This window comes from Musca vetustissima, unplaced genomic scaffold, assembly GCF_032173495.1.
Source record: "Musca vetustissima isolate MV318-11 ecotype Yass unplaced genomic scaffold, APGP_CSIRO_Mvet_v1 utg3185, whole genome shotgun sequence".
Taxonomy (NCBI): domain Eukaryota; kingdom Metazoa; phylum Arthropoda; class Insecta; order Diptera; family Muscidae; genus Musca; species Musca vetustissima.
The window spans coordinates 61,518-133,606 of record NW_026880239.1 but is presented as its reverse complement, the minus strand read 5'-3'; the positions used below and the strand labels follow the sequence as shown (position 1 = coordinate 133,606).

Below are 72,089 nucleotides of genomic sequence, written 5' to 3'. Positions count from 1 at the left end.
ACCAATTTCATCGAAACTTGTCACATGTTAGGTTACACTTATTTCAATATGTTTTTTGCATTCGGTCACATCTTGAGTTCTTCATTTACTTACTCGAAGGATATATAGGAACCGATTTTCACGAAATTTAACACACATCATTCTGCACTTAATTCAGTAACCTAAGCCAAATTTCGTGCAAATCGGAAGATATATAGGGTCTTTGGTGCACCATTTACATAAAATCGGGCAAAACTATATATGGGAGTTGTATCTAAATCTGAACCGATTTTCTTGAAACTTAGCACACATCATTCTGGACCTAATTCAGTAATCTATGTCAAATTTCGAGCAAATCGAATGACATATAGGGACTTTGGTGCGCCATTTACCTTAAATCGGAAGAAACTATATATTGGAGCTATATCCAAATCTGAACCGATTTTCACGAAAGTTAACACACATCATTCTAGGCTTAATTCATTACGCTGTGCCAAATTTCGTGCAAATCGAGAGATATATAGGAATTTTGGTGCACCATTTACCTTAAATCGGACGAAAATATATATATGAGCTATATATAAATCTAAACCGATTTCCACGAAACTTGGCAGACATAACACCAGGTTCAATTCAGTATGCCATGCCAAATTTCGTACAAATCGAAAGATATATAGGGACTTTGGTGCACCATTTACATGAAATCGGACGAAACTATATATAGGAGCTATATATAAATCTGGGCCGATTTTCACGAAATTTGGCAGACATTATGCCAAATTTTATGCAAATCGAAAGATATATAGGGACTTTGGTGCGCAATTTACATAACATCGGACGAAACTATATATGGGACGAAACTATAAACCAGTACCGATTTTTAAAAATATTGACAAACATCTCTTTAGGCTCAATTCACCCTCACAAGATAGCTGTTTAGGGTGTAATGACATAGTTACATTTGAACTTATATTGGACATTTTCCGACCTTTATTCCCGTATAACCTTAAATGATAAATTTCAGAAACCTCAATACGAAAATGCGAATAAAACATTAAAATAGCTGTAATGGGGCGGGACTATTACTGTCGACGATTCCGACTGTATTTGAGATTTATATGAAACATATACCTATATAAACAATTTTCATCTAGGAGGTATTTTACCCTTCGAAAAACCGAATTGTCAAATTACAGCCATCATTTATAGAAAATTCCTCCAAGATCTTCAAATTGCAGAAAATGCACACAACCCTAGGACGACCTAGGACTAGGACTTCTCTTAACCACGGATATTCCAAAATGTGGACCTATATATACTTATGTTGTCACGTATATGAGGATCTCCAAATTTCCTCCTCTCTGGACGTCCAATCTCGTCAGGTCTTCAAACGACAATATTGCCTAACGAGCGTGTTAAGTTCAGCTGTACGATTTCTTATAAAATAGGAGAATATAATATTCTAATTAATACATGATGAAAATAGCAACACTAAATAAGCGAGAACGCCATCCACGGTACAAAATTCCAGAAGGCATTCTTTCTATGTGAATGCCTTCTGGACTAACACTAACACTTGGACTAATTGAATAATATGACATGAAGGAAAGACAATAATCAGAGGTTTTGGAAATTTATACTAAAAGTGTACGACTAATACTAAATTGTTATTGTTGCTTTGAAAAATTATCTAATATACTTACGAAAAGTACAAAATGGTGAGAGATTTAGATTTAGAAATTTGACTTGGAGATGTGAAATGTTCGAAAAGTTCTAAATGGTATCAAATTTAGTTCAGCTTATGTTGAGTGAACGAATAGATTATAATGTAGGGTTGAAATAGGGAAGAGGAATATTTGCAGGGTAACTGTGGTAAAATATAGAGTCTTAAAATTTGATATGAGCTTCGCTAGAGGTGTATAGTTAAGATAACATTTTATTTTTGATATTCGTTCAATAGGAGTATGAAGTAAATAGTACAAAGTCACGTCCAATTGGTGAAAATGATTCAAAGAATAAACCCAGAATTTTGAAACATCATAAATATAACTTTTGCTATTCTTCGGTTCTAGAAATCCATCCTATCGGAAAAGGTATAAGAAAAGTGTGGTACTTAATTTCGTACAATTCATGTTTATAGAATGAATAGAGCTGAAATCTTGAAAATTTGGATTATAGTGTGTAAGTATATTATTCAAATTACAAAATAATATTAATTAAATCATAATATTAGTTATTACATTGCCGTTAGTGCTTAAATTTTATATTAAAACGTATATTTACGAGTGCAATTTTTTATTATTAATTTATTCGTACTTATATATTATCTGTCACCTAATCAATATTTCAGGTTGTATCTATAAACATGTTGTTACTAATTATTAATAATGAATACACAATAAACCAGTAAAATTATTACTGCTAACGAGCTGGCCAAATTATTGTACCCTACATTCATTTCACAATGTTTTAAAAATGTACAATGCAGTAGAGATCTCACGACTCCAACACAAGATGTTCTTTCTGGAATATCTCATATCTCAAAAGTTGATTGGACTTATATCGAAAGATAACAATGGATTTAGCCTCCCATAACAAAATAATCCAAATTAAGGGGACAAAATTTCCAAATAAAGCAGAAAACAAAACGAAAAAATGCAATTTGGATGATCACAAACAAATTTAGACAATATAATATTATTATTGAAACGAAACCATCGTCTGAGAAAAACTGGTCTAAGTTACCCACACACAAGTTCTTAAATGAAAGCAAATAGATTAAGAACTAATATGCGTACTGATGCAAACAAAACAAAAAACCAGAATTTTTGCCTCATTTCAAAGTGCAGATGAAGTAATCAGTGCGGTGAAAGGGATCAGGAAGCTTCAAAAATAATCTATAATTCTCTATAGAAGCTGGACTATTAATTTTTTGTTATGACAATTTTTTTTTTTTTTTTGTTAGAATTAAAAAAAATAAACAGCTATTATCACCTCTCTTCTCAAATGATTTCATATAAATAGATACATTGGTCTATTGAAAGCTGTTACTATATTTTGCCCAATAAAACAAGTCGGTAGGCTAGAAGTGATAGCTTCTTCAAAATGGTAAGCAATGGACAACAAATGTGTTTAACTGTAATGCAACTAAATAAGTGACGTTTTACTTTGGTGTATTGTTTAGAAATTTCTTATTATATTGGTGGTTGCGATTGCCGCAGTAACTGCAGACAGTGCAGGTTACAGTTATCCCAAGCCAGCTGCATCATCCCCTGTTCCGGCCAAACAAAAGGGTTATAGCTATCCAAAGCCCGAAAAACAATTCCCGGCTCCAGCTAAACAGCCAAGCTATAATAACCCCAAGCCAGCTGCTTCATCGCCAGTTCCAGTAAAACAAAGTTACTCTAATCCCAAACCAGCCGCCTCATCACCTGTACCAGTAAAACAAAAGGGTTACAGTTATCCAAAACCCGAAAAACAATTCCCGGCTCCAGCTAAACAGCCAAGCTATAATAACCCCAAACCATCCGCTTCCTCACCAGTTCCAGTAAAACAAAGTTACAATAATCCCAAACCAGCCGCCTCATCACCTGTAGCAGTTAAGGAAAAAGGCTATAGTTATCCCAAACCCGAAAAACAATTCCCCGCTCCAACTAAGAAAGAAACTTATAACAATTACAAACCAGCCGCAGCAGTTAAAAAGGAAAGTTACAACAATCCAAAACCTTCCGCCTCATCTCCAGTTCCAGCAAAACAAAAAGGCTATAATTATCCCCAACCATCAAAACCATTCCCTTCTCCCGCCAAAAAGGAAACTTATAACAATCCAAGACCAGCTGCCTCTGCTCCAGTTCCAACCAAAGAAAAGGGCTACAATTATCCCAAACCAGAAAAACCCTTCCAATCACCAAAACCTGCGGCATCCTCACCAGTGCCCGTCAAAAGTGGTTACAGCTATCCAAAGCCTTCAAAAGTTTTTAGATACTAAATATACTGTAAAAAAACGATAATTAGGATTTTAAAAATCGTCAAACGAAATTAAGATAATTTATTTATAGAATGATTTGAAAAAAAAAATTGTTTATAAAATGTTAATGTTAAGTTTATATAATCGATATTAAAAACGTCTTAGAAAATATACCAAAAATGTGTTTTAATTATTTTCATGAACAAAGATCATTGGTATTCGATTATTCAATTGAATGCAAAACAAGACAGCATCATATTTTAGTTCTAATTGTTGAATTTAATTAAAATCCAGATTGAATTTATTGACATGAATAAACATCGAAAGATCTGTTATATCTACCTGACTACGGATACATCTTTATGGTGCAGCTACAGCTACAAATCGAATGGGAAGAACAATGTATGTATAATTTACAGAAGTAGCGTAAACGAAAAAAAAATTCAGGCTGGACGTTTAAAATACAAAAAAAAAAGCCTGACTATTTTGCAAAAAAACCTTCAAAATACTTTTTTCAAAATCCACGCCTATTGCTGTTATAGTCCCTGTGAAAACTTCCTTTTAAAATCCACACCTATTGCCTATATAGCCCTCCAAAAATATTCTTTTTAAAATCCACACCTATTGCTGTTATAGTCCCTGAGAAAAATTCCTTTAAAAATCCACTCTGATTGCTGTTATAGTCCCTGAAAAAAAATTCCTTTTAAAATCCACTCTAATTGCTGTTATAGTCCTTGAGAAAACTTCCTTTTAAAATCCACTCTAATTGCTGCTATAGTCCCTGAGAAAACTTCCTTTAGAAATCCACTCTGATTGCTGTTATAGTCCCTGAAAAAAAAATTCCTTTTAAAATCCACTCTAATTGCTGTTATAGTCCTTGAGAAAACTTCCTTTTAAAATCCACTCTAATTGCTGCTATATTCCCTGAGAAAACTTCCTTTTAAAATCCACGCCTATTGCTGTTATAGTCCCTGAGAAAAATTCCTTTTAAAATCCACTCTAATTGCTGTTATAGTCCCTGAGAAAAAATCCTTTTAAAATCCACTCTAATTGCTGCTATAGTCCCTGAGAAAACTTCCTTTTAAAATCCACGCCTATTGCTGTTATATTCCCTGAGAAAAAATCCTTTTAAAATCCAAGCCTGTTGCTGTTATAGTCCCTGAGAAAAAATCCTTTTAAAATCCACGCCTATTGCTGTTAGGCTCTGAGAAAAAATCCTTTTAAAATCCAAGCCTGTTGCTGTTATAGTCCCTGAGAAAAAATCCTTTTAAAATCCACGCCTATTGCTGTTAGTCTCTGAGAAAAAATCCTTTTAAAATCCACGCCTATTGCTGTTATAGTCCCTGAGAAACAAATCCTTTTAAAATCCAAGCCTGTTGCTGTTATAGTCCCTGAGAAAAAATCCTTTTAAAATCCAAGCCTGTTGCTGTTATAGTCCCTGAGAAAAAATCCTTTTAAAATCCACGCCTATTGCTGTTAGGCTCTGAGAAAAAATCCTTTTAAAATCCAAGCCTGTTGCTGTTATAGTCCCTGAGAAAAAATCCTTTTAAAATCCAAGCCTGTTGCTGTTATAGTCCCTGAGAAAAAATCCTTTTAAAATCCACGCCTATTGCTGTTAGGCTCTGAGAAAAAATCCTTTTAAAATCCAAGCCTGTTGCTGTTATAGTCCCTGAGAAAAAATCCTTTTAAAATCCAAGCCTGTTGCTGTTATAGTCCCTGAGAAAAAATCCTTTTAAAATCCACGCCTATTGCTGTTATAGTCCCTGAGAAACAAATCCTTTTAAAATCCAAGCCTGTTGCTGTTATAGTCCCTGAGAAAAAATCCTTTTAAAATCCAAGCCTGTTGCTGTTATAGTCCCTGAGAAAAAATCCTTTTAAAATCCACGCCTAATGCTGTTAGTCTCTGAGAAAAAATCCTTTTAAAATCCACTCTAATTGCTGCTATAGTCCCTGAGAAAAAATCCTTTTAAAATCCAAGCCTGTTGTTGTTATAGTCCCTGAGAAAAAATCCTTTTAAAATCCACGCCTATTGCTGTTAGTCTCTGAGAAAAAATCCTTTTAAAATCCATGCCTATTGCTGTTATAGTCCTTGAGAAAAAATCCTTTTAAAATCCACGCCTATTGCTGTTATAGTTCCTGAGAAAAAATCATTTTAAAGTCCACTCCTACTGCTGTTAGTCTCTGAGAAAAAATCGTTTTAAAATTCACGCCTATTGCTGTTAAAGTCCCTAAGAAAAATTCGCTTTAAAATCCACGCCTATTGTTGTTAAAGTCCCTGACAAAACTTCCCTTTAAAATCCACGCCTATTGCTGTTATAGTCCCTGAGAAAAATTCCTTTTAAATTCCACGCCTATTGCTGTCCACGCATACTATATTCCCTGAGAAAAAAATGTTTTTAAAATTCACGCCTATTGCTGTCCACGCCTACTATAGTCCCTGAGAAAAAATCCTTTTAAAATCCACGCCTATTGCTGTTATAGTCCCTGAGAAAAAAATCCTTTTAAAATCCACGCCTATTGCTGTTATAGTCCCTGAGAAAAATTCCTTTTAAATTCCGCGTCTATTGCTGTCCACGCATACTATAGTCCCTGAGAAAAAAATGCTTTTAAAATTCACGCCTATTGCTGTCCACGCCTACTATAGTCCCTGAGAAAAAAATGCTTTTAAAATGCACGTCTACTGCTGTCCACGCCTACTATAGTCCCTGAGAACAAATCCCTTTTAAAATTCACACCTATTGCTGTCCACGCCTACTATAGTCCCTGAGAAAAATTCCTTTTAAATTCCGCGCCTATTGCTGTCCACGCCTACTATAGTCCCTGAGAAAAAATCCATTTAAAATTCACCCCTATTGCTGTCCACACCAACTATAGTCCCTGACAAAAAATCCATTTAAAATTCACGCCTATTGCTGTCCACGCCTACTATAGTCCCTGAGAAAAAATCCTTTTAAAATGCACGCCTATTGCTGTCCACGCCTACTATAGTCCCTGAGAAAAAATCCTTTTAAAATTCACGCCTATTGCTGTCCACGCCTACTATAGTCCCTGAGAAAAAATCCATTTAAAATTCACGCCTATTGCTGTCCACGCCTACTATAGTCCCTGAGAAAAAAAACCATTTAAAATTCACGCCTATTGCTGTCCACGCCTACTATAGTCTCTGAGAAAAAATCCTTTTAAAATTCACGCCTATTGCTGTCCACGCCTACTATAGTCCCTGAGAAAAAATCCTTTTAAAATTTACGCCTATTGCCGTCCACGCCTACTATAGTCCCTGAGAAAAAATCCTTTTAAAATTCACGTCATTGCTGTTCACTCCTGCTATAGTCCCTGAGAAAAAAAATCCTTTTAAAATCCACGCCTACTATAGTCCCTGAGAAAAAATCCTTTTTAATAACCGCGACTATTGCTGTTATAGTCCCTGAAAAAAATCCTTTTAAAATTCACGCCTATTGCTGTCCACGCCTACTATAGTCCCTGAGAAAAAATCCTTTTAAAATTCACGCCTATTGCTGTCCACGCCTACTATAGTCCCTGAGAAAAAATCCTTTTGAAATTCACGCCTTTTACTGTCCACGCGTACTATAGTCCCTGAGAAAAAATCCTTTTAAAATTCACGCCTATTGCTGTCCGCGTCTACTATAGTCCCTGAGAAAAAATCCGTTTTAAAAACCACGCCTATTGCTATTATAGTCCCTGAAAAAAATTCCTTTTAAAATTCACGCCTATTGCTATCCACGCCTACTATTGCGATTAAGGACCTTGAAAAAAATCCTTTACAAATTCCTGTATATTCCTTGCCTAACTAACATTTAACTATCAACTACATATGCTTTAATAATGTCCAGATGAATAGTCTGAAGAATCTGGGACAAGTGTTCCAACGATTTTATTATATCATTTATAATAAAATTTTTATTTTCTTCTCTAAAAAGAAGTAGCAGACCTGTTTAGAAATTTCCGAAAGAATGAGCAAATTTCCGAAATTGTAGAAAATATACGAAGATTTTTCCAAACCTTCGAAGTTGTATTTAAACTTTAAATTTAAAATGTGCGCGTTTGAAGCACACTCTCCACTGGTAATGTTGTTTATAACTGATTTTTTTTAAATTCGTAATGCGCAGGTGCGACATTGTACAGTACTATTTCCTTTTCACTGAACATACCCCACTGGTCTTCAACTTTTAATTATTTCAAGCATACTTTTAGGATGTGAAACAATTTACGTATAATTTAACAATTCCACAATATTTTGCATATTCGAAATAAAATTCAACATTATTATTAACCATGTGCAGAATAATAACAAAATCGTTACTTACCTGAATACTAATCTGAAAGAAGATGAAATAAAAAAATGGCTATTAGTGCTGAGTTAACAGGGTGCTTCATATAACAGTTTGTTATAAACAAATATATTTTGTTGGATATTTATATTGCCACCACTACATACCAATGGATATAAAATTATTTCGAGTTTGCACCTAAAAATATGTAACTAAAGATAATTGTTTTAATATTGAAGATTTTTTTTTTTTTTTTTTGGAACCGGTTATTGCATTGGAATAGTTATATGCGACATAACTTTACCGTCTGGAAATAATGGATGACATAATCTTGAGCAAAGGCGGGATTTTTGGAAATTCGAACTAGAAGGGCAGGAAGAGTACTTAAATGTTTTAAATATGGTGACCTTTGTATTAGGCAAACGGGAAGAGCTAGAATTCTGAAATTTGGAATTTGGCACACTGATGGAAAGAAAGTCGACCTATAAGTGTACAAAAAGTACTAAATTTATTTCTAATTATATATTTATTGAATATATATCTAGATCTAGAACTTTGAAATTGTGTAAGGAATACAGGTTGGGAAGTGGTGTTGATGTATGAAAATGGTTTTTGAATACGTATTCGGATCGAGCTATAAAGACAGTTTGGAAATTCGAAATTTATGTGTACGAAAAGTACTAAACGGCTCTAGATTTGGTACAATTTGGATTTGGGTGGACGGAGAGAACTGGAGAGCTTAAAATTTGGAATAATGGTTGCTTTTGGAGTGTTGACTTCAGATATGGAAGTATAGTACTTATGTGTACTATATTGTACAACATGATTATATTATATATAAGACCAGTAAGGAAAGGCCGAAAGTTGGACGGGCCAAAGTGGTGAAGGGTATCACCACTTTGGGTACCAATCTGAAATTTATGAAAAATTTACTGTCAATCATTGAGCAAAATATGTAAAAGATCTATTTATAAATGGACACAGTGCGCCATCCGAACTTTATCTCGACACAAAATCCAATACAAAAATTGGCATGCATCAATCTAGACCTAATTCAGTACTATGTGCAAAATTTTGTCTCAATCGGATAAATATCTGTAGTATGGTGTACCATTTACAGATTTCAACATAACTTCGCATACATAAATTTGGACCTTCTTCAGTACGATGCGCAAAATTTTGTGCCAATCGGCCTAAATTTGACTCGTTGGTGCTCCATTAACATAATATCGGACGAAACTATGTATGGGGGCTATATCTAAATCTGAACCGATTCCAACAAAACTTGACATACATCAATCTAGACATAATTTAGTACTCTGTGCAAAATGTTGTCTCAATCGGACAAATATTGGGAGTTTGGTGCCCCATTTACCTAAAATCGGACGAAACTATATATGGGAGCTATATCTAAATCTGAACCGATTAAAAAAAAGTCGAATACATCAAACTGGGTTTATTCAATATTCTGTGCAAAATTTTGTCTCAATCGGACAAATTTAGTTGTAGTATGGTGATCTATTTACCTAAAATCGGACGAAACTATATATGGGAGCTATATCTAAATATGAACCGATTTCAACAAAACTTCGCTTCGTTCGTTTGTTATAATGGGACACAAATATGTAAATCGACTTCAAACAAATATCAATATGACATTCATTGGGCTATGTCTGTACTTCTAGAAAACGATGTGATGTAAATGGTGCACCAAAGACCCTAAATATCTTTCGATTTACACGACATTTGGCACAGGGTACTGAATTAAACCTAGAATGATGTGTGCTAAGTTTCCTGAAAATCGGTTCAGATTTCTATATAGCTCCACATTATCTATATATCTTCCGATTTTCACGAAATTTGGCATAGCGTACTGAATTAAGCGTAGAATGACGTGTTCTAAGTTTCCTGAAAATCGGTTCAGATTTCGATATAGCTCCCATATATATTTTCGTCCGATTTAAGGTAAATGGTGCACCAAAGGCCCTATATATCTTTCGATTTGCACGAAATGTGGTACAACGTAATGAATTAGGTCTAGAATGGTGTGTGTTAAGTTTCCTGAAAATCGGTTCAGATTTCGATATAGCTCCCATATATATTTTCGTCCGATTTAATGTAAATGGTGCACCAAAGTCTCTATATATCTTTCGATTTGCACGAAATTTGGCATAGTGTACTGAATTAACTCTAGAATTAAATCCGTTCAGATTTAGGTATAGCTCCCATATATATTTTCGTCTGATTTTACATAAATGGTACACCAAACTCCTAATGTTTGTCCGATTAATGCGAAATTTTGCACAACGTATAAAATTGAAACTTGAATGCCGTTATTGGGTTTTGTTGAAATTGGTGCAGATCCAGCCATAGCATCCATATGTATTTCGAACGGGTGTCTGATTGAGATTAAATGTTTAACAGTGCGGCGTACCGAATAACAATTTTATAAATCATTTTCAATAAATTTGTCCTATGGTACGCAGACGACTCAAAATCTTCCCGAATTAAATTAAATTTATCATAGGTAGCAGAAAGACATGAGTATGTTCTTTCGAAGGAACATTGACATACAATTGTAAGGATACATATGTACAATATGCCCAAGTGGCCTAGTCCGACTTTACTACTTTCCATACTGTTTTTTTGTGTGCAAAATTCGTAATATAAGTGTGTGCGAAAAGTTCTAAAGTCACTAAAAAGACACAAGAGTGCTTTACAAACCCTTTTTCTCGAAACAGTATGGCAGTCATGATAACTCAAAAACTAATAATACAATCGGTTCCCAATTTTAAAACGTTATTCTGTACGTAATTACTAAATTGTTGACTCAGCAGTCTTGACGAAAACACAAAACATAGCTAAGAATTTTATTTGGGATTTAGAAAATGTTCCAAAACAATTACATCATTGAATCGTCTATAATATACAGGTTTTAAACCAAACTTTACTAAAGCAATGATAGTATTTAAAACCATATTTAGTATTTGTCATTCATTTTAGCACTTTTAGTTCGAATTTCCATAAACTCGTTTTGTACGCAATTTCGGTTACTATAGGCATACACAAATGTAAAACCCTCGAAATTTATGCTCAACCAAATATGTTGTAGGGGAGAGGGAGCACCTTTGAACACTTTTTTTATTCAAGCCTCATAAAATTTTTTTATTTTGTAATTTTATATTTTGCTCTTACAACAACAAAAATTAAAAGTTTACAATGGCACTGCGAAAACATGGTCACTCATATAAATTTTTTCGACAACTGAAAAAGCTAGCCAAAATTATTTACGCAGATAAAGAAAAAGATTGACAAATAAAAACCAGCAAGGAAAGAAGTAAAGTCGGATTGGACCGACTAGACTTAATTCAGTGCGATATGCAAAATTTTGTGCAAATGGAAAGATATTTAGGGACTTTGATGTACCATTTACCTGAAATCGGACAAAAATATATATGGGAGCTTTATTTAAATCTAAACCGATTTTCACGAAACTTCACATACGTCATTCTAGGCCTAATTCAGAACGCTTTGTCGTATTTCGTTCAAATCGAAAGATATTTAGGGACTTTGCTGCACCATTTACCTTAAATCGGACGTAAATATATATGGGAGCTATATATAAATCTGAACCGATTTCCACGAAACATAGCACACATCTTCCTAGATTTAATTTAGTACGCTATGCCAAATTTCGTGCAATCGAAAGATATTTAGGGACTTTGACGCACCATTTACCTTAAATCGGACGAAATTATATATGGGAGCTATATCTAAATCTGGACCGATTTCCACGAAACTTAACACACATCTAGACTTAATTTGGTACGCTTGGCCAAATTTCGTGTAAATCAAAAGATATTTAGAGACGTTGACGCACCATTTACCTTAAATCGGATGAAATTATATATGGGACCTATATCTAAATCTAGACAGATTTTTCCCAATTTCAATTGGGTTCGTCCTTGGGCCAAATAAATGAGCTGCGACCTGTCGACTCAGAAAATGATTCTATGCATATTTTCAAAAGGAACCATGGGTATATCACGTTTCCCTTTGCCTGTTACAAAAATATGCACAAATACATAAAACCTTGTACCACAGTGTGGCGAAGGGTACACAAATTGGCTGCGGGTCGGAAAAAATTTAAACCGAAAATTAAGGAGCGTTGTTCAAAGGTGCCCCCTTCCCCCCTCCTCTATCTTATCATGGTCTACAAATACCTTTTATTACTTCTGGTACCCTTTGAAAAATGTTGATGTTTTTGTTACATCGTTTTTTAGAAAGTGAAACTTATTTTTCACTTTACTAACACATTGAAACAAATGTCATGCGTTCGACAACAAATACATTAATTTATTTGTTATAATAATTCAGCTATATGTTACATTAATTTTCTAATTTGATGATAACTATTTGCATAGAAATAGTTTCATTATTTAGAAACGACGGTGACGACGGATGACACGACGACGATTGGTCTTGTAACGGTAACCATCAGCTGAGGAGAAGCTGTGAGCTGGTTCAGATGCACCAGTTTCATAGGATTCGGTGTAGGTGGCAGCGGGAGCAGAGTAGGAAGCAGCTGGGGCGGAGTAGGAAGCAGCTGGGGCAGAGTAGGAAGCAGCTGGGGCAGAGTATGAAGCAGCTGGGGCAGAATAAGAAACAGCAGGAGCGGCGGCAGCGGGAGCCAAATATTGAGTAGATGGAGCAGAAGCAGCACCTTGAACGGGTGGCAAGTATTCAGTGCCTACATCACGACGATGACGACGACGGTAGACAACACGACGGTTGGTCTTGTATTTGTAACCTTCTTCAGATGAGAAAGTGTGAGCGGGAGCAGAAGCACTAACGTCATATGATTCCGAAACAGTAGCAGCTGGAGCAGAGTATGAAGCTTGAACGGTTTGGGTAGCAGCTGGAGCAGAGTAGGAAGCTTGGACGGCTTGGGTAGCAGCTGGAGCAGAGTAGGAAGCTTGAACGGTTTGAGTAGCAGCAGGAGCGGAATAAGAATATTTGCCGGCTTGGGTAGCAGCTGGAGCAGAGTAGGAAGCTTGAACGGTGTGGATAGCAGCTGGAGCTGAGTAAGAAGCTTGGGCTGAGTGGGTAGCAACAGGAGCCGAGTAGGAAGCCTGAGCGGATTGAGTAACGGCTGGTGCAGAGTACGAAGCCTGAACGGAGTGTGTGGCAGCTGGGGCAGCATGTGAAACAGCTGGAGCCGAGTAAGAAGCCTGGACAGAGTGGCTTACAGCTGGTGCAGAATGAGTAACAACTGGGGCGGTATATGATGCTTCAGCAGAGTAAGTGGCAGCTGGAGCGGCATGAGTAACAGCTGGAGCCGAATAGGTAGCCTTAGCTGAGTATGAAGCAGCAGGTGCTGAAGCATGTCCTTCATTGGGTGGCAAATATGTATTGCTCAGATGGCTGACATCAGCAGTTGCCACAGCAACCAAGGCAAAGAGGGCAACAAAGATTTTCTACAAGAAAATTTCAAAATTTAAAATTAGTATTCGTCTTAGTTTCTGAATATGTTCGTCTCCGTGTCAACTTTGTACTAACCATTTTGTGAAAAGTTTATCTCTTAGCTGTTGTATTAACCACGATAAAATGATACTCTATGCAGAGAAATGAATTGCATTTATATACCAAAAAACTGATATCTATCGATGATTGCAGATAATACAGTTATTGTTTTTATTTTAATTCTATTTTTATTGAATCATAATTAGTAATAATTTCGCGTGTGCGTGTGTTTTATTAAAAAAAACCACACAAATTTAATACGGTGTACAGGTTTATTGTTTCCTTTCGAAAACAACCTGAAGGAAATATAATAAATGTTTGCACAAGAGCTTGTTTCAAACGTGCCATTGATAGAACTTGTATACCATGCTTTGAACTAGACAAATAGCCGTTAATTTTTCCAAATCAGTGTTTTTTTTTCAAAACAGGAGGTTTGAATATATTGCTTTTTATTTATTTATGATTTGTTTCCCCTTCTATTTTAAGAAAATTTTATTAGTTTTATAAACATGATTTGATTATTGTTAGTCTTGTGGTTTTCTTTTCATTCATAAACAATAGCGTGATGCATCATAAAAGGGGATTTTTTCGAATATGTATATGTATGATAGTAAAATGAAAAAAAAAACAATAGACATATTGTTCAAAAAATATCACTGGACCAGAATGCTTTTTTGGGAAGGTGCTAGACTTCTTGTCCTTTCGATTCTAAATAAGAAATTATTATTTATACAACAAGTAAAAACTTCGTTATGATCGGACGGGCCCAAATTGTTATACCCTCTACCATGTAGTAACGGCTAAAGTCTTCAATATACAGAGCTCTACCCAAACATGGATGGATATTTACAATACCATGCATACTAGGAGAAGTTGCAATGTCTGTGTAAAACTTCAAATCGTTTTTCGTGGAGTAAAACTAAAAATGTAACAAAGTGTTACAAGAACTAATTACATGTGATTGTTTGTAGAAAATCCGAGTTTTATGTCATGCTAAAGGTGTCTGCTAATAAACGAATTATTAATATTTTTGCAAAACAAAACTCAGAATCAAAAATTACATAAAAATTAATATTCCATACGAAATTGACAGTAAATTAAGGAAATTAAGATGTATTAGAGCTTGGAAGTTATCTAAACTAAAATCGGATAGACTTTTTAGAAATTAGAAAGTGTTTAGAAGTACCTATATATGTGGTATTGTATACAGTGGATGTTGGAGAATCCTAGATCCTAGTTTTGAGCTACTGGTCTGATGTTTTAACCGGTCACAGTTTAGTTTAACAAACATTTTTGGGAAATATTTCAGATAGTAACTATGTTGTCAGGGTATTATAGCTTTGTGCAGCCTAAAGAGTTTGTAACGCCGCGAAATATTGGTCCTAGACCCACCTTTAAGTATACCGATCGTCATATCTCGACTAGCTGAGTCGATCTAGACATGTGTGTCTTTCCGTCTGTCCATTATAATTTGTAAACACGATACAGGTCACAGTTATGGACCAATCTTTACGAAATTTTGCATGTAGGATAGGTTCTGTCCAATGAAGACCCCTATTGTTTTTGGTTAAGATCGGTTAATATTTACGGGATGAAATGGACCAAATACTAAATTTTTGACGGTTTTTCTGGTCGCTCCAGAGGCCGCAAATAGGGCTCATACATCGCGATTTTTTACATGGGGAAGGGGATCGGGCCAAAGAATGAGCATGCCAGCTTTGATAAAGATTTGACAATATTTAGCGCGTAAAAATGGGCCCTGACTTTTGTGTGAAAATGACAAAATTTGTATTCTATGGCATATATATTTACTCCTAAAGGACACAGACCCGAGAAGTTGATAATATATCCAAGAGGAGTCGATACCAATTATTTTGTCGTATGTACTTGGATGTGATTATGTATTCATATTTACACGTGATTATGTATTCATTAGTAACCCATTACCATAGTAGAGGACGGGAAGATAGCGTTGATCGCATTGAAATTTTCCATGGGGTCACAATTATGGTCTGGGACAGCGCCGATAATTTTCGGTGATGATCAGATAATAATTTTGGGATGAATTGGACCGTAAACATAATATTTTTGTATTTTTCGAATCGTACCATAGTAGAGGACGGGAAGATAGCGTTGATCGCATTGAAATTTTCCATGGGGTTCCAGTTATGGTCTAGGACAGCGCCGATAATTTTCGGTGATGTTCAGATAATAATTTTGGGATGACTTGGACCGTAAACATAATATTTTTGTATTTTTCGAATCGATCTATAGGCCACCAGTATAAGCCGAACATCACCATACAACCCACGGCGAAGGCAATTTGGACAAGTAACTAGAAGGGCTGTACTGAATATTAGTAATATTCAGTATGGAAGAGGCGCTGTTGACCTCTAATCGGGCAAGAAGGTGCAAATGTTACGAAATATTGCTCCGGGTCGGAATAAACATCCGCATAAAGTTAGATTTCCGTGGTAGCTGTGTAGGGTATCGTATGGTCGGCCACGTCCGACTATACTGCTCCGCTCACTGGTTTCGATCTATTTTTGTGACACCAGTAACTGCAATAAATGCAAATCCAACATATAAATTACAGCCAACTTGGTGGAAAACGTGTCCGAAATTACGGAGGTACAATTATATGGGAACTACATTAAAAAGTTGACCAATATGGATAGTTTTTAATAGGAAGATTTGCAACCCAATTAGAACATAATGTACATAAAGACATAATAAAGAGCTAATTGGTTTAAAAAAGTGCGCAAAATCCCAAAAATTCCGAATAATGAAGTACATACAGCATACCGGTATATGGGGCCACCCGAAAACCTCATCCAATATTGATCATTTTTGGTAGAGAAATTTTCTTTACAATGAGAACTACAAATACCAAATTACAAGTAATTCGGTTGAAAAACGAACCCAACATCGACAAAATACCCAACAAGCTGGAGGCGTGACTCGCCCTATTTTTTTTATAAACCACTGTTTCTAACATTAGAATTCTACACTCAAAATTTGGTGAAGCTAGCTTGTCGGGATATACTTTATGCCGCTAAATTCACGATTTCAGCCATAGTGCGCCGCAACCGTCCTGATGACAGCCACATCCCATTGCATCCGATTTCAAGAAGGGACCCAAGTGGTTGAACCTTTCGCTCCGTCGCAACCGTCTTGGTGTCAGCCACTTGACCGGCAAAGAATACTTGCCTCCTTTTCAACAACAAACCCAAGTTGTTGAAGAAGTAGCTCCCGTTGTCGTTGAACAAGTTGTTGTTGCCCAGGAATTCGCCGATGATGGTTGCCGTTATAAGACCACCGTCGCGTTGTCTAACCATCATCATTAAGGAACGCCGAACAAGCTGCTGCCTCGATTCGGAAAATTACAGGAAGCCCATTCATTTAATTGTTGGGAGAAAATTCTAAATCATTGCATTATTTTACAAGACTGCCCATTCTCAAACTTGGCCCAAATATTGCGAACGGACCATGTGATATGCATTCAAAATGCTAGTAAATTGTTTATGCACTAAAAAAATTACATACCCTCAGATTGGAAGAATGGACTAGGAACTGCAACATGAAGAAAAAAATTAAAGGGTCCTGTGTTTAGCACCCAACTCAGAATGCCACATCCGAACATGAACACGGAATACCAAATTACAACAACTTTGGTGGAAAATGATGAGGGAAATTTATATGGAGGCATTATAAACCCATGAATCTATATCGAACATTTTCTACTGTGATGTTTTTCTCCCGCAATATCAAATTACCACCACTACGGTGGATATGTTGAAGGTGGGAATTTTCGAATCAATCTTGGTGCTACAACTAAAAAATATCAATATTGGTCCACTTTTTAGATAAACCCCCCCTACAACAAAACCTCCTAAATTTCTACATTTCTGGTTTTTGAAGTTTTATATTTTGAATTTTTTTAATAGAAAATCTCCCAACCAAAAATTTTCAATATTGGTAGAACCCCATTATTCAGTATTTTTATTAGATCCCCATTACTAGTATTTACATTTTTCAACCCAATTGGCTCTAAATTAAATATCTGTATTGGTATTGCAGCCCAAACTAAGTGTCTATATTTTACATTTTCTTCAGACAGCAATTTACCATATTAAAAGTCCCAACCGATTTAAGATAAATTGAAGGTGAACCTGAATTTTCACTTGTTTTTAACGTTTTTATCATACCTTTCGGATTGATGTGGAGATGGTAAAAAATTATTTATTGGATAACTCAAAAGAAGAAACAAAATATTTTTTGTTCAATAATCTATGTTCTTTATTAGATTTCAAGGCTTTTCAGCTAACGTGGCAAAATCTTATTTACAGTTTAGAAACGACGGTGACGACGAATGACACGACGACGTTGGGTCTTATAACGATAGCCATCGGTGGAGGAGAAGGTATGAGCGGGGGCCGAAGCACCAGTATCATAGGATTCGGAATAAGAAACGGCTGGGGCAGAGTACGAGGCAGCTGGAGCAGAGTATGAGGCAGCTGGAGCCGAATAGCTAGCAGCAGAATAAGATGGAGCCGAATACGATGGTGCTGGGGCCGAAGCTGCTGGTGGCAAATATTCACTGGATGGAGCAGAAGCAGCACCTTGTACAGGTGGCAAGTATTCAGTGCTTACATCACGACGATGGCGGCGACGATAGACACGACGACGGTTGGTCTTGTACTTGTAACCTTCAGCAGAGGAGAAAGTGTGGGCAGGAGCAGAAGCGCCAGCATCATAAGATTCGGTGTAGGTAGCGGCTGGGGCAGAGTATGAGGCAGCTGGAGCTGAGTATGAGGCAGCTGGAGCAGAGTAGGATGCAGCTGGGGCAGAGTAGGAGGCAGCTGGAGCGGAGTAGGAAACAGCGGGTGCCGAGTATGATGCAGCTGGTGCCGAGTAAGAAGCAGCTGGTGCCGAGTAAGAAGCAGCTGGTGCCGAGTAAGAAGCAGCTGGTGCCGAGTAGGAAGCCGAATAAGTGGCAGCTGGAGCACTGTACGAAGCCACTGGTGCTGAGGCATGTCCTTCATGAGGCGGCAAGTATTCGGTGCTGACATGGCTGGCATCACCATTTGCCAAAGCTAGCACGGCACACAAAACAATAAAGAATTTCTAAAGAAATTCCAAAAACAAAAATCAAATTGTTTTAATTCACAAATTAAAAACCCACTTCTCGAAATACTAACCATTTTGTTTGGAAGTGTCGATCTCCTATCGTCGGAAGAATCCAAGAGGAAATGATACCTTATGCAGCCAAATTACCTGGCTTTTATAGTCACGACAAATTATTCGGGAATTGGAAGATTTGCATAAATTCTGCATCAACGGCAATCATAATTATTTATGGTCTTCTATAATTGGAAACAAATGTGGACGGGTTTTTCGTTTGAGAAACAAATCCAGTCTTGTGGGAGCCTTCCGCTCCTCGGCCTGTCAGGCGGGTTTGCTGTTTCTAGCAAACAACCATTAACACATTACGTTTACCATTAGAGCGGGTCTCAGACAAATGGCCAGGGTAATTAATTTTTATTTTGTTTTGATCGAAGAAGCGTAAAAAGTACCACGAAAGAAAAAGAGTTTTTTTTGTTTTTTTTTATATTTTATTATAATTTTTTTTCTCATACTTTCATGTCAATGGTTTTTGGCTAAAGAACAATTCTGAGAATGGAAAGTCTTATAAAGTAATGCTATAATTTAGATTTCCCCCAGCAAAATCTGGGGATATAATCCAAAATCTAAACGAATGGGGTTCCTGTTATGTTCCGAGTCGTGGACAGCAGCTTGTTCGACGTTCTTTAATGACGACGGTAGACAACGCGACGGTGAGTCTTGTAACGGTAACCATCATCGGCCAATTCATGGGCAGGTTGAGGTTCAACAACAACTTGTTGAACGGGAGCTACTTCTTCAACAACTTGGGTTTGTTCTTGAACAGGAGGCAAGTATTCGTTGGATGGCAAGTGGCTGACATCACGACGGTTGCGACGGTAGACAACACGACGGTGGGTCTTGTAACGGTAACCATCATCGGCCAATTCATGAGCAGGTTGAGGCTCAACAACAACTTGTTGTTGGGTTGGGGGCAAATATTCGTTGGTTGGGACAGCGACGGGAGCTACGGATTCAACAACTTGGCTTTGTTGTTGAACAGGGGGCAAGTATTCGTTGGATGGCAAGTGGCTGACATCACGACGGTTGCGACGGTAGACAACGCGACGGTGGGTCTTGTAACGGTAACCATCATCGGCCAATTCATGGGCAGGTTGAGGTTCAACAACAACTTGTTGAACGGGAGCTACTTCCTCAACAACTTGGGTTTGTTCTTGAACAGGAGGCAAGTATTCGTTGGATGGCAAGTGGCTGACATCACGACGGTTGCGGCGGTAGACAACACGGCGGTGAGTCTTGTAACGATAACCATCATCGGCCAATTCATGGGCAGGTTGAGGCTCAACAACAACTTGTTGAACGGGAGCTACTTCCTCAACAACTTGGGTTTGTTCTTGAACAGGAGGCAAGTATTCGTTGCTGGGCAAGTGGCTGACATCACGACGGTTGCGACGGTAGACAACACGACGGTGGGTCTTGTAACGGTAACCATCATCGGCCAATTCATGAGCAGGTTGAGGTTCAACAACAACTTGTTGTTGGGTTGGGGGCAAATATTCGTTGGTTGGGACAGCGACGGGAGCTACGGATTCAATAACTTGGCTTTGTTGTTGAACAGGAGGCAAGTATTCGTTGGATGGCAAGTGGCTAACATCACGACGGTTGCGACGGTAGACAACGCGACGGTGGGTCTTGTAACGGTAACCATCATCGGCCAATTCATGGGCAGGTTGGGGTTCAACAACAACTTGTTGAACGGGAGCTACTTCTTCAACAACTTGGGTTTGTTCTTGAACAGGAGGCAAGTATTCGTTGCTGGGCAAGTGGCTGACATCACGACGGTTGCGACGGTAGACAACGCGACGGTTGGTCTTGTAACGGTAACCATCATCGGCCAATTCATGGGCAGGTTGAGGTTCAACAACAAGTTGTTGTTGGGCTGGGGGCAAATATTCGTTGGTGGGAGCAGGAACAGAGGTATCTAGCTGTACTGGGGGTAAGTATTCGTTGGATGGCAAATGACTGACGTCAGCAGCGACAGCAGCAATAACTGCAAATACAACGAGGAAGAATTTCTGCAAGAAGAAAGGACAAATATTATGTGGAGGGACACTTCGGTAAACACTCCGGAAGACAAGCGGGACCTACCATTTTCCTGCTTTTGCTTGCGATTCTCAACTAGTAATTGGAACTCACTAATCCACTGACTTTACAAACTGTAGGCAGAACTGTGTATGCTTACAGTAGTAACTCTAAGAGTAGAATGTTGTAGTCACAGAACTATTTCTTACTATTTATACACAAATCTGTCTCCGGCTGAGAGATGGAACATCGCCAATCGACCCACGTTGATAATTTGTAATTCTTATTTCCAAACACAAAAGATGGCAAAAAAGAATACCCAACTTACACACACACGCGTACACATTGATAGTTATTTGGCTCTCAGCTTCTCTGCAAAACTATTGAGCAGAGTCGATAGTCGAAGACACATAAAAAGTACCACAAAAGAAAGAGAGATTTTTTGTTTTGTTTTTTTTATTTTATTATTTATTTTTTCTCATATTTTCATGTCAATGGATTTTGGCTAAAGAACAAGTCTGAGAGCGGAAAGTCTTATAAAGTAATGCTAAGATTTAGATTTCCCCCAGCAAAATCTGGGAATATAATCCAAGATCCAAACGAATGGGATTCCTGTTATGTTCCAACTCGTGGACAGCAATTTGTTCGACCTTCTTTAATGACGACGGTAGACAACGCGTCGGTGGGTCTTGTAACGGTAACCATCATCTGTCAATTCATGGGCGAGGGCAGGTTAATTAACGGCAACAGTGACTTGTTCTACAGGGGCGGCGGTTTCAACAAGTTGGGTTTGTTGTTGAACGGAGGGCAAGTATTCGTTGGATGGCAAGTGGCTGACATCACGACGGTTGTGACGGTAGACAACACGACGGTGGGTCTTGTAACGGTAACCATCATCGGCCAATTCATAGCTCCCGTTCAACAAGTTGTTGAAGCTACTTCTTCAACAACTTGGGTTTGTTCTTGAACAGGAGTAGGGTTTGGTAATTCCTGACTTGTTCTCATTCCCGGGAAATCGGGAATTCAAAAATTTCATTCCCGGGTCTTTTTACAACTTTTATAAATAAAAATATAAGAGGGTAGGGTTGATATATTTATTAATTAAATAATTTTATTTGTAAACAAGTGAAAAAAGCGTTAAGTTCGGCCGCGCCGAACTTTGGATACCCTCCACCATAGGTATACTAACAGACCTATACCGATATTTCTACAAACCCATTTATGTACATCAAATACAAATTCCGGCAATTTTTAATGTATATTTTTCCTGCAAACCCCAAAAATTGGACCGATATTGACGACGCATTGTAGGATGGTCCATCCTACAAAATACTGTAATTTAGAGGTATCAGTTGTATATGACCATTACCAACGTATACAGATTTTATTTGGGAAAAGGAAGCTGTTGGTGAAAATTTTCATTGCAGAAAAAATGCATATGAGTACGTCCCTGAAGCCGATACATAAGGCGGGACCAATATTGATTACATCGTGTAGGAAATACATTACCATTATATGAGGTGAGATGCCTAATAATAACTTCCTTTACGCTAAATATTAAAAATACCAAAAATCAGTAGGGGACTATACCTAACTGCGGGCCGATATAGTTCATTCTCGAACCTCACGTTCCTCATGTAGAAATATTTTCAACAAAGTCTTAGAACCAAACCCAAAACGAGGAACAAATCAGATAACTATTTTAATATAAACAAGTGAAAAAGAGCGTTAAGTTCGGCCGGGCCGAACTATGGATACCATAGGTATACTAACAGATACTTGCAACGAAAATATAGAGAACATACCTAAAATTGGACCTATGCCGATAATTCTACAAACCTCAAAATACCGAAAATTGGGGGGGGGGGGTACCTTTATAGGGGGGGCTATCCGAAAAAATTAACCTATATTTATAAGTTCTAATGGGGAGATTTTCTACCTAAAAAGACTATAACTATAACTTATAGGGGTTGACATTTCAACCGTTTCAATTTAATTTCAAAACATTTAACATTGTCAACCTTGGCACATCCGTATTCCTCAAAGTATCTGCGTTTCTTAAAACTTTAGTAGAGATATAATTTTTAGTCACGTCGGTCACTGATTCAAGCTTTAATAGATTTTTGTAATATCTGTAAAATTAAATGATCAATGGAATTTTGTTGAAATTACAATGTTTCAAGGCAGCATCTGCAATAAAGCTTCTACTGGTTCTTTAAATGTATGGTATGATTCCAGCAGAAGAACCGTCCTTTAGGACTTTCCGAATAAATTTCTAATAAACTTCGCCCCATCTGAAACAGTTGCTACAATGTGGTTTGAAAATCATAATTCAAGCTGGTTTCTTTCATAATTTTTCGAATTTCGAACCACATTAAAATATCTTAGTGATATACCGGCCAATATTCCAGCATGAGATAAACCGGCCATTTTTTTAACTTGAAAACTTTGAAAATTTCTGTAATAAATCTAGGTATATTTAGAAATGTTATTTCTCGTTTTCCTGGGAAATAATATCGGGAAATCCGGGGAATACCCGGGATGCGAATTCCCGACCCCAAACCCTAAAGAGGAGGCAAGTATTCGTTGCTTGGTAAGTGGCTGGCATCACGACGGTTGTGAAGGTAGACAACGCGACGGTGGATCTTGTAACGGTAACCATCATCGGCCAATTCATGGGACGGTTGAGGTTCAACAACAAGTTGTTGTTGGGCTGGGGGCAAATATACTTTGGTTGGGACAGCGACGGGAGCTACCGATTCAACAACTTGGGTTTGTTTTCGAACAGGAGGCAAGTATTCGTTGCTGGGCAATTGTCTGACATCACGACGGTTGCGGCGGTAGACAACATTATCGGTGGGTCTTGTAACAGTAACCATCATCGGCCAATTCATGGGCAGGTTGAGGTTCAACAACAAGTTGTTGTTGGGCTGTGGCCAAATATTCGTTGGTGGAACAGGAACAGAGGTATCTAGCTGTACTGGCGGTAAGTATTCCTTGGAGGGAAAATGGCAGACGTCAGCAGCAATAACTGCAAATACAACCAGGAAGAATTTCTGCTACCATTCTACCTGCCATTTTCCTGCTTCTGCTTGCGATTCTCAACTAGTAATTGAAACTCACTAATCCACTGTGTATGCTTACAGTAGTAACTCTAACGTCGCCAATCGACCCCATGTTGATTATTTGTATTTCTTATTTCCAAACACAAAATATGGCAAAAAAGAATAAAGTAGATATCGGATATAAGACACTCAAAAAAAATCCGGTGATTTCTTTCTTATATGCGTTATTTTTCTTATATGAAATTATCGGATATAAGAAAGTATAAGCTCCGCGTTTTTGATCATCTTTCTTATATGCGATTTTTTCTTATATGAGATGTGCTTATATCCGATATCTACTGTACCCATCTTACACATACACGCGTACACATTGATAGTTATTTGGCTCTCAGCATCTCTCTATTGAGCAGAGTCGAAGAAGCGTAAAAAATACCACGAAAGAATAAGAGATTTTTGTTTTGTTTTTTTTATATATTATTTTTTATTTTTTCTCATACTTTCACGTCAATGGATTTTGGCTAACGAACAAGTCTGAGAATGGAAAGTCTTATAAAGTAATGCTATGATTTAGATTTCCCCCAGGAAAATCTGGGGATATAATCCAACATCTAAACGAATGGGGTTCCTGTTATGTTCCGACTCGTGGACAGCAACTTGTTCGACGTTATTTAATGACGACGGTAGACAACGCGACGGTGGGTCTTGTAACGGTAACCATCATTGGCCAATTCATGGGCAGGTTGAGGTTCAACAACAACTTGTTGAACGGGAGCTACTTCTTCAACAACTTGGGTTTGTTCTTGGACAGGAGGCAAGTATTCGTTGCTGGGAGGGCTAGCACGACGGTTGCGACGGTAGACAACACGACGGTGGGTCTTGTAACGGTAACCATCATCGGCCAATTCATGAGCAGGTTGAGGTTCAACAACAACTTGTTGAACAGGAGCTACTTCTTCAACAAATTGGGTTTGTTCTTGAACAGGGGGCAAGTATTCGTTGCTGGGAGGGCTAGCACGACGGTTGCGACGGTAGACAACACGACGGTGGGTCTTGTAACGGTAACCATCATCGGCCAATTCATGAGCAGGTTGAGGTTCAACAACAACTTGTTGTTGGGTTGGGGGCAAATATTCGTTGGTTGGGACAGCGACGGGAGCTACGGATTCAATAACTTGGCTTTGTTGTTGAACAGGGGGCAAGTATTCGTTGGATGGCAAGTGGCTGACATCACGACGGTTGCGACGGTAGACAACGCGACGGTGGGTCTTGTAACGGTAACCATCATCGGCCAATTCATGGGCAGGTTGAGGTTCAACAACAACTTGTTGAACGGGAGCTACTTCCTCAACAACTTGGGTTTGTTCTTGAACAGGAGGCAAGTATTCGTTGCTGGGAGGGCTAGCACGACGGTTGCGACGGTAGACAACACGACGGTGGGTCTTGTAACGGTAACCATCATCGGCGAATTCATGGGCAGGTTGAGGTTCAACAACAACTTGTTGAACGGGAGCTACTTCTTCAACAACTTGGGTTTGTTCTTGAACAGGAGGCAAGTATTCGTTGCTGGGAGGGCTATCACGACGGTTGCGACGGTAGACAACGCGACGGTTTGTCTTGTAACGGTAACCATCATCAGCCAATTCATGGGCAGGTTGAGGTTCAACAACAAGTTGTTGTTGGGCTGGGGGCAAATATTCGTTGGTGGGAGCAGGAACAGAGGTATCTAGCTGTACTGGGGGTAAGTATTCGTTGGAGGGCAAATGGCTGACGTCAGCAGCGACAGCAGCAATAACTGCAAATACAACGAGGAAGAATTTCTGCAAGAAGAAAGGACAAATATTGTTTAGAGAGGCGCTTCGGCAAATAATCCGGACGACAAGCGGAACCTACCATTTTCCTGCTTTTGCTTGCGATTCTCAACTAGTAATTGGAACTCACTAAACCACTGACTTTACAAACTGTAGGCAGAACTGTGTATGCTTACAGTAGTAACTCTAAGAGTAGAATGTTGTAGTCACAGAACTATTTCTTACTATTTATACACAAATCTGTCTCCGGCTGAGAGATGGAACATCGCCAATCTACCCCAATTTGATAATTTGTAATTCTTATTTCCAAACACAAAAGATGACAAACTTACACACACACGCGTACACATTGATAGTTATTTGGCTCTCAGCTTCTCAGCAAAGCTAGTGAGCAGATTCGATGGTTGTTGGTTGATCGGTCATAGACACAATTGCCAAAAAACAGAAAACAGAAAAACAATAAAGCCAAAAGAAAACAAAAACAAACATTTTTGGTAACATCAACACAAAGCGTTGGATCGCAATACGCACTCGCACACACGCATACATTTATGTATAGCATAGAAAAATATGCTCACTGGGGCTCAGACAACGACCGACGTCCGCGTCAGCTGTAAAATTTCGCATAAAAACAAAGCTAACAAAGAAGGGTGTAAAGAAAGAAAATAGAAATCGAAAGAATAGCAAAAAAGCACGTCTAGAACCATAAATATAACGATGATGATGATGGTTATGATGATGATGCTGTTGGGGAAGAAAATGAAACCTTACCTGTGTTGGGGTAAAGGAGTGGGTTTCAGAAAAAAAAAAAACAAAAAAAAAAACTTTTAAAATAATTGTTGTTGTTTTTTCGAACAACAAATATAATTTGCCTAATCTTAAAAATTGTTGTAGTTATATTTAGAGTGATCAATATGATTTCGATTGTTTCGTCTGTTATTTTTTTTCCTTATGCGTTTCTTTTTTTTTGTTGAGTTTTAATTTATTCATTTTTAATTGCCTATCCTTAAGTTTTGTTACCACGTTTTGTTAATCGGGAGATTGTACGGGCCGGCATTGTGAAATGTAGTTCAATGATGGATATTCATTCGTAACAAATCGTTCAATGTTGTATGGTGTTCTGGTGTCTTCCTCATGTTGCGAAAATAAATTAGAAAAAATATTAAGAATAGAGAATAAATGATCCGAAATAGTTTTTTTTTTTTGTTTGTGATGTACTGTGGGTTTTCCAATAAGGATTATGTTAATGATTTGCGAATAAAATTCGAACTTTGCAAAATCTCCAAAGAAAAAATATCGAATAATAAAATATAATAGACACAATAAAGAAACGGTTAAGAATATTTGACAATAAATTAAATAAAGTTAGAATATACGACGCTACGCATATAAATATGGATTAAATAAATTATTTAAATATAAAATTTATAAATATCAAAGAACAAAAAGAAATAAAAAAAAAACCAAAACATGCGACCTGGTTAGAAACTCTGAGCATAAAAATGTATAGGGACATGTGAAGCACATAATGATGTGCGTTAAATTAAGTGGAAATCTCAAGTCCTTTAAAAAAAGTTACAAAGGGGAACAATACAAAACAGTGAATTAAAATTGTAAACAATTTTTGTCAGTTTCATAATATTTTGATAATTTAATTAAAACTGGGGGAGTGAATTTTTCAAGGTTTTTTTCCGACCATTATCATACCTGTATTTATTGGAAGTATTGTTTTGGATTTTTTGGTATTTTGTTTTGGTTATTTCAACAATTAATTTTTAGGTTCTTGAATTTTGTAAAAATATTTTTAAAGACACTATAAAGCGTAGACACTTATATATATATATATAGGGGAGAGGGGGGCACCTTCTGAACGGTGGCACCTTTGAACAGCGCTCACAAAATATTGGTTTAAATTTTTTCCGACCCGCTAACACTGTGACTGAATTTCAGACATCGCTCTAAACTCAATTTAACACCCCCTGCCAAATTTCTATAAAATAAAAAAAAACATAGGCTCTTCGTTGCACAATTTACATAAAATCGGAGACCTATATCTAAATATGAACCGATTTCACAAAACTTAACACACATCCTTCTTGACTCAGTTGCATTCCCTGCACAATATTGTGTCCCAACAGGACAAATATTGGAAGTTTGGTGCTTCATTCACATAAAATCGGACGAAACTTCGCATACATAAGTATATGAACCTAATACACTGCGTTGTGCAAAGTTTTGTCTCAATCGGACAAATATTGAGAGTTGATGCATCATTCACATAAAATTGGACGAAACTATATATGGGAGCTATCTAAATCTGAACCGATTTCAGCAAAACTTGACGCATATCAATATAGACCTAATTCAGTTCTCTGTGCAAAATGTTGTTTCAATCGGACCAATATTGGCAGTATGGTGCTCTATTTACATAAAATCGGACAAAACTATATATGGGAGCTATATCTAAATCTGAATCGATTTCAGCAAAACTTCGCAATCGGAAAAATATTTAGAGTTTTGTGAATCATTCATATAAAATCGAACAAAACTATACATGGGAGCTATATCAAAATCTGAATGGATATTTTCCAATTTCAATAGGGTTCGTCCTTGGGCCAAATAAGTGACCTGTGCAAATTGTATTCAATTCGGATCTTAAATGCGATCTGTACTTTGTTTACAATTTAACATGGACAGATGGACGTATATGTATCAAAAAGTGGTTCTATGTATACTCTCAAAAGGAACCTGTTACAAACATATGCATAATGACATAATACCTTGTACCACAGTGTTTTGAAGGGTATAAAAACGATACCATCAGAGCTTACGCGTAGATTTTCATAAGAATATTGTGAATTTTCATTAAAATATTTTCTATCACTAGAAGCTTAGATTTTTTATGAAAAAATAATTATAAGGAAAAAATAATCCTCTGTTATAACCTCTAACGTATATTAAATTTGTCATTCCGTTTGCACCATCTCGGATATAAACATACAAATTCTGGGCACGTTAAGACAATATATCGAAACTTGGGAAATTGTTATTTAATTCGCAGATGCGATTTCACAATAACATCGATATACTCGTATACATAAATTCTGTAAAGTCACATAGCTCAATATGCGTGATGAGCCGCTAATACATGCTGAAATCGCGATTTTAGCGGCATCAAATATTTCCTGACAAGCTAGCTTCACCAAATTTGGAGTGTAGAATTTCAATGTGATAAAAATGGATTTGCGAAAAAATGGGAGGGCCACGACCCATTCATGTTTCATATTTTGGGGATGTTGGGTTAATTTTTCAACCGAATTGGCTGTACTGTGTTATTTATGTTTTTCAATATTTCACTAGTTTTCGGGTAGCCGCCACAGAATGGTATACCACATTATTCGAAATTTCTGACATACCGAAATTTCGGTATTAAGAAAAGTTTGGACACGTTTTGGGTATAATTTTATAAATTGGATTCCCATTTATTGGAATGACTGGTGTAACAACAAGGGTCGGATCAAAACTTCTTGTGTATTTTTCAAAAATGTTTGTTTAACTAAACTGTGGCCGGTAGCTCAAAACTAGGATCGATTCTTCAACATTCATTGTACACAATACTTCATATAGAGGTATGTCTACATATTTTCTCAGTTCTGAAAACTCTAATTCCCTTAATAATACTAGGGCTATCTACAAGCAATCACATATAAATAGTTTCTGTAACACTTTGTTAAAAATACTCGAGTATTAGAATTCATATTTGCCAAGATTTTTTTCAAAGAATTCTTTGAAAAAAATCTATATTAATATATATTTAAGAAAAGGTTTATTAATTTTACGAAAATATTGCTGCGTACAAAAAATAATGGGAAAATAAAATAATGTTTCGATTTTTATACCCTACACCACACTGTGGTACAGGGTATTATGTCTTTGTGCATATGTTTGTAACAGGCAAAAATAATCGAGATAGACCCATGGTTCCTTTTGAGAATATACATAGAATCACTTTCTAAGTCGATTTATGCATGTCCGTCCGTCTGTCTGTCCATGTTAAATTGTAAACAAAGTACAGGTCGCATTTATGATGCGAATTGGATGAAATTTGGTATAGGTCACATATTCGGCCCAAGGACGAACCCTATTGAAATTGGGAAAAATCGGTTCAGATTTAGATATAGCTCCAATATATATATTTAACCGATTTAATGTAAACGGTCCCTATATATCTTTCTTTTGCACGAAATTTGGTACAGCCTAATCATTTAGGTCTAGAATTGTCTGCCAAGTTTCGTAAAAATCGGTCCAGATTTAGATATAGCTCCCATATATAGTTTCGTCCGATTTCATGTAAATGGTGCCCCAAAGTCCCTATATATCTTTTGATTTGCACGAAATTTGGCATAACGTACTGAAATAAGCCTAGAGTGATGTCTGCCAAGTTTCGACAAAATCGGTCCAGATTTAGATATAGCTCCCATATATAGTTTCGTCCGATTTCATGTAAATGGTGCCCCATAGTCCCCATATATCTTTCGATTTGCACGAAATTTGGCATAACGTACTTAATTGAGCCTAGAATGATGTCTGCCAAGTTTCATGAAAATCGGTCCTTATTTAGATATATCTCCCATATATAGTTTCGTCCGATTTCATGTAAATGGTGCCCGAAAGTCCCTATATATCTTTTGATTTGCACGAAATTTGGCATGACGTACTGAATTGAGCCTAGAATGATGTCTGCCTACTTTCGAGAAAATCGGTCCAGATTTCAATATAGCTCCCATATATAGTTTCGTCCGATTTCATGTAAATGGTGCACCAAAGTCCCTATATATCCTTCGATTTGCACGAAATTTGGCATAACGTACTTAATTGAGTCTAGAATGATGTCTGCCAAGTTTCATGAAAATCGGTCCTGATTTAGATATATCTCCCATATATAGTTTCGTCCGATTTCATGTAAATGGTGCCTCAAAGTCCCTATATATCCTTCGATTTGCACGAAATTTGGCATAACGTAGTGAATTGAGCCTAGAATGATGTCTGCGAACTTTCGAGAAAATCGGTCCAGATTTGGATATAGCTCCCATATATAGCTTCGTCCGATTACACGTAAATGGTGCACCAATGTCCCTATATATCCTTCGATTTGCACGGAATTTGGCATAACGTACTTAATTGAGCCTAGAATGATGTCTGCCAAGTTTCATGAAAATCGGTACTGATATAGATATATCTCTCATAAATGGTTTCGTCCGATTTCATGTAAATGGTGCCCCAAAGTCCCTATATATCTTTCGATTTGCACGTAATTTGGTACAGCCTAATCATTTAGGTCTAGAATGATGTCTGCCAAGTTTCGTGAAAATCGGTCCAGATTTAGATAGATATAGCCCCTTTTATTATAGATTGATTTTAAGTAATTGACACACCATATATATTTTCGCCCGATTTCAAGTAAATTGGGCATCAAACTCCTCATGTTAGTCAGATTGACATCAAAGTTTGCACATCGTACAAAATTGAGCATAAAATTATATAGTTGCGTTTTCTAGAAGTACTGACATAGCCCTACGGATGACCTATTTATATTTGTTTGAAGTCGATTTACATACTTTATGGATATATCTAGGTAGATTCACATTTAGATAAATATCACATATTTTATTTCATCCAATTTCATGTTAATAATCCTGTTTAATATACCCATAGTGGTGAAGGGTATCATATAGTCGGCCCCGTCCGACTTTACTACTTTCCTTAATGTTTTTTTTTTTTTGCCTTAACTAAATCATTTCTTAAATACACATTTACGATCCACCCTTACGTTGTTTTGTCTCGATATGAACTTTCAAATGTACTAATAACAATTTACACTAGATGCCTTACAATCAATAATTAATCATTTATTTCATAGATAACAATGATGTCTACATTTTAATAAAATTTTATTTTGTTTCATTTTTTTAATATCCTTGAACTTGACAAAACCGAAATTTAAAAAAAAATCAATTAACTTTTGATGATATTTTTAGTTATATTTACTTCTTTATATAATTATATGTTTAATTTATTATCGATGACATGTTCTAAGCCTCAAATAGCAACAAATATTGCAATTGACAATTGTCAAGCAAAAAAATAATCAAAAATCGCAATTATAAGAATGATAATATTTAATTACTGGTTTGCAAGAAATTAACATTTCGTGTCCGTCCAGTTGTATAAAATTTGCATTTAGATAATGGACTAGAAATACTTTAATGTATGTCTAATTTCTTTTAAATAAAATATATTTTATTAAGAATTTAAAAGAAATATTAAATTGAAGAGCGTTTAAAAGTGGTTTAATGAGCCACTCTTGAATATTTTTGAGTGATATTAGGATTTTTCTGTAATTACAAATTTTGTCTCGTTAGGCAAAATAATATTCAAATGAAATCATCTGAGATCCAAATTGTAATTTTGCAATTCTGACAAGGAACTTCTTATAGAGCAAGTGTTGTGACTATTTCTCAGGGCCTTTGTTAATTGTTTTTGATAGATTTTTGTTGCATCTATTCATAGATTAAAAACCTTGAACGATTTAAAACTTTAAAGTGGAACTAATTTATATATCACAATGGTCAAGTATTGTAAAGGTTGGCACGTTCAAAATTTTATTTAGAGCATCATCAAGTTATAAATGATTTAACAAATCAACTAGTTTTGAGAATTACACATACATACTCATGTTTACCATATTACACACTATACGATTAAGTTTTTTATTCTGCATTGTTTCTTGATTTCCATGGTATTTAGTAAATAAAAAAATACTTAGCATAAAATCAAATATATTTATTTATAATTATTTTTTTATTTCTGTGTGTATGAGTGTGTATGCAAAACTTCACGAATCAATTGTTAATTATGTTTCATATAAATAGACGATATTTTTTGCGTTTTGTTTTTCAAGAAGTCTGAACAAATCGAAAACAAACTCGTTAAAGAGCATCAAAAAGAATAACTAGAATAGTTTTTTGTTCATTACTTGATACATAAATCATGCATATAAATCATGATCGTAATGTATCAAATACTTCCAAATAACAAATGATTGATTCGCCGAAAAACAACAAAAAAAAAATTATAATATTTTCCGTATTTATGATTTAATAAAGATTTCTAAGAACAATATTTTTCTGTTGGATGTACTTTAACAATTTTAGAAGTTCTGAATTCATAACAAATCAAATGATAAGTTTCAGTACAATTTTAACTACAATGTGAATAGAGTACAGGCAAGTTTATTATCCAATTTGAAGAAGAAAATATCTATTAAAATATAGGCTTTGGTACCACATTGTATCTTTACGTCTACGACTGAAACGTTTGGTAATGAAGGAAAGTAGTAAAGTCGGACGGGGCCGACTATATGATACCCTTTACCACTTTGGATATATTCAAGAGATGAATCCTAACAGACCTCTAATTTTTTAAGGAGCATTGGCATTAAATATATGATTTGTATCTATATGTATACCGGCCCGGTTATTGATTGTAGGGTTAATACAATCAATAACCTTTTTATACCCTCCACCGTTGCGGTACTATTTACTTAAAATTGGGTGAAAATATATATGGGAGCTATATCTAAATTTAAACCGATTTCAAAATAACTTAGCACACGTCAGGCTATCAATACGATGTGCCTATAGGCCTAAATTTTATTATTTGGTGAACTATTTACTAAGAATCGGACGAAAATATATATGGGAGCTATATCTAAATTTGAACCGATTTTAACGAACCTTAACACACTTAATTCAGTACGGTGTGTCAAATTTCGTGCAAATCGAAAGATATATAGGGACTTTGGTGCACCATTTACATTAAATCAGACGAAATTATATATGGGAGCTATATCTAAATCTGAACCGATTATCACCAAACTCAGCACACATCATTCTGCACTTTATACAGAACGCTCTGCCAAATTTCGTGCAAATCGAAAGATATATAGGGACTTTGGTGAACCATTTACCTAAAATCGGACAAAGCTATATATGGGAGCTATATCTAAATCTGAACCGTTTTTCATGAAACTCTGCACACATCATTCTAGGCCTAATTCATTACGCTGTGCCAAATTTCGTGCAAATCAAAAGATATATAGGGACTTTGGTGGCTTATTTATATTAAATCGGACGAAAATATATGTGGGAGCTATATCTAAATCTGAACCGATTTCAACGAAACTTAACGCACATCATTGTAGACTTATTTCAGTACGCTATCCAAAATTTCGTGGAAATCGAAAGATATATAGGGACTGTGGTGCATCATTTACATTAAATCGGACAAAAATATATATGGCCGATATATATAAATCTGAACCGATTTTCACGAAACTTAACGCACATCATTCTGGACTCAATTCAAATCGAAAGAAATATAGACACTTTGGATCCTTATTTACAGTAAATCAGACGAAAATATATGATTGCTATATCTTAATCTGAACCGATTTTTTTTTTAATTTTAATAGGGTTCGTGCTTGGGCCAAATAATTTCAAAATTTCATCCAAATCGTATCATAAATGCGACATGTACTTTGTTTATAAGAATACACGAACAGACGGACGGACATGCATAAATCGACTCAGAACGTGATTCTATCCATATCCTCAAAGGAACCATGCGTCTATCTCATTTCCTTTTGCCTGTAACAAACATATGCACAAAGATATAATATCCTGTATCACAGTGTGCAAGTCTAGATCGTCTTCTAATAAACTCCATATATTTTTGTATATAACTGTCGGCGAAACCGAATGACACATTCGTAATAGTTTGCATTAAACAATTCTACAGACAATGACCATAATTTTAGCTTGTGTCAAAACAGAGGCTGTCTGTTTCTACATTGCCACAGAGTCTATTGTTCGATATAAAAATTAAAAAAAATATATATATATTTATATTAACAATAAGCATTTAAAAATTATCATCAGCCATTGTTTAAAGTTTTTCTTCGACGCAAAATATAAAATGCAACAGAAATTTAAAAATAAAAAGAATTAATTAAATAAATAACGTTTCAGTGTATTTTTAGCGCAATATTCACAAGAAGCCACTAGATCGATAAATTTCGAAATTTATATCTTCACTAAATACAATTGAAATAAATTATTATATTAAGCCTTATTGATGCCGAAAATTCGTTTAATATTTTATTGGCAACAATTATTGGCTATTATGTGCTGACAAGTTATCCACCTACTTATTTACCAACACCACCACCACCACGAAGAACCTGCCGACCAACCAACCAGCTAGTTGAGAAAAGTTATAATTAGATAGTAGATCGGTTCATTAGCATGTGAACATATGCGCGTATGTTTTTTTTTTTATATTTTATGGTTTTTTGATAGCTCGCGTGTTAGGTTTGATTTCTTTAATCGCGTGAAAGATATTTTTTTAGATTCACAACTCAACACAAAACATGTATTTCAAATTATCCTGTATTTTTTTTAATATAACGTTTATGGACGAAGAAAGTTTGCCGATATGATTTATAAGAACATTAACCCTTTCAGTGTAAAAAAAAAATATTTTGTCGGAATAAAAATCTAAAATTTTGTATTTAAAATCATATAAGGGCACAGAGTTTAGAAAAAAAACAATTTTTATTTTAACCCTCGGACAGTTTTGTCTGTCTTTCAGCAAAAACAAAAACATCAATTGTAACGGTACATAGGATAACCGAAAAATCGTAAAGAAATACAGTAATTTTAAATGTCGAATATATTCGACAAAAACACTGAAAGGGTTAAATAAAATTAAAGAAATTAGAAAATAATTAAAGTTACAATTTTAGTACAAATAACACATATTGGGAGATTAAACTTGATATATAACAATTAAAAAAGTGTCAGTCGGTGTTGCCGGCAGATATATACCCTCAGCCTATGGTTTGCGGTGCTCTTCGGAGTTATACCCATGTTTTATTATTCGTTTTATATAAGGTGTCGGATTTAGTGTTAACCAAATTGGTTATTTAATTTGATTCAAATAAAATTTACATGTTTATATAATATTGACCCTTTTTGGGGGAGGAACCAGAGGAGAGGACAGACGGGACCCAATTTCGGACTTGATCTAGGTTTCGTAAAGGTAATAAGTTGTGCAAAGTTTGGTTCAAATCTTTCGCATGATATTGGAATTACAAATATTGAAAATGTTAACCCTTTGTGGGGAGGTACCAGAAGGAGTGGACCGATGGGTCTCATCTTCAATCTTGATCTAGGGTTGGTAAAGATAATAGGTTGAACAATGTTTGGTTCAAATCAAACTTTGTCTGATATTAGATTTATAAACATTGAAAATTTTGACCCTTAGTGGGGGATGCACCAGAAGGAGTGGATCAATGGGTCCCATCTTCCTATTTGATCTAGTTTGGTTATGAAAATAGGTTGTACAATGTTTTGTTAAAGTTAACTATGGGTATATTAAATAGGACTATTAACATGAAATTGGATGAACTAAAATATGTGATACTAGCATATACCCGCAACTTCGTTCGCGAATGTGGGATATATTTAACTTAACTCAAACCTACACCCCCATAGTGATCGTAAATCCATGTTTCAGGATTCTAACTCTATCGGTTCACTCCCAATTCAAATTGTACCAAATTTAGTATATAGTAGTACCAATTTCCAAATCTTCCTACATACCGCAATCCTACACCTCCACGGTGTTCCTAAATCAAAATTTCAGGATTCCAACTCTTTCGGTTCACCAACAAATCAAATCGTACTAATTTTAGTACATAGTAGTACCAATTTCCAAATCTTCCTACGTACCCCAATCCTACACCTTTACAGTGATCCTAAAACAAAATTTCGTATTTTCATATTGTACCAAATTTAGTACACATTAGTACTAATTTCTAAAACTTCCTGCATATCTCAATCTTACACCTCAACAGTGATCATGACTCCAAATTTCATGATTCTAGCTCTATTGGTTCTCCTAAAATATAAATTGTACCAAATTTAGTACCGTTTAGTACACATAAGTATTTTTTCTTAAACTGAATCCTGGTCCAAACCTACATCCCTATAGTGATGGTTGGGATGGATTTCGTGCAAATCGGAAGATATATAGGGACTTGGGTGAACCATTAATATTAAATCGGACGAAAATATATATGAGCGCTATATCTAAATCTGAACCGATTTTTACGAAAATTAACACACAAGATTCTAGACCTTATTCAATACGCTGTACCATATTTCGTGCAAATCGAAAGATATATAGGGACGTTGGCACACCATTTACATAAAATCGGACGAAAATATATATGAGAGCTATATCTAAATCTGAACCGATTTTCAGAAAACTTAACACGCATCATTCTAGACCTAAATCATTAGACTGTGCCAAATTTCGTGCAAATCGAAAAATATATAGGGACCGTTTACACCAAATCGGACGAAAATATATATGGGAGCTTTATCTAAATCTGAACCGATTTTGTCAATTTCAATAGGGTTCGTCCTTGGGCCAAATAAGTGATCTGTGCCAATTTTCATCCAATTGGGATCATAATTGCGACCTGTACTTTGTTTACTTAGTAAATCGACTCAGAAAGTGATTCTATGCATATTCTCAAAAGGAACCATGTGTCTATCTCGTTTCCTTTTGACTGTTACAAACATATGCACAAAGACATAATACCCTGTATCTAGGGAGGATTGTGAAAACCTAATATATTCATCATCTGAATATAATTCTATGTCTGCTGCAATCACGATAGAGATCGCAATATTTAAGATAAGGCTCTGAAATGTTGCCCAGACATACTGAAATTTGGGAGGCATCGCTTTATATGAAGATTATTATAAAAAAGGGATTAATGTTGATGATTTTTTGTAAGATGATGTTTAACCCAATTAGAACACGAAGTACAAAATTAAAGGCAATTCGATTGAAAAACGTTCGTATTACTCTCAAAATACCGAAGATTTGGAGGTACAGTTATATGGGGGCTATACAAAACGTGGCCCGTAATTGCCATTTTCAATACCAAGCATCCTAGGAGTAATACAAATTAAAATATAGCTTTGAATGCTATCATATTTAATACTCTCCATTTCCTGAAGTGAAGGAAGTGAAAAGTGCTCCAGTCATACATAACAACGTTTTCATTTGTGTTTGGAGTAATTTTTTTCCTCGTGAATTTTCGAAGTTGCAAGCGTGGATTTTATTGAGGAATTTTAAGTTAATTTTTAAATTTTATTTTGCCTCCGAAAATCGTGTAAGTGACAGCGGAAGTTACCACATGTAAACAATAATGTGTAGTCAATAGGGAATTTGTCAGTTTTTCTTCAAATATTTTGATGCTTAAGTTAGCATGACAATTGACATGGGTCCAAAGTTCTGGCTGTGATGTCAGAAATATTAATAATAACATCTGTGGCGCCTTCATTAGCGAATTATTTGTTATTAACTCAGTTTATGATACTCTAACGAGATCCAATTAACTGCACCATGATAATTAGTAATAAGTGTTAACAGCGAACGATGCTTGTCAAACATAATTTATCACATCATGCTAACCAATAAAACCAACAACAACAACAACAATATAACAAACAATAAAATATAAATGTCGATAAATATGAAATATCGGTATGATAAAAAAAAAACAACTTGGGTATATTTTGAATCACTGACGCTGATCTTCGTTGGCGTCGACCCGTCAATCTGGTCTAACTATGAATGGGATTTTGATTAAATGCGGAATGGATGTCTCACGTCATGTTTGGAGTTCATTGTTTTTAGTTGAGATTCATTCATTTGTTTGTCGATTTGTCGGTCGGACTGTATGACTGTCTGTCTGTCTGCCAAACTCTTTGACTGCCCGTCTTTTATGTCATTTCTATTGATATGTTTTCTGTTTGTCTTTGATATCAATGTCAAGTGCGAGTTAAGATTATCGTTTGATTATTTTGTTTTATTTTATTGTTTATTTTGCTTAGCTTATAAATTTAATCGATTATTGTGTGTTAACACTTCGATTGAAACAAACAATAAAAAAAGTGAAGTTTGCATTCGAACTTTTTAGTTCCTTGTTAAGTGTTAAAAGAATTGATTTGCGTTCAAACAATTTAGAATGTCATAGAGCACGCTGTAGATCATTTCTAATGATTTAGGAGGATTGTTCGAAATGACCTTAGAATGCAAATAGAATTGGATCTTAATATTGCTAAAAAAATATAATTATTAAACATCTCTAATTATAATGCATCTCAATTAGCCAGTAAATATTTCTGTAGCAAGAGATCCGTTTTTGTTCGAACTCGTAAAATAGCTGCAGCAAAACAGTTTTATTGTTTTTTCACCGGATCTGTTCAGCTTAAAAATGATAAATTATAACCGACACAAAAATCAGTTCATCTGAAAATCCTGTTCAAAAATTTAGCTAGCTGGATCTATCCTACGGGAATTTCTATACTAATCTGTACTAATAACAGAGTAAAGTGATTGACTGGCTTACTAACTGACTAATTCACTGACATAACGATTCATCAACGCTCAGACGAAACGGCTGAAGCTAGAAATCTGGACTGAGGGTCACTCTTGGTCCAAAAGTGTCAGATAAGGCTGGATTTTTGGAAATTCGTACTATTTGTATTTGGCGAACCGGTAAAGCTCGAACTCTTAAATTTGAAATGAGGGTCACTGATGGAGTGTAGAATAGATGAAGCAAATGATTTTTGAACATTCGAATTATAAGTATCCGAAAATTACTATAAGTATCCGAAATATATATAGGGACTTTGGAGCACCAATTACATAAAATTGGACGAAAATATATATGGGAGCTACATCTAAATCTAAACCGATTTTCAAGAAACATAGCACAAGTCATTCTAGCCTTAATTCCAATGATTTTCAGAGACTTTGGTGCACCAATTACCTTAAATCGTATGAAAATATATATGGAAGCTATATCTAATTCAGTACGCTATGCCAAAATTCGTGCAAATGAAAAGACTTCCAGGGACTTTGGTGCACAATTTACCTTAAATCGGACGAAGATATATATGGGCGCTATATCTAAATCTGAACCGAATTTCGTGCAAATCGAGAGATATATAGGGACTTTTTTGCACCATTTACATTAAATCGGACGAAAATATATATGGGAGCCATCTCAAAATCTGAACCGATTTTTCCCAATTTCAATAGGGTTCGTCCTTGGGCCAAACAAATGAGCTGTGCTAAATTTCATCCAATTCGGATCATACATGCGACCTGTACTTTGTTTACAATTTAACATGGACAGACGAACATGCATAAATCGACTTAAAAAAGGATTCTATGCATATTCTCAAAGGGAACCATGGGCCTATCTCGATAATTTTTGCCTGTTACAAAGATATACACAAAGACATAATACCCTGTACCACAGTGTGGTGAAGGGTATAAAAACGGATGTAGCTGGAATCATGAAATTTTAAATTAAGATTACCGGCGGAGTGTAGGATAGCGATATATAGGTAGTTTCAGAAATTTGTACTTCTGAGTACAAAAAGTATTAAATGGTACTATATTTGGTACAATTTGGATTTGGGTGAATCGATAGAGCTGGAAAACTGATATTTGGAGTTAGGATCACTGTTGGGCTACGTAGGAAGTTATGGTACATTTTTCGATTAAGGTGAACCGGTAGAGCACTCAACATTGAAATTACGAATAAGATTACAACTGTATTGTAGAATTGAGGTGTATCGATAGTTTGGGAAATTCGTTCTTATATGTACTAAATTTGAAACAATTTGAATTTTGGGCGAACCAATAGCGATGGAACCTTGAAATTTGGAGTTAGGATGAAGGATTGGGGTATGTAGGAAGTTTTGGAAATTTCTACTAAATGGTACCAAATTTTGGTCCAATTTGGATTTGGGTGAACCGATAGAACTGAAACACTGATATTTGGAAATTAGATTATTGTTGGAGTGTAGAGAATCAGGGGTATGTATCTAGTTTTGGAAGTTTTAGAGTTTTTGTACAAAATTTGTTGCAATTTGAATTTTGTGAGAACCAATAGGGCTAGAATTCTGAAAATTGGAGTTAGGATTTCTGTTGCGGTGTATGATTGAGACATGTAGCTAGTTTTTATCAAAACATAAACCGATAATTATATTTGACAGGAAGATTAAATACCTTATAATAACCCAAAACCATTAATTAAAGCCAATTCGTTTGGAAAAAGTGCTCAAATTCTCCAAAATTCGGAAAATATGGGGTGCCTTATATAACGGCTGAACGAAAAAAAATTAACACTCACTGATAGTCTAAAATATAAAATTATAATCAATTTGGTAGTTTTGGCACGCAGTTTTCTAATCTATGATTAATATTCGATTTGTGCAGATTATCACGACCAGCAAAAACCTTTCCTTTATATTTTATACCCTCCACCATAGTATGGAGGTTATATTAATTTTGTCCTTCCGTTTGTATCTCATTGAAATATTCATTTTCGACCCTATATATTCCTGATCAGGGTAAAATTCTAAGACGATCCAGCCATGTCCGTCCGTCTGTTGTAATCACGCTTTCTTCTGAAGGAATTGAGATAGGGTGCAGAAATTTTGCATAGGGTTGTCTTTTGTCACCAGGCAGGTCAAGTTCGAAGATGGGATATATCGGTCCACGTTTAAGCATAGCTCCCATATAAGGGTACCCCCAATTTTCGGTATTTTGGGGTTCTTGAGTGCGTTTTTCAACCGAATTCACCGAAATTTGCTTCATTGGGTTCTTATTGGGTTCTAAATGTCTACACAAAAAAATTATAAATATAGGTCCACTTTTTCGGGTAGCCCCAATATAATGGTACGTCCTAATTTTCAGTATTTTGGGGGTGTTTGATCGTATTTTTCCACCAAATTGTCTATGTGAACATACATCCATTTTTGGTTCCTTTTGAGAATATGCATAGAATCACTTTCTGAGTCGATTTATGCATGTCCGTCCGTCCGTCTTTCCGTCTGTAGATGTTAAATTGTAAACAAAGTACAGGTCGCATTTACGATCCGATTTGGATGAAATTTGGCACAGCTCATTTGTTGGGCCCAAGGACGAACCCTATTGAAATTGGGAAAAATCGGTTCAGATTTAGATATAGCTCCCATATATACTATCGTCCAATTTACGGTAAATGGGGCACCAAAGTCCCTCTATGTCTTTCGATTTGCATGAAATTTGGCATAGAGTACTGAATTAGGTGCAGAATGATGTGTGCCCAGTTTCAAGAAAATCGGTTCAGATTTAGATATAGCTCCCATATATAGTTTCGTCCGATTTAAGGTAAATGATGCACTAAAGTCCCTATATATCATTCGATTTGCACGAAATTTGGCATAGAGTACTGAATTAGGTCCAGAATGATGTGTGCCAAGTTTCGAGATAATTGGTTCAGATTTAGATATAGCTTCCATATATAGTTTCGTCCGATTCTATCTAAATGGAGCACCAAAGTTGAATTAAGTCTAGAATGATGTGTGCTAAGTTTGAAAATATCGGTTCTGGTTTCGATATAGCTCCTATATATATATATATATTCGTTCGATTTTACATAAATGGTGCACCAACCTTCTAATGTTTGTCCGATTAACACGATTTTTTGCACAACGTATCAAGGTGAGACGTGAATACGTTACTGTGTTTTGTTGAAATTGTTGTAGATGCTGTCATAGCTTCCATATGTATTTCGAATGGATGTCTGAATAAAATAGCGAATAGCGTCTATTAATTTTGCTATAAGTCGTTTTTCATAAATTTGTCTGATGGTACGAAGTCGACTTTAAATCTGCCCGAATGAAATTAAATTTGTCATAGTTTGCAGAAAGACTTGCGTATGTTCCTTGGAGGGGATACATTTGTACAATATACCCAAAGTGGTGAAGGGTATCATATAGTCGGCCCAGTCCGACTTTACTGCTTTCCTTACTGGTTTACATTAAAATAATTATCTGATTTTTCCGTTCTAACACTCTCTCACTTCACTTGCGAAGGATATCGAGATAAAAAAAAAACTAGAACGTACGGTTGGGGAGGAACCAAAAGGCATGGACCGATATTCCTCAAATCCGGACTTGAACTGCGTTTGGAAGAAATAATAAGATGGGATGAAATCAAATTTGAAACGGATTTGGTCCAAAGAAACATGGGGTCTAGAACCAATATTTCGGTGAGCCACATTTTCAACGTGTGAAAGTGTATACATACTGATTAGCCATAAGGCGGAGGGTATAATCTTCTTTTAAAAATTATTGTTTATTGTTTATATAATCGGTTTGTATAAATGTCGGTATATGTCCATTTTTTGATATGTTCCCTATATTTTCATTTCAAGTACCTGCCAGTATATCTATGGTGGAGGTGGTATTCAAAGTTCGGCCCAGCCGAACTTAACGTTTTTTCACTTGTTAATTGTACCGATTCGTTAGCCATATTTAATGGAAAATTACCAACATTTAAAATAGTTTGTCAAACATAAAGGAAATCACGATTTTTTCCTAAATATGTACCAACAATCATTTATCAAACAAAATAAATATTTGCAGTTTTTTATGGAAATTTCCACTTTTGAACAAAATTTTAATACTTCCTATATAGCCATAGGGCTATGCAAAAACAATTGAAACAATTTTGTTATTTAAAGAAAAAAAATCAATAACATCTTCAACATCTGTTAAGTACATACCGAAATATATTTAGAAAATAAAAAAAATGTTGTTAAACCTGTAGGCGTAACCATTTCTAGCATTATCTCTTAGATTAAGAACAAAAATAAAATTCTAAAAATAGATTACAAAATATGAATTGTTGAAATATATATATTTGTAACGGTATAATCCAGTATAAACCAGAACACTTCGAACGATCAACTTTGCAATTGTTATACATCATTAAAAACTAAAAATACAACTACAGCATGTAATTTCATTTCTTTAAATATCCCCCCATCAAATTGGAAAAAAAAACAAAATATCTTCAGGCATTTTTGGTGATGTTCCAACTCTCATGTAGATTATCCACAAATAAAAGATAAACCACTTTAAAAAATAATAGATTTGTTTCTATATGTTCTATATTGTTCCAGTTTCAGTATTTTTTTTTAACTTCTGGCAAAGATTTATGAGAAAAAGTCAGTTAAATTAGCAAAGCTCAATTAATCTTTTGATGGAGCGCGCATAAACATAAACGCGATTATAAAACACGTTTTCCTTTGCTGTTATTATGGCCAACGCTACAGGGGAAGAAGCGAACACATAACGTTTATATCAATAGAGCGGCGAAAAAAAAGAAACACGAGTAGTAAAAGAGAAAATACAAAGAAAAAGAAGCCACATTCACGCGATTTTTAAAATCCCATTTTGAACAAGAAATTTTATGGCTAAAATCAGAATATGATTTGCATCTATTGAATAAAACGTAATCTAATAAAAGGTTCGCAGAGACAATGTGTCGCTTGTTTGAATTTCAGGATTATGCAAAAAACAGAACACCCATAGATCTATGACAATGAATCCAAAAGAAAAAAACATATATAAATAAAATAGCACGATATTAAACTGTACCTGTTTTATAAGCTAATATAAAAAAGTTTAAAATCAAATATAAATTAAAAATCGAACTAATTTGAATATTAAAGCTATAATTAAGCAATTAACTATTGTTACTCTCTTTCACTGTCACATACGCTATATTTTATCGTGACAAATTATACTGTGGAACTAGTTAGGAAAGATACTTCATGAATTATGTGCATGATTGAAATAAGTTATTGAAGAAAGTCCTAGACCGTTTTAAGTAATGGCAACATTTACCAATTGATGTGTATTGAAAATTCATTTTAAATTGCCTGCTTGTGAGTTACTCATACCCAGAGACCATTAAATATCGTTTTGTTCCACAAAAGGAAATAGGCCATTCATTTAGTTCCTTTCAGTTCAATCGTTCATTGATACACGTCAGTTCATTCATTAAATTTTGATTTTTGAGCACGCATGCAGCACTTTCGTATGTCAAAAACGTTAAAAACATCCGACAATCCATCTATCGCCTGGGCTGGGATTTGAACCCTGGTTCCCATGGCATCTCTCAATTAAATTCCTAAGGATGTACAACATGCCTTTGCATACCATAAATTATTTTTTTTTTCTGTTGACGTTCAATTTTAATAACACTCTTAAAAGAGAGAAAGAGAGAGAGGGAGAGATTTATGTGAACTAATGGAACTAAGAGCTGGTAGAATTAATGGACCGTAAGGGTCTAGATGAACGACTGAAGCAAAAGGCGGACACAAATTAACGACTGTAGAAGAAGGAATATGATGAACTAATTATACCCTTCACCACAGTGTGGTACAGGGTATTATGTCTTTGTGCATATGTTTGTAACATGCAAAAATAATCGAGATAGACCCATGGTTCCTTTTGAAAATATGCATAGAATCACTTTCTGAATCGATTTATGCATGTCCGTCCGTCCGTCTGTCCATGTATTTTTGTTAACAAAGTACAGGTCGCATTTATGATCCGATTTGGATGAAATTTGGCACAGGTCACTTAATTGGCCCAAGAACGAACCCTATTGAAATTGGAAAAAATCGGTCCACGTTAAGCCATAGCTCCCATATAAGGGTACCCCCCAAATTTCGGTATTTTGAGGTTATTTTGCGCGTTTTTTAACTTAATTTGATGAAATTTGGTACTTTGAGTTCTTATTGGGTAGCAAATCTTCCCACAAAAAATTATAAATATATATAATAAAATTATAAATATATTTTCAACCAAACAAACCTCCATCCCAAAAATATTCGCCCCTTTTAGGGGTAGTCCAAATGTAACCCCCTTTTTATACACTTCACCTCACTATGGTGCAGGGTATTGTGTCTTTGTGCATATGTTTGTAGCAGGGAAAAAATCGAAATAGACCCATGGTTCCTTTTGAGACTATGCATAGAATCACTTTCTGAGTCGATTTATGAATGTCCGTCCGTCTGTCCGTCCATGTATTTTTTAACAAAGTACAGGTCCCATTTATGATCCGATTTGGATGAATTTTGGCAAATTGGAAAAAATCGGTTCAGATTTAGATATAACACCTACATATATTTTCGCCCGATTTTCACTTATTGATGTACCAAACTCCCAATAGTGATCCGATTGAGACAAAATTTTGCACAGAGTATTGAATTAGGTCTAGATGTTTATATGCCAAGATTTGTTGAAATCGGTTCAGATTTATATATAGCTCCGATTTTTAGTTTCGTCCGATTTAATGTAAATAGTGCACCAAACTCCCAATAGTGGTCCGACTAATGCAAAATTTTGCACAGAGTACTGAATTAGGTCCCGACTGATGTATGTGAAATTTTGTTGGAATCGGTTCAGATTTAGATATAGCTGCTATATATAGTGTCGTCCCATTTTATGTAAATGAAGCTCCATACTGCCAATATTTATTCGATTGAGACAAAATTTTGCACAGAGTACTGAATTAGGCCCCGACTGATGTATGCGAAATTTCTATATCTACAGGATATTGTAGATATGAACATGTCTTACATGTACCCATAGTGGTGAAGGGTATCATATAGTCGGCCCCGTCCGACTTTTGAACTTTCCTTACTGGTTTTATTAAACTATGAACTACAAGAACTAGGTGAGCCGGAGCAAAAATTAACGACTTGAGCAAATACAAGAAGATGAACGAAAGAGCAGCGTTTACTACATTTCTTTTGAAATAGATCGTCTAAGAACGACACAACTCAACTGGAACTTTTACATACCGGAACCAGAAACCAACATACCATTCCTTTGTGTGTCTGTTATGTCAAAAATAATATTAAACATTTTCTGAAAAGAAACCCCAGAAAATATCAGAAAACGGGATGTTTTTTTTTGGAAAAATTCCACTTTACAGCAACTCTGATGGAACAATGTGGTTAAAACATTCAAAATACCGAAACATGGAGCTATGTAGAGTTGGGTATTTTCGAAATGAACTAGTTCATTTGAACTATTCAGAAAAAGAAACGGTCGGAACTAGTTCTAGCTTTTTATACCCTACACAACTATGTTGTCAGGGTATTATAGCTTTGTGCAGCCCCAAGTGTTTGTAACGCCGCGAAATATTGATCCTAGACCCACCTTTAAGTATACCGATCGTCATATCTCGACTAGCTGAGTCGATAGAGACATGTGTGTCCGTCAGTTCGTCCATCTGTCCATTATCATTTGTAAACACGATATAGGCCACAGTTATGGACCAATCTTCACGAAATTGTGCATGTATGATGGGTTGTGGCCAATGAAGACCCCTATTGTTTTTGGTGAAGATCGGTTAATATTTAGGGGATGAAATGGACCAAAAACTAAATTTTGTCTGATTTTCTGGTCGCTCTAGAGGCCGCAATTATGGTCCAAACATCGCGATTTTTTTACATGGAGAAGGAGATCGGGACAAAGAATATGCATGCCTGATTTGATAAAGATCGGTCAATATTTAGCGGGTCAAAAGGACTCTGAATTTTTTTGTGAAAAATGGCAAAATTTGTATTCTACAGCGTATATATTTACCCCTGAAGGACATAGACCCGAGAAATTCTGTGGAAACATATACAAAATAAGGAGATATCGGAACATTCCTATTGATAAAAATAACGAAACAAATTCAAATCAATTGTAAGATACGTTCTGTTTTTTTATTAATTTTAGTCATTATCTATGTTATTATAAATCATAACAAACATTGTTATGAACAAATTGACTATCGATCACAATCTGTGCAGAGAAATTACATGGAATCACTCCTCATACATCGTCATTTAGAAACGATGACGACGGATAACACGACGACGTTGAGTTCTGTAGCGGTAACCATCAGCCTCAGAGTAGGAATGAGCTGGAGCGGAAGCTTCAACTTCATAGGATTCGTAAGCAGCGGGGGCTTCATAAGTGGCAACAGAGTTGGAAGCTAGAGGAGGCAAATATTCAGCGGAGACATCACGACGATGACGGCGGGCAGTCTTGAAGACACGACGACGTTGGGTCTTGTAACGATAACCATCAGCTTCGGAGAAAGAGTGAGCTGGAGCAGCAGCAGCTACATTATAAGATTCGTAGGAAGCAGCAGGAGTAGCAGCGGCTTCATAGGATTCATAAGCAGCTGGGGCAGCATAGGAGACAGCGGGAGCAGCAGCAGCTGGGGCAGCATATGAGACAGCTGGAGCAGAAGCTGCAGGTGGCAAGTATTCAGTGGAGACATCACGACGATGACGGCGGGCAGTCTTGAAGACACGACGACGTTGGGTCTTGTAACGATAACCATCAGCTTCGGAGAAAGAGTGAGCTGGAGCAGCAGCAGCTACATTGTAGGATTCATAAGAGGCAGCAGGAGTAGCAGCGGCTTCATAGGATTCATAAGCAGCTGGGGCAGCATAGGAGACAGCGGGAGCAGCAGCAGCTGGGGCAGCATATGAGACAGCTGGAGCAGAAGCTGCAGGTGGCAAGTATTCAGTGGAGACATCACGACGATGACGGCGGGCAGTCTTGAAGACACGACGACGCTGGGTCTTGTAACGATAGCCATCGGATTCAGAGAAGGAGTGAGCTGGGGCAGCAGCAGCTACATTGTAGGATTCATAAGAGGCAGCAGGAGTAGCAGCGGCTTCATAGGATTCATAAGCAGCTGGGGCAGCATAAGAGACAGCGGGAGCAGCAGCAGGGGCAGCATAAGAAACGGCTGGGGCAGAGGCAGCAGGAGGCAGGTATTCAGTGGAGACATCACGACGATGACGGCGGGCAGTCTTGAAGACACGACGACGTTGGGTCTTGTAACGGTAGCCATCGGCTTCTGAGAAGGAGTGAGCTGGAGCAGCAGCAGCTACATTATAAGATTCGTAGGAAGCAGCAGGAGTAGCAGCAGCTTCGTATGATTCATAAGCAGCTGGGGCAGCATAGGAGACTGCGGGAGCAGCAGCTGGGGCAGCATAGGAAACGGCTGGGGCAGAAGCAGCAGGAGGCAAGTATTCAGTGGAGACATCACGACGATGACGGCGAGCAGTCTTGAAGACACGGCGACGTTGGGTCTTGTAACGGTAGCCATCAGCTTCGGAGAATGAGTGAGCTGGAGCAGCAGCTGCTACATTATAGGATTCATAAGAAGCAGCGGGGGTAGCTGCAGCTTCATAGGATTCGTATGCAGCAGGAGCGGAATAAGACACAGCTGGGGCAGAAGCAGCTCCAACATTGGGTGGCAAGTACTCATTGCTGAGTTGAGCAGCTGCAGCAGCCACCAAGGCGAAAACGATGAACAATTTCTGCAAATCACAAAAATAATTTAATTATCAATCCTCCCAAGGAATTTACTCTTGTGTACTGACCATTTCTGCGGTAGTCAACTCCTTTAGAATCCAACCGTTAATGATACTTAGCTAGGGACAAATGCAGCTTTTTATACTAAAAAATTAATATTTCCGATCGCTGGTATAGCAAGTTATTGCAGAATATATATTTGTTCTTTCAAAAAACATCTGGTTGCCTGTCGAGCAGACATTTCCGATTCAATTCTATTCTTCTTTTTTTTTTTGTTTGATTAGCTTGCCTGACCAGTGCCGCTTGCATTGGGAGTGTATGTTTGATTAGAAGTCGTCTGCTTGAATCAGAATCGGCCTTTCACTTAATCTGGTCACTCGCTGTGTGTGATTGCATTCATATAATGCGAATATAATATAATCGAATTCGATTCATCCGAGTGAGGAAACAATAAAACATTAATTGTTGTCATCCAATGGAGTTAACGATAATTCGAAGACAACCCTACTAGGTGCTGTTTCCATGTCGACGAGGCACGAGCTTGCCCAACAAGTTGACTTTCTTTGGTAGGTTGTTGTGTGGTCGAGTTTTTGGCAGTATCTGTGTTTCTTGGCTTTCTATTAACTTAATTCCAATTAGGCAAAGAAAATGATTAATGGATGACATTTAAAGATTCGTTAAGTCGTTTAAGGCAGACTTAGCGGCGCTTTCAAATTGGAGGTGATACAGTAGCTAGTGTTGGACTTCTGTTTAGGACAATATTTAAGTTCGAAATTATTTCTTAAAATAAACATTTGCTTATTATTTCTGAACAATTTAGACAATTTTTGTGAACTGTTAGGAAACTTTTCCTAATTGAAATAAAAATATTGTCTTCTAGAAAACTATGAAATATTAAAAATTAATGTATTATGTCTTAAGTGAAAATTAAAATCATGGCGGTTTTGAGATTCTAAAAGAGCCTAAAGGTGTTGGTAAATGTAAATGAAAAATATTTATAATTTTGTCATCAATTATGATTGAAAACACCTCAAAAATAATTCCTCAATATTTGATGCAAATGTCATCAATATTGAACATTTTACAGTATTTTTAATCAAAAAAGGTAGAAATGTACCCGGTTTTGGTCGTAGGTTTAAGATTGGTTCATCAAAATTGTTAAAACATTCATCTTGAGATGTAGCATTCACAGTACCTAAATTCGTTCTGGACCTATTTATGGAGGCTATGGCATAGTAATTTGCTACCAAGAGGTTATTTATCCCCTGAGAAAACGTAGTAACAAATTGAAGTCTTTGGTAGAAAAATTCGTCCAGAACCTTTAGCATACCAAAGCTCAGGACTATATCAGAACATACTGACAAGTTGCTGCAAATACGTTTTTGACCCATCAAAAATCCGTAGTGTTAAATTACAACCACATCCATTGTAGCTATAACTAGAGTTCTACAGTTCCCGAACGAACAGTCTCAAATGAACGATTAAGGAAAAATCAAATTCTTTTGAAACTTTTCTTTAAAAAATCGTCTTATCCTCGCCTTTTTTGTTTCATTAATTCTTCTGAAACTTTTCTTTAAAAATCTACGCCTTATAGGTTCATTAATTCTTCTGAAACCTTTCTTTAAAAATCTACGCCTTATAGGTTAATTAATTCTTCTGAAACTTTTCTTAAAAATCCACGCCTTATAGGTTTACAAATTTCTCTGAAATTTTTCATTAAAAATCTAAACTTTCTAGGTTTACAAGTTCTTCTGAAACTTCTCTTTAAAAATCCATACCTTGGAAGTTTGCAAATTCTTCTGGAACTTTGCTTTAAAAATCTTTAAGGGGACCTCCCCATTCTCGTGGTCAAAAATGTTTTTGATTTAATTCGAATCTACGCTAATTCAAGAATGTCCTTACAAAATTTCAGGTGAAAATCTCAAGAACTCTTGAAGATATAGCCGATTATTGTGTCAGCATCAAGAGACGGCTAAAGAGCTTCTCAAACTTTAAACGCGTTTTTCTCTTTTGCGAATGGCGGGCACGATAACTCCAAAACTAATAACCCAATTGTTACACGTTTATCTGTGAGTGTATAGCTATCGTATGAACTAGGATAAAGCCAATCGGTGAAGATCTTCCTTATTTTTTTAACTTGGTTTTTGGTCAAAAATCGGGGATTTTCCAAAAATATTTTTTCAAAGGTGCGCCATTTTGTTAATTTTAGAGCGAAGTCATCCTAGTTCGAGAGAGCCAGACATGTCCTATTTCTAACACCGTTGGAATTTTCCGATTTCGGGTGCGGGTTTCCCTTAAATATGCAGGTAACTTTAAACGGAAAAATCGGCAATGTTTCCCATTTCCATTTACAAAAAATTGTTTAATATTGAGCATAGTATTCCTAATAAAATCTTATTAGGAATCTTATAAGAGAACTTAATCATGTTTCTATTTGTATAATATTTGAAAGGATCCTTCTTAAGAACAAATGAAAAAATCATTACATTGGCAATATGGCAAGATTGTACTTCACAATTAAATTTCTCAGTGTGGCTCAGTATAATCAAATCGAATCTTAACAATTTTCCAAGGTTAAATCCTTAGGGCAAATAATAACAAAAGGGAGATTTCTTTCCAGCTTCTCGCCATTTGTGTATTACAAAAAATATATAAAGATATTTCAAAATCATATAAAACAACCACATATACATTATTTTTCACATAGTACTTTATTTCCCTTGTAAATACAAACATTTTGAATTCCAATTCATATCGAATTTTAGCTACTTAGTATCTAAATTCGAAATAATTAGGCTATTACAACAGTTTAGAAACGATGGCGACGGGCAGTTCTGAAGACACGACGACGTTGGGTCTTGTAACGATAACCATCAGCTTCGGAGAAGGAGTGAGCTGGAGCAGAAGCCGATACATCATATGACTCGTATGAGGCAGCTGGGGCAGCATATGAAACAGCAGGGGCGGAGGCAGCAGGTGGCAAGTATTCAGTGGAAACAGCTGATGCTGCTGGGGGCAAATATTCGGTGGAAACATCACGACGATGACGACGAGCAGTTCTGAAGACACGACGGCGCTGAGTCTTGTAACGATAACCATCAGCTTCGGAGAAAGAGTGAGCTGCAGGAGCAGCTGCTACTTCATACGATTCATAGGAGGCAGCTGGTGCGGTTTCATAAGATTCGTAGGATGCAACTGGAGCAGAGGCAGCAGGAGGCAAGTATTCTGTGGATACATCACGACGATGGCGACGAGCAGTTCTGAAGACACGGCGACGTTGGGTCTTGTAACGGTAACCATCAGCTTCGGAGAACGAGTGAGCTGGAGCTGAGGCAGATACATCGTAGGATTCGTAGGAAGCAGCTGGAGCAGCATATGAAACAGCAGGAGCCGAGGCAGCAGGTGGCAAGTATTCAGTGGAGACAGCCGAGGCAGCAGGAGGCAAATATTCAGTGGAAACATCACGACGATGGCGGCGAGCAGTTCTGAAGACACGGCGACGTTGGGTCTTGTAACGGTAACCATCAGCTTCAGAGTAGGAGTGGGCTGGAGCTGAGGCAGATACATCGTAGGATTCGTAGGAAGCAGCTGGGGCAGCATATGAAACAGCAGGGGCCGAGGCAGCAGGTGGCAAGTACTCAGTGGAGACAGCCGAGGCTGCTGGAGGCAAATATTCGGTCGAGACATCACGACGATGGCGACGAGCAGTTCCGAAGACACGGCGACGTTGGGTCTTGTAACGATAACCATCAGCCTCAGAGAAGCTATGAGCAGGAGCAGATGCCCCTACATCATATGATTCATATGAAGCAGCTGGGGCAGCATATGAAACTGCAGGGGCCGAAGCAGCGGGAGGCAAATATTCGGTGGAGACGGCTGAGGCTGCTGGAGGCAAATATTCGGTCGAGACATCACGACGATGGCGGCGAGCAGTTCTGAAGACACGGCGACGTTGGGTCTTGTAACGATAACCATCCGCCTCAGAGAAGCTATGAGCGGGGGCCGAAGCTCCCACATCATAACTTTCAGCTGCGTAAGATGCTTCAGGAGCCGAAGCGGAAGTTACAGTGTAGCTGGCACCACCCAAATCGAAATGTGGTGGCAAGTATTCGTTACTGACTTGTTGGGCGGCAACAGCGGCCACAAAGGCAAATAAAATTATGAATTTCTGTAATTAAATTGAAAAGAAACTCTCCCATTAGACGTGGTTCTTACATTGTGGCCAGCTATATATTTGTAACCCTAATACCAACCATTTTGAATGATGGTTATCTCCTATTGCTTGCAGTATCCAGAAGATAATGATGTCTTCCTCATGCCGAATTCATCTTTATATACAAAAATTATTTTAACTCTTAAAATAAAATGTATTGTTGTCAACGCTTGTCATACATCAGCGGATCCAAACAAATACAACTGCAGTGTAACAATACTCCCTCCACCCCTTTTTTGCCCCACACAAAAATTGCAAGACCATTCGTGCAGTCTAACAATTCATAACCTAGTTCGACTAGATTTGGGATGAGTCCGCAACAAATAAAGAAAACAAATATTTCTTCCTTTCACTTACTCTTCAAAGCCGAATAGACCGAATGTTATACAATTATTTGTCAAGCTATTCTTAAAATATAATATATATTTATTAAAAAAGAATACACAAATTTAATTATATTCCATTCGATTCAATGGGGGATTTATTTTATTATTGCAAAAAAAATTGAATTTTAGCTAAAATACCAGTTCTGAATTCTTATTCATAGAAAGATTTAGGTGATGCTAATATTAGGCTTTCAGTTAATTTTATTTATTTATTATTGCTTGTTTTGAGAAGAAAACAAAAGGAATTGTTTGACAAGTGTCATTATTTGAAATTGTCGTACTTTGATTACATCGCGTGCCTTTCCTTCATCACTCAGATGTATAGAAGCCTTTTTATTAGCAAGTATTTCCTTATGTCATTTCAGGTTGATGTGTTTGGTTTTTATATTCTGAAATGTGATTGATGAGTTTATTAATCTTCAAGATAATTTGTTATATTTTTTGCAATTAAAAATTCAAGATAATTTGACCCCTATCAATTGTTGCTAATATGTAATGTTTGAATTCTCCCCTCGGTATAAATCGGGATAATTATGACATTCATCTATTCCAAAATGAATTAAGTTATAAAGCTAAATTAATGTTAAACAAAGGTGGACGACCCACTAGTATATGCTGGTGTTCAGACTGATAACCTTCAAAAATATTTCGCTGAAACTACAACTTGTACTTGACATCTCTTAATATTACAGGTCAACCGATACTTTAATTACAAACTGTAATCTGAAAAAAATGTTGGGTGCGTATAATTACTGTCGTTACTTATGCTCATTTTGAATCTTCAAGGAAACCCCTTTTTATTAAGCCCAAAACACTTTACATTTTATTTAAACTAGTCCTAGTCTACTATTCTGGTAGTCCGTCTTCTGAAAATCAAAGCTGATAGTACATCAAACAAATCAAAAGTTATGCGATTCTTGGTAGTCCTTACAAATTATTTTTAAAAATCTATGCTTCTGAAATTACACAAAAATATAAGATAGAATTTCTAAATAATATTCGTGCGTATACGTGTTGTCATTACTTATACGCATTTTGAATTTAGATGGAAAATCGTTTTATTAGCCGCGACAAACCTTGTCGATGTATAATTTTCGGCATTTTAGATTTGTCTTCATACCCTCCAACACCTTGGTATTTATCAGAGCTCATATAAGGGAAAGTTGTTGGTATAAAAACTAATGTTAATGTTACTACCATCTATACTACTTACGTCAATAACCAGAAGCCTATAGTAAAATTATAATTAGTGGTCATTAATGGAAAAAAAGAAAAAAACGTAAGAAAATAAATCATATCTGTATGACGTAAAGAGTTTAATGAAAATTGAGTAAAATGTCAATTTTTTCAATTTTCAATTTTCGCTAAGTCGCTTAATAGATTCGAAATTATTTATAAGCAAAATAATGCACATTGACGAGTTTGGGAATCATATATTAGGTAACGGAAAGTCATCATTCGACACTTTGTTAACTGGGACAATCGAAATTTATTCTCAAATTATCATATCCCTATTTTGTAATCGAAGTAGGAATGCCTTCGAAATAATTTGTGAATATTCAAAGTGAAATTCGTAAGCGACCACAGAAAATTTTATGGGAAATCCTACTTACTTACTTAGCTGGCTTATGACAGAACGATTGTTCCATAAGCCGAGGTTAAAACAAGATTTCCAATCGCGTCGGTCATATTTTATCCAATTTGAAATACCTTTTTCCGAGATGTTGTCTTCTACTTGATCTTTCCATCGGATTCGTGGCCTTCCCCTTCTGCGTGAACCATCACTTGGCTCACTTTTATATGCCTTTTGAGCTGGGGCATCTTCATTCATTCTCACAACATGGTCTAGCCAACGTAGTCGCTGCAGATCGATACGTTTGACTATGTCGATGTCCGAGAATAGATGGTATAACTCATGATTCATTCGACGGCGATATTCACCGTCGACGCAGATCGGCCTGTAGATCTTCCGTACAATTTTTTCTCATCTGATTGCACAAGTACCCATGCTTCAGATCCACACAACAGCAGGGGTAGTATCAGCGACTTGTAGTGAGTTTGGTCTGGCGAGAGTTGGCCTTGCTTTTGAGTTGTTTACTCAGACCATAGTAGCATCTGTTGACCAACATTATTCTTTTCAGGATTTCAAAGCTGATGTTTTGTTTATGGCGGTACCGACGTATATAAAATCGTTCACTACCTCGAAGCTGTAGTTTGCAAGTTCCACATGGTCCGAGTCTACTGACGTATTGGCGCGTCGATACCATCAGCTTGGCCTTATCGCCGTTTACTGCCAGACCCACTTTGGCAGGCTTATTCTCAATTCGTTCAAAGGTGGCTGTTACCGCTCGCAATGTTCGACCCATATTGTCGATGTCATCATCGTATGCGCGTAACATATGCTGTTTGCTGTACAGAATGCAATTTCTGTTCACATTTGCATCTCGTATGACATTTTCCCGCAGGATGTTAAACAGGCCACACGACAAACTGTCAGCTTGTCTAAATCCTCGTTCGGTACTGAAGGGCTCCGACAGGTCCTTTTATCCTGCATAGCCGTATTAATTTTGCAAGAATACCAAACGCAGACATGGCTTTAAACACCTCTGAACGGACAGGGCTGTCGAATGCGGCTTTATAGTCGACGAATAGGTGGAATGTGTCGATGTGTTTTTCGTGGGTCTTTTCCAGGATATGGCGCCGAGTTAAGATCAGGGCAATGGTGGATATGCCAGCCCTGAAGCCGCATTGGTATGGTCCAATAATGTCATTGATCATTGGCTTAAGTCGTTCACCCAGCACGCTGGATAGCACTTTATATACGATGGGGAGGAGACTTGTTCCTCTATAGTTGACACATATTGTCTTATCTCCTTTTTTGTGCACAGGATGCTGGATCATTGGGCATGCATTCATCTAACCAAATAGTACTAATCAGCTGGAGCATGCTCCTGACCAGCATCTGACCACCGGTCTTGAATAGTTCGGTTGGTAATTCATCTGCACCTGCTGCTTTATTGTTCTTCAGCCGATTAATTGCAACTTTGACCTCATCATGGTAAGGTGGTACACCCTCTGAAGAAGATTCCACAGAACCAATAAGAAATGTCTTTTGTGTGTTCTGGGGCATCTTTTTAAAATGCTCCCTCCAGATCCTCAACAGGCTATCTGTATCTGTCACTAGGTTTTCATCTTCATCTGATCGATATGCTTGAATCTGGTGCATGTTTTTTGCTGCCGCGAAGTCAATCAACCTCATCATCATCTGATCGATATGCTTGATTCTGGGCATGTTTTTTGCTGCCGCGATGTCAATCAACCTCATGTCGTTGTCAGATGTTTATTCATGGAGGCTGAATTTGTCTTTTTGTCTTCCGTCGGAGCATAGAATTAGACTGATATAGAATAAGACTGATAGCAATTCGCTCGTCTACTGGAGTGAATCTGGAGACTAGGTTTTTATTCTCCTATTAACCATAAATTCGCGGCCAAATTCATGTCTCGTTCGATGGCAGCTATAATACAGGGCGTAATCATCTGATTTACTTACGCCAGTCCCTTTCCATCGCATTTCCTGTAAGGCAATAATATCGGCTTTGTACTTCTTGAGTACGTTTGCGGGGGTCGTCAACATTAGAGGGGGTTTGGTTTTCTTTTTCATTGCTTTTTAATAGTAGGAGGGGTTTTCCGAGTGTGGGCAACTAACCCAGCCTCAACTCATTTTTTATAGTTCTTATGGGTGAACTCGAGGCCACATCAGCTCACTATTTCAACGGACGATGAAAGTATCTACCCTAAGTGACACCGCGGGGAGGTCAGTGTCCATAATATGAATAGGATGCAATTGTAGTATACGCAATGGAAGTGACATTTTAAATCGATCTTTTAAAACTTTTGTAGTCTATAGTATAGAGATATTTTTGTAAAACTTCATAATCTATTTGGCGAACAATACAAACAACTAAATACAAATCAATCATTGCAGATAAATGTTAATGACCACATGTAGCTCCAGGTTAAAATAAAAAAATAAACAAAAACGATGTAAACGTCATCGATACTACGTGCGTCAAATACCAGAAGCCCTGTAACCATATAACTAATTTTTACTAATGTAAAAAACAAATTGACCTCAGGGTTTTTGTGTAAAAGTAAACAAGAGTAGAAAAAAAGAAAACATTGCCCTCTAAACAATATCGAGTGACGTAAAGACTTTAAAAAGACCTGTTATGCAGAAAAAAATCGTCTGGATTAGCACAGACTATTCGACGCTCTTTGAAAAAAATAGATATAAGTATATTTCGTTTTAAGATTTATTGAAAAAGTTCTTGTGTTGTGACTTATTTTCTAAATTTATCACCAAAACAAATTACCTGTTTTTGTCGAATTTCTGTACCGCAAGACTTGCTGTAAGGTTTGTCATCTGCAAAAAGAGAAAATAATTTATTTCTATTAGTTTTAATGATTTGCAAAAGAATCGTGATCTGAGATATGAAAGTTAATTGCTAAATAAAAACGAAATAGATGATTTAATAAATTGGAAATTAATTCAAATTTTTACATTAATATATGTGGTCTTAAAGAAATTAAACCTGTTTTTTATAAGTGTGGTGAAACTGTATTCTAAGTCAAGGTTAGAAATTGTTTAAGAATTAATTAATTATTTATTCTGTCACTCGATGAGAAAAAAGACAACTGGACAATGTTTAATTGTTCTGGAATTGAAAATTTGTTTATTAATTGATCCGAGAAGTTGTTAACCATAAGATATATTTCAAAAGCCCCTTAGAGGTTTCTCTATTCCATTACAAATATTTAAATGAAAAATGCCGTCTCAGACCTGGCATATAGATGGCACTAATAAAATGGAGTCCATGTTATTGTAGTCGTCTTTGCAATATAGAGGATATACATATGTATATTCGAACACATTTTCTCTATTTCGAAATCCTCAATTGCCCGGAAAAATACCTCCTCGTAGAAATTTGGTAACGTTGATGCATGTTTTCACTGCGACTGTATTGTCTGTAACATGGCATTAGGACTTCTAGAGGGATTATAGACCTCCTCGAAGATATTTATACCCTTCACCACATTGTGGTACAGAGTATTATGTCTTTGTGCATATGTTTGTAACAGGCAAAAATAATCGAGATAGACCCATGGTTCCTTTTGAGAATATGCATAGAACCACTTTCTGAGTCGATTTACGCATGTCTGTCTATCCGTCCGTCTGTCCGTCCGTTTGTCCATGTATTTTTGTTAACAAAGTACAGGTCGCATTTATGATCCGATTTGGATGAAATTTGGCACAGTTCACATATTTGGCCCAAGGACGAACCCTATTGAAATTGGAGAAAATCGGTTTAGATTTAGATATAGCTCCCATATATATTTTCGCCCGATTTAATGTAAATGGTGTACCAAAGTCCCTATATGTCCTTCGATTTGCACGAAATTTGGCATTGCGTACTGGAATGAGTCTAGAATGATGTGTGTAAAATTTCATGAAAATCGGTTCAGATTTAGATATAGCTCCCATATATAGTTTCGCCCGATTTTAGGTAATTCATATTCATGTTAATTGTACACCATGGGTGTCTGATTGAGATTAAATTCTAAACAGTGCATATGTTTCAGAATGGCATGTTTAACGATTGAAGTTCGTTTAATTTCATGTCAATGTTCCTTCGAAATGCGTCGTCTTTTAGGATACCAGTCCAGTCCGACTTTACTACTTTCCTTACTGGTTTTTTGGTGAATTATAAAAAATGTTGTCCCGGCTGAAATCAAGGCCGAGACAAAATGCCGATTTAACCATGTTCGCTGGTGTAACGCTACATGTTTGGTATTTTCCTTGTTAAAATTTAATTTGATATTCATTCATTTGTTATTCGAAAGAACAGTCCATAAAGAATCAGATTCAAAAAGTAGAACCATACAATCGTCAGCTTTTAAGGTTAGTTCAATATTTGAAATAAGGAAATGGGCCGCTACTCTGAAAACTGGAGAATTTGAAAAATTTGTGTGACAAATCGCAGAAGACTTTGACATAAATCCAATATTTGGCGTTCGAACTGCTTCCATGATCTCAATATGACATAGCTACTGATTTCTGTGCTCTGATCTCAAGGAAATGTTCACAGGGAAGAATTTGTTTAAAAAATCGCCGAAGTGGAGACATATTTTAAAGAGAAAGCCAAATAGTATATAAATAATGATATCGACAATCTCAGTGATCGCTATACCATCTCAGAAAGGAATTGTGGTGAGTTCGATTAGGCCAATAAGAGATTTTTCATCTGATAATGAATCGATGTTATAATTCTCGCATTGAGTGAACGAGAAGGGAGAATATTTAACAACAGCCTGCCAACCTGCTAATAACAAAAACTTGAGATGAGATTTTCAGTTCATTCTTAAGTGGCTCTTTTTATACCCTCCTCCACAAGATGAAGTGTATATTAAATTTGTCATTCCGTTTGCAACACATCGAAATATTCACCGGAGGCCCCATACAGTCTGTCTGTTGAAATAGAGATCGTAATATTTGAGATAGAGCTATGAAATTTTTCACTCAATATTAGTGCAGTTTTTAGGGTAGACTCAATATAACAGTACCCCCGATTTTTGGTAGTTCAGAAGTTTTTGACTCGTTCTTCAACAAAATCAGATATTAATTGTTATTTTGGATTCACTTCGGCTATCAGATCTTCCTACGAAAAATGTTCAATATTGGCCCATGCTACGGCATAGCCCCTTTATAACGTTACCCCCCAATATTCTGTATTTTTATGGATTTGGGTTCATGTTTCTATTTAATTGATTGTAATTTGTTTTTTTACACCACAAAGATCAGTATTTCGGGAAGTTCGATCACTTGTCTCAATTAATTTGGGAGCAATTTAATATTTTGGGTTCTCATTGAGTAGAAAATGTCCCTAACAAAAATTATCAGCATTCGTCTATGTTTCCGGGTAGTTCCATATAGGAGAAGCCATTATTCGGTATTGTGAGGTTTTTAGGAAAGTTTTTTTGCCGAATTGGCTCTTATTTCATTGTTAGGTTTATGATGTTTCTACTAAAGTTATCTGGATGTTTCTACTAAAGTTATCAATATTGGTTCACTTGTTAGGGATCCCCCATATAACGCTATGGTTCGTGTTTCAACCAAATTTGCCCCAATTTTTTAGTATTTTTGCTTGATTTCAGATTTGAGCAGAAGGAAAAAAAACTGACCTATACAGAGACCGTGCTTGAGACCGGGTATGTAAAGTCAGGTTCGGTATCGGAATTTAAGTTGAAAAAATAACTTGACTCCAACTCTGAACTAAAGATATTTTCAAGGAGTTCAGCTGGATCGGATGCTTCAAAGCCAAAGCAACAAGTCAAGAAGTTTTTTTTTATTACCAAACGAATTTCAAATTTACAGGCTTCTCGGTTAAAAAAATGTAACTAGAGAGTTCAGCACACGAAGATGATTCTGTATTGAAAAAGTCCTTTTAGGAGTTATTTTATAGAACCCGTAATTTCACTTTGCAACCACTTGGTTTAAAGATATCAAATTAATAATTAACAAGTGAAAAAACGTTAAGTTCGGCCGGGCCGAACTTTGGATACCCTCCACCATAGATATACTGGCAGGTACTTGAAATGAAAATATATGGAAAAACACCAAAAATGGACCTATACCGACATTTCTACAAACCGATTTTGTAAACAATGTTTTTTAATAGAAAATTATACCCTCAGCCTTATGGCTAATTAGTGTGTATACACGGTGAAAATGTGCCTCATCGAAATATTGGTTCTAGACCCCATGTTTCTTTGCACCAAATCCATTTCAGAAAAATTTGATTTCATCCCATCTTATTATGTCTTCCAAACTTAGTCCGAATTTGGGAAATATCGGTCCATGCCTTCTGGTACCTCCCACACAGGGGCTACGGCTAAGCGTAAATGCGGGCTATAGTTCATTATCGAACCGTACGTTCTAGTTTTTTATCTCGATAATCTTCCACATACGGCTACAAAATACCAAATTTCAGTGATTTCGGCTGAAAAGCGCGCTCAAGAACCCCAAAATACCGAAATTTGAGGGTACTATTATGTGGGAGCTACAAGAAATAATGGACTTATATTTATAATTTTTTGTGGAGTGATTTGGTATCCAATAAGAACCCAATGCACCAAATTTCAGCGATTTCGGTTGAAAAACGCGCTCAAGAACCGCAAAATACCGAAAATTGGGGGTACCCTTATATGGGGGGCTACCAGAAAAAATGGACCCATATTTATCATTTTTTTGTGGAGTGATTTGGAACCTATTAAGAACTCAAAATACTAAATTACAGCCAATTCGGTGGAAAAATACGATCAAAACCTCCAAAAAATTTTAAATTAGGAGGTACCGTTATATGGGGGCTACCAGAAAAAGTGGACCTATATTTAAGAACACAATGTACCAAATTTCAGCGAATTCGGTTGAAAAACGCGCTCAAGAACCCCAAAATACGGAAAATTGGGGGGTACCTCATATGGGAGCTATGCCTAAACGTTGACCGATATATCCCATCCTCGAACTTGACCTGCCTGCACACAAAAGACAAACCTATGCAAAATTTCAGCACCCTATCTCAATTCTTTCGGAAGATAGCGTGATTACAACAGACGGACAGGGTAGAAAAAGGTAAAAATTTGAGACAGAACGATTATATTGAGACTTTGTAAAATGTAGACCGATATATCACACTTTAATATATATTTCCTAGGAGTAGTAGCAATGTGGAGCGATATTATAAAGCCCTAACTTAAATTAGGGATAAGGAAATCGACTAATCGATTAGTCGAAAGTCGATTTCCTTATCCCTAATTTAAGTTTTTGCATTGAAAAGTCAATCGTCTGTTGACAATAATACATATTAAAAAATAAATTTTTTGTCGGTTTTGCATTAGTCGGTAAAAGTCGAAAATCGATTTTAAGCAGATTTGACAAAAACGAAAGATCAAACTGTCGTTTCTTCAGTCAGAGGCAAAAATGGAAAAGTCTAAAAGTCGACTTTAACTCTCGACTACATATCCCTAAAATGGGGCGAACCCTATGCTGATTTTTTCTATAATTTTGACATGTGGCGTTATGACTTGTAGAATATTATTAAGACAGTAAAATATTTACATTTTCTTTTTCAAAAATTATTTATTTAATAAAAATTTAAAATAAATCCAAATTAGCAATAAATAATTTAACAAAATAATAAATTACTCAATTAACTAAATTCCTTTCGAAAATTATTCCCATACTAATTTCTCTAGAAACGATTACGACGAATGACACGACGGCGTTGGGTCTTATAACGATAACCATCAGCTTCAGAGAAGGAATGAGCTGGTGCCGAAGCATCGACATCATACGATTCATAGGATGATGAAGCGGCAGGAGCACCATAGTTATCAACGGGAGCAGCAGCATAAGAAACAGCTGGAGCAGAGGCTGCTGGTGGCAAATATTCAGCTGAAACTTCACGACGATGACGGCGAGCTGTCTTCACAACACGACGACGTTGGGTCTTGTAACGATAACCATCGGCTTCCGAGAAGGAATGTGCAGGAGCAGCAGCTTCAACTTCATAGCTTTCATAGGAAGCAGCTGGGGCGGCATAAGCTACTTCGGCAGCTGGAGCGCTGGCAGCCACACCATAACTGGCAGCACCAATAGCACCACCGCCACCTACATTGGGAGGCAAATATTCATTGCTAAGTTGAGCAGCAGCGGTGGCGAACAAAGCAAAGGCAATGGAGAGTTTCTAAAGGGAAACAAAAATTCGAAATTCAACTGAAGTAAGTCAAACAGCCAAATATTCGAAATATTTTACTAACCATATTTATTTTGCTATAACGAATAGTTGTGTTGTCTTGAAGATAACTGAGGTTAATGTTATTTCAACCGAAAGCCAATGCAGTTTTTATACAAAAGGTATATTTTTTCTTTTTCTGTTTTTTTTAATGATTGAAAATAATTATGTCTGTGAAAAAGGAAACACCAGAAGAATTGCAAAATATTGTTTCCTTAGTTAGACGATGAGAAATTCTACAAAGAATTGTGTGTTGGTTGCAGTGGAATAACCTCTCGCCGAACAAGTTCTAATGAAGACAACAATACATCATTGTCGGTTTGTTATGCCTTTCACAATTATGCTGCATAGAAACAGTCATAAATCGTATATACTGGATTTATGTCTACACTCCGCTGTGAAATATTATTAAATATATTTAAATAAATATTTGTTTTTTATTCAATATATAAATAAAAATGATATACTCATAAACGTTGGTTAGACAATTTCTTCAATAGAGGTTCATATGGTAAATTACAGTCACAGTCGATGGCGAAATATATATCGAGGCTAATTTTAAACATCCGCCTATATTTTTCGGCTGAGATAATAGAAATACGTCTGGAAGACATCAACACATTAGGGGGTTTAAGGCCGGGCCGAACTTTTTATAACCACCAGTGGTCATTACCTCTGTATGGGGGTCATTTGTGCACTATGACAAAACGAGCTATCTCACATCGGCTCAACATAACATTTGGACTGACCAAAAAGTAAAATTGATGGGTCATCCTTCATACAACTTGACTCCAAATAATGTACCTCAATAAAAAATACAATTGCCATCGCCAGGAATGCACCAAAAAGCAATGGAGCATGTAGCCTTTGAAAAGGAAGCAAATTCAACGATTTTTTGCAGATGAAATACATCAAAGCAAATTTTCGACTACTTCTTCGGAAAAAAATCATGTAGCGATTCTTCAATTCTGAGTGGTGTGCTATAATTTGTTTAGCTGAATTATTCTGGGAAATTCGAAAAACGAACAGTAGAAGTGGAATTATTGTTGACAATGCGAGCTCCCACTCATCGGCTTTAACCAGCACATTTTATGACCGATCAAAACTTGAAGTTAATGGCTCATTCAACCCTGACTAAGCACCCAATGAGTTCTGTGGTCGATCGTGTATAACCTCCACCATGTGGTGTATATTGAAAATTGCTTTAAAACATCGGGAATTTAATATTGGGAATTTTAGCATTGGAAAATGCCTGAAAATACCGAAAATTGGGTGGGACTTTTATATGGGAGTTATGTCAAAACAGGAGCCTGCAATGATCATTTTCTGGGGTGGAGTACAAGCAACTACATGTTTTACCGAAAATTCACATGGTTATTTATATTGGAGTTATATCAAAATTATAATTTTCCCAGAGCATTCAAACCCCTAAAATTCTGCCTTAGGGCCTTATCGGTTGGAAAATACTGGAAATTAGGAATACAAGTTTCAAAATACCCAATATTGACCTTTATTTCGGGTCTATGTCAAAACATTGTATCAATCGATCATTTTTTACGTAGGCGTATGCCAGCCTCCAAAACCCCGAACGGGCTTTTCGGTAGGAAAATGAGGCCAAATATATCTAAAATTGGGCGGGATCTTTTTATGCGGGTTTTGTCAAAACATTATCCAAATGATAATTTTCTCTATATATGTATGTGAGCCTCAAAAAACCTTTTAAGCCAATATTATAGCCCTTACGGTTGGAAAATGCTTCAAAAACCGAATATTGGGCGGGACCTTTATATGGGTCTTATAATATTTATATGGTCTTATATTATTTATATTCTCCGCAGATATATGACAGCCTTTAAAACCATTAAATGCCAAATTACAGCCTTCGTAGTTGAAAATTTGTCTAAAATCCAAAAGCCAAATTGAAGCACTTTTAATTGGTGCAACAGCAAGCATCCTGGCAGTATTGGGGTCTCTAACGTGATTTTAACAGACGGACATGCCTAAACACAACCTTTATTCTGAACAAGAATATAAATATTTTTTTACCCTTCACCACACTGTGGTACAGGGTATTATGTCTTTGTGCATATGTTTGTAACAGGCAAAAGGAAACGAGGTAGACACATGGTTCCTTTTGAGAATATGCATAGAATCACTTTCTGAGTCGATTTATGCATGTCCGTCCGTCTGTCCGTCTGTAGATGTTAAATTGTAAACAAAGTACAGGTCGCATTTATGATCCGATTTGGATGAAATTTGGCAAAAGTCACTTATTTGGCCCAAGGACGAACCCTATTGAAATTGCGAAAAGTCGGTTCAGATTTAGATATAGCTCCCATATATATTTTCGTCCGATTTAAGGTAAATGGGGCACCAAAGTCCCTCTATCTTTCGATTTGCATGAAATTTGGCATAGAGTACTGAATTAGGTGCAGAATGATGTGCGCCCAGTTTCAAAAAAATCGGTTCAGATTTAGATATAGGTCCTATATATAGGTTCGTCCGATTTAAGGTAAATGGTGCCCCAAAGTCCCTATATATCATTCGATTTGCAGGAAATTTGGCATAGAGTACTGAATTAGGTCTAGAATGATGTGTGTTAAGTTTCCTGAAAATCGGTTCAAATTTAGATATAGCTCCCATATATAGTTTCGTCCGATTTGATGTAAATGGTGCACCAAAGTCCCTATATATCATTTGATTTGCACGAAATTTGGCATGGAGTACTGAAATAGGTCCAGAATGATGTGTGCCAAGTTTCGAGATAATTGGTTCAGATTTAGATATAGCTCCCATATATAGTTTCGTCCGATTCTATGTAAATGGTGCACCAAAGTTCCTATATATCTTTCGATTTGCATGAAATTTGGCACAGGAGATTTGTATATAGCTCCCATATATAGTTTCGTCCGATTTAATGTAAATGGTGCACCAAAGTCCCTATATATCATTCGATTTGCACGAAATTTGGCATAGAGTACTGAATTAGGTCCAGAATTATGTGTGCCAAGTTTCGAGATAATTGGTTCAGATTTAGATATAGCTCCCATATATAGTTTAGTCCGATTCTATGTAAATGGTGCACCAAAGTTCCTATGTATCTTTCGATTTTCATGAAATTTGACACAGCGTACTGAATTAAGTCTAGAATGATGTGTGCTAAGTTTGGAAATATCGGTTCTGGTTTCGATATAGCACGCACATATATATATATATATATTCGTCCGGTGCACCAACCTTTTAATGTTTGTCCGATTAACACGATTTTTTGCACAACGTATCAAGTTGAGACTTGAATAACGTTATTGCGTTTTGTTGAAATTGTTGTAGATGCTGTCATAGCTTACATATGTATTTCGAATGGATGTATGAATGAAATAGCGTCTATTAATTTTTCTATAAGCCGTTTTTCATAAATTTGTCCCATGGTACGAAGTCGACTTTAAATCTGCCTGAATGAAATTAAATTTATCATAGGTTGCAGAAAGACTTGCGTATGTTCCTTGGAGGGGATACATTTGTACAATATACCCAAAGTGGTGAAGAGTATTATATAGTCGGCCCAGTCCGACTTTACTGCTTTCCTTACTGGTTTCCTGTTACTTTCTCCACAAAGCTTCGCCATCTTACTCGGTTAGTTGCCGTTGTTTTTGCATCTTCCTATGTAAGGATATTTTTTTCTTAGTTATTGGATTAGGGTTCACCGACAGCTGTTTCTTGTCGACCTCGATTTCTTGATCCTTGGGGATTCTATTCTTGTTATGCTAGTGATATTTAAGGTGTGGCCAATTAATCTCCAATTTCTGTACTCCAACGTTGGTGCGAAACGGTTGGCCTATGTTCCCCTTCCTCGTACATCACCATTATTATTCGGATTATTTTCTAGGGTATTCCCTTTTTGGTCAATGCGTCTCTTATGAAAGTTCGTCTGGTGGTATCCAAAGCATTCTTGAAATCGATAGACAGTAGGTTGCTATTACCTCTTTTCAAGAATCAGGAATATATACTCAAACCAATCTTTCAATGTGTTAGAAATGGAATGAAAAATTTAATATACACTCCACTTTATGTTGAAGGGTATAAATCGTTGTGTCTAATAGACACCATACACCCATGTTCATAAGCACCATCCTTGACGCTTGGGCCGATATAGACCAAATTTTAGGTCAAGTTCAACAGCTAAATAAACCTATGACTTCACACAATACTACTAATAGAACTGGATCAATTTTTAACAGAGGTTATTGAGCAGTAATTGTTGAAGACATATTGAGGTCCTTTTTTAGACCGATACCTTTCACAATTTTCTCCCAAAAAAATTTAAAACAAATTATTTTAATATATTATGAATTATTTATTTTTATTAATACTTAATAACTATTCAATAAACATTGTGCATGCAATCTAATTAAGCCTTGAATTTAGTTACGACGAATAACACGACGACGTTGAGTCTTGTAACGATAACCATCTACATCGGTGAAAGTGTGAGCTGGAACGGCAGATTCAACTTCCTGGGTTTCAACGGCAACAACGGGGGCGGTATATGTGTTGACGAATTCAGCAACGTTAGCACTAGCTACTGGTGGCAAATATTCGTTGGCGACATCACGACGTTGACGACGAACGACACGACGACGATGGGTCTTGTAACGATAGCCATCAGCTTCGGAAAAGGAGTGGGCGGGAGCAACTTCAACGGTTTCAACAGTTTCAGTTGGTTCGTTGTATGCAACTTCAGGAACTGCTTCAGAAACCTCAACCGGTGGCAAATATTCGTTGGAAACATCACGACGTTGGCGACGAACCACACGGCGACGCAAAGTCTTGTAACGATAACCATCAGCTTCGGAGAATGAGTGGGCTGGAGCAACTTCAACGGTTTCAACAGTTTCAATTGGTTCGTTGTAAGCAACTTCAGGAGCTACTTCAGAGACCTCAACGGGTGGCAAATATTCGTTGGAGACATCACGACGTTGGCGACGGATTACACGACGACGATGAGTCTTGTAACGATAACCATCAGCTTCGGAGAAGGAGTGGGCGGGAGCAACTTCAACGATTTCAGTTGGTTCGGTGTTGACAACTTCAGGAACTGCTTCTGAAACCTCAACGGGTGGCAAATATTCGTTGGAGACATCACGACGTTGGCGACGAACTACACGGCGACGCAAAGTCTTGTAACGATAACCCTCAGCATCTGAGAAGGTATGGGCGGGAGCAGCTTCTTCAACTTGATAATTTTCAACCGGGGCAACACCAGTCTCTACAGCATAAGTTTCAACAGCACCATCAACAACAGTTGGTGGCAAGTATTCGTTGCTAATGTGTGTGGCGGCTGCTGCGGCCACAACGGCAAACACAATGAAGAATTTCTGCAAAGCAAGTAGTCACTTCAAATGCTAGTTCTAGATTACATCTTGTTAATACAATCTTACCATTTTTGTTTAGTTTTCCACACCTGAACTCCTAATGCTTGGAGTAGTTAATGGGCAATGATAATTTACCTAGGCCTCCGCCAACTTTATATACAATATTTAGTTTTCAAGAACTAAGAGAAATGTAAGTAGACCTTTCCCAACATTGCCATTAGTAAATACAAACATATTTTCAACAATCCAAACAAAGTTGGTTGTATAGAAGAACAAAAGCATGCGGGTTTCCGACTTCCTATATGAGTGTTTAAAGTGTTTGATGATCGTTCATTGACATGCCCAAGTGAGAATCATCAGTAGAGCTATTCAACCGAAACTATACACATAAGTAGATACTCAAATGTGTACATGAATGCGAGTGGGTTTTAACTCGAACTTTATCTATTCATTATCAGTTTAATTTACAATTTGCGAGATTTGAGTTCTCGCGTGTATTCTCTGCTCTTGGTTTCAAGCGTTTAACGCTATCCAATTTGCATGAAATTATGCTTTATGGTTTTCTTCACATCACCATTTACGCCAGGCAGGCATCATTAATAGGCCAACACTCTCAATCGACAGAAGTCAGCCAATCAGTTTTGATTATTGATGTGTGTGGATTCTATTTTAATTTGGACAACGCGTTTGCAAAAATGTGTTTTACATAAAATTTTATGGAACAGTATAATATAAACGGTCTTTGGGATTCAAAGACTTTAGCACAAGAAATCCGTATATGGATTGCCTAATAAATTCACAAAAATTATTTGTTTAGAAAAAGGTTAAAATACGGAACATTGTCCAACCTTTTGAAGTAAACATATTAACAATTAGTAAAAAAAACATCCCAAAAATAAATTCGGGAGGCGACCAATCAGTGAGAAAAGCTTCAAATACATAAATTTGGACTGGGCTGTGAGTGAATTGATAATGCAAAATAATGTGGTACACCATGAGATAGAAGAATCCTTAGACATTTCTTCCATCGTTGTTGTATTCCGCACAACGAAATATCGATATATGCAAAGTAAACCAGTAAGGAAAGTAGTAAAGTCGGACGGGGCCGACTATATGATACCCTGTGAATTTGAATTTAATTAGATCTATCCATAAACTTGTCATTAGTTTGTTATAATGGGACAAAAGTATGTAAATCGACTTCAAACAAATATCAATAGGGCATCCGTTGGGCTATGTCTGTATTTCTAGAAATCGCTCTACGTAATTCTATGCTCAGTTTTGTACGTTGTGCAAAATTTGATGTCAATCTGACTAACATGAGTAGATTGATGCCCAACTTACGTAAAATCGGGCGAAAATATATATGGAAGCTACATCCAAATATGAACCGATTTAAACGAAACTTGACACAGGTTAGGTTATACTAATTCTTGGTGCGACAATTACTTAAAATCAATCTATAATGTAAGAGATCCATATCTAAATCTCAATCGTTAAGCTATGCCAAATTTCGTGCAAATCGAAGGATATATAGGGACCTTGGTGCACCATTTACATGAAATCATATATATATATAGCAATATCTAAATCTGGACCGATTTTCACGAAACTTGGCAGATATCATTCTAGGCTGAATTCAGTACGTTATGTCAAATTTCCTGCAAATCGAAAGATATATGGACTTTGGTGCACCATTTACATGAAATCGGACAAAACTATATATGGGAGCAATATCTAAATCTGGACCGATTTTCACGAAACTTGGCAGATATCATTCTAGGCTGAATTCAGTACGTTATGTCAAATTTCGTGCAAATCGAAATATACATAGGGACTTTGGTGCACCATTTACATGAAATCGGACGAAACTATATATAGGAGCTATATCTAAATCTGGACCGATTTTCACGAAACTTGGCAGATATCATTCTAGGCTGAATTCAGTACGTTATGTCAAATTTTTCTGCAAATCGAAAGATATATAGGGACTTTGGTGCAGCATTTACATGAAATCGGACGAAACTATATATGGGAGCTATATCTAAATCTGAACTGATTTTCTTGAATTTTGGCAGACATCACTTAAGGCTCAATTCAGTACGTTATGCCAAATTTCGTGCAAATCGAAAGATATATAGGTACTTTGGTGCACCATTTACCTTAAATCGGACGAAAATATATATGGAAGCTATATATAAATCTGAGCCAATTTTTTTCCCAATTTCAATAGGATTCGTCCTTGGACCAAACAAATGAGCTGTGCCAAATTTCATCCAAATCGGATTATAAATGCGACCTGTACATTGTTTACAATTTAACATCGACAGACAGACGAACGGACGGGCATGCATAAATCGTATTAGAAAGTGATTCTATGCATATTCCCAAGAGGAACCCTGTGTCTATATCGTTTCCTTTTGCATGTTACAAACATATGCACAAAGACATAATACCCTGTACCACAGTGTGGTGAAGGGTATAAACAGTAAGGAAAGTATTAAAGTCGGACTTCACCGACTATATGATACCCTTCACCACTTTAGGTATATCCTTTGCTCGAAAATATATATAGAAGCTATATCTGCATCAGCATCAATTTCATCAAAACACAATTTGATACATTGTGCAACATTTCGTGGTAATCGGACAAACATAAGTTGCACAATTTACATAAAATCGGGTGAAAATATATATGAGAGCTATATATCTAAACCGATTTTTTAGATTTAGCACACATCATTCTTGCCTTTCGTGATCGAAAGAAATATGGGAGCTTTATGGCACCATTTACCAAAAATCGGACTAAGCTATATATGGGGCTATACATATACATTTAATAACTTCTATCAAATTTCGTGTAAATTACATAAAATCGGAAGAAAATGTATATAAGACCTATATGTAAATCTAAACCGATTTCAACAAACCTTAACACACATCATTCTTGCCTCAATTGCATTCGAAATAAAAATAATTACATAAAAAATTTTAAACATTCGTAATTTTTCAGCAACAACCTACTTGTATGTACTACCAA

At 36.5% G+C, this 72,089-nt stretch overlaps 8 protein-coding genes across 8 annotated transcripts; 1 reads left to right on the top strand and 7 right to left on the bottom strand.

Annotated features, from left to right (window-relative positions):
• The first annotated feature begins 3,084 nt into the window (after positions 1 to 3,084).
• On the top strand, positions 3,085 to 3,967 carry LOC133325719 (uncharacterized). The gene is made up of 2 exons (XM_061534441.1): positions 3,085 to 3,117; positions 3,164 to 3,967. Exons 1-2 carry the CDS (start codon positions 3,085 to 3,087, stop codon positions 3,965 to 3,967), a joined length of 837 nt encoding a protein of 278 aa, XP_061390425.1.
• Positions 3,968 to 12,659: 8,692 nt separating this feature from the next.
• Positions 12,660 to 19,403, bottom strand: LOC133325717 (uncharacterized). The gene is made up of 5 exons (XM_061534440.1): positions 19,398 to 19,403; positions 18,116 to 18,885; positions 13,485 to 13,668; positions 13,334 to 13,367; positions 12,660 to 12,922 (listed from the first exon to the last, which is right to left on the bottom strand). Exons 1-5 carry the CDS (start codon positions 19,401 to 19,403, stop codon positions 12,675 to 12,677), a joined length of 1,242 nt encoding a protein of 413 aa, XP_061390424.1. The 3' UTR covers positions 12,660 to 12,674.
• Positions 19,404 to 19,568: 165 nt separating this feature from the next.
• LOC133325716 (uncharacterized) lies at positions 19,569 to 24,141 on the bottom strand. The gene is made up of 3 exons (XM_061534439.1): positions 24,088 to 24,141; positions 23,571 to 23,894; positions 19,569 to 20,957 (listed from the first exon to the last, which is right to left on the bottom strand). The coding sequence occupies exons 1-3, from the start codon at positions 24,139 to 24,141 to the stop codon at positions 19,569 to 19,571; spliced, it is 1,767 nt and encodes a 588-aa protein (XP_061390423.1).
• A 556-nt stretch (positions 24,142 to 24,697) lies between these two features.
• LOC133325715 (uncharacterized) lies at positions 24,698 to 41,812 on the bottom strand. Its single transcript, XM_061534438.1, has 2 exons — positions 41,807 to 41,812; positions 24,698 to 25,846 (listed from the first exon to the last, which is right to left on the bottom strand). Exons 1-2 carry the CDS (start codon positions 41,810 to 41,812, stop codon positions 24,698 to 24,700), a joined length of 1,155 nt encoding a protein of 384 aa, XP_061390422.1.
• Positions 41,813 to 47,738: 5,926 nt separating this feature from the next.
• On the bottom strand, positions 47,739 to 49,417 carry LOC133325714 (ice-structuring glycoprotein-like). Its single transcript, XM_061534437.1, has 2 exons — positions 49,296 to 49,417; positions 47,739 to 49,232 (listed from the first exon to the last, which is right to left on the bottom strand). Exons 1-2 carry the CDS (start codon positions 49,296 to 49,298, stop codon positions 47,739 to 47,741), a joined length of 1,497 nt encoding a protein of 498 aa, XP_061390421.1. The 5' UTR covers positions 49,299 to 49,417.
• Positions 49,418 to 52,036: 2,619 nt separating this feature from the next.
• LOC133325713 (uncharacterized) lies at positions 52,037 to 53,483 on the bottom strand. Its single transcript, XM_061534436.1, has 2 exons — positions 53,469 to 53,483; positions 52,037 to 53,395 (listed from the first exon to the last, which is right to left on the bottom strand). The coding sequence occupies exons 1-2, from the start codon at positions 53,481 to 53,483 to the stop codon at positions 52,037 to 52,039; spliced, it is 1,374 nt and encodes a 457-aa protein (XP_061390420.1).
• A 9,651-nt stretch (positions 53,484 to 63,134) lies between these two features.
• On the bottom strand, positions 63,135 to 67,792 carry LOC133325712 (cuticle protein 16.5-like). Its single transcript, XM_061534435.1, has 2 exons — positions 67,787 to 67,792; positions 63,135 to 63,629 (listed from the first exon to the last, which is right to left on the bottom strand). Exons 1-2 carry the CDS (start codon positions 67,790 to 67,792, stop codon positions 63,135 to 63,137), a joined length of 501 nt encoding a protein of 166 aa, XP_061390419.1.
• A 306-nt stretch (positions 67,793 to 68,098) lies between these two features.
• Positions 68,099 to 69,052, bottom strand: LOC133325711 (uncharacterized; the record flags this gene model as incomplete). The annotated part of the gene is made up of 1 exon (XM_061534434.1): positions 68,099 to 69,052. A coding segment is annotated over one exon (954 nt), but the record flags the coding sequence as incomplete, so codon positions are not given.
• Positions 69,053 to 72,089: the final 3,037 nt, after the last annotated feature.

What these genes read in the sequence shown, in the direction of transcription:
- LOC133325716 (XM_061534439.1), bottom strand. Translation starts at nt 24,141, where the DNA reads ATGGGGTCGATTGGCGACGTTAGAGTTACTACTGTAAGCATACACAGT. An exon ending in TAAGCATACACAGTGGATTA is followed by an intron (nt 23,895 to 24,087) that starts GTGAGTTTCAAT and finishes ATTTGGCCACAG; the next exon opens with CCCAACAACAACTTGTTGTT. An exon ending in ACCTTCACAACCGTCGTGAT is followed by an intron (nt 20,958 to 23,570) that starts GCCAGCCACTTA and finishes TTCTTCTTGCAG; the next exon opens with AAATTCTTCCTCGTTGTATT.
- LOC133325717 (XM_061534440.1), bottom strand. An exon ending in TTACTCATTCTGCACCAGCT is followed by an intron (nt 13,368 to 13,484) that starts GTAAGCCACTCT and finishes CAATCCGCTCAG; the next exon opens with GCTTCCTACTCGGCTCCTGT. An exon ending in TCCTGTTGCTACCCACTCAG is followed by an intron (nt 12,923 to 13,333) that starts CCCAAGCTTCTT and finishes AATATTTGGCTC; the next exon opens with CCGCTGCCGCCGCTCCTGCT.
- LOC133325719 (XM_061534441.1), top strand. Translation starts at nt 3,085, where the DNA reads ATGGTAAGCAATGGACAACAAATGTGTTTAACT. An exon ending in GACAACAAATGTGTTTAACT is followed by an intron (nt 3,118 to 3,163) that starts GTAATGCAACTA and finishes TGTATTGTTTAG; the next exon opens with AAATTTCTTATTATATTGGT.